Below are 72,089 nucleotides of genomic sequence, written 5' to 3'. Positions count from 1 at the left end.
CCAGCTCTTTGGGAAAAACATCTTTGATGAGATTTATTGTACTTGCATTCGGATTCTAATTTGATTGTCTATCTCAAAGAAAAAAATGTACAGAAATAACAGATAACAGGTAGTGTTTGGCCACTTGACAGCCACAACAAAATGTTTACCACCTGGCTGGGGAGAAACTCAATTACTATAACCTATTGTTGATGTGTGCATGACCTCTGCATTCACTAAAATACGTAATTAACAAGCTTAAATTTTATGAAAAATTGAAGAAGAAGAAGAAGAAGAAGAAGAAGCTTATTACAACAAAATGAACCACTCCGACTATAAAACTAAATTTATAAAAAATCTCATAATACAACATTTCATTATTCCAAATGCAGATTTATACGACGTAACTGCCAAATACATTTGGGTCCTAATTTAGTGGTTTAATATCTTAAAAGTGCTATGGTAGTTTTATCATCTTTGAATTTAGCAAATACAATGAAACAACCCAGAATTACACTTCCATGGCTGCTTTAATCAGCGCACAATATATTCCCGAATCAATGATTTACATCACAACTATATCAACTTGAGCAACAACGGTAGATTAGTGACCATAAGAGTAACGCGTGAATAGACCAAACCTACAACATGAAAACAGGGTTCTCAGTTCAACAAAAGAAACTCATTTTTCCCTCTAAAGTCTAAACAGTATAAATGTATTAAGAGGTACACTATTTGGTGGTTCTGTATCCAACAGGATTTTCCTATCTGGAGAAATGCAACTTAAAGGAGAGTCTGGTACGAAGTTATCATTTCCCACCATTTTGTTCTGAGCATCAGATACTTCACCAAGAAGGACTTCAACTTTTACACCTGTTTCAGCATTAAGGTTCGAGAACTCTTGATCCTCGCCACCACATACAACTAACTTCCAAGTATCAAGGTTATATTATTTCTGCTCAAAAGCTTTGTTACTATCTATAACTAAATTACAGCACAAAAGTCTGTGGTCAATATCATGATCCCCAAATTGGCCATCCTATTAAGCTGTCTGGAACAACACGATTGACATCTTGACTTACGAATTCTGAACCACGAACTGGACCAAAACTCATCACTTGCTCATGGACATTGGCCCTCGATGAGAATTCCAGATGCATTTGTCACCTGAAAACATCACATCAGTCAGTTCAAGGAAGCCTAGTCCTCTTTCAAACTCTATTCCTTACACAAAAATGGTAGTACTCTGGTGAAATTAGAGCTGCTGGTATTAACTCAGAAGGAATAATCCCTTCGGTTATAGAACAAGGTACCTGCACTTTTCACAGCTAAAAACTCCAAAGGTGGATCTTTTATAAAAAGAGAAATTCCAGAACTTTGAGGAGATGGTTGTTTTTTATGTCGTGTCATCTTAAATGGTGGCAGTACTTGTGCAAGAAGTAATGTCATCATTGAGTTAGCTGGCTCCTATCCGACAGAATAATCTTCGCTCTTCTCAGAACTTACTGATGAAAGAGATAGTTCCCATAAAAGTTGATAATGCAATTTGTTCAAATATTATATATTGCTTGCTGAATCTAAGTATCCAAGCTGAAATATGCTCAAAATTTCCGGCCATATTTTCTACCTAGTCCAGACAAGGTTATGGATCTGGTCATAAAGTCAATTAGCAAAAATTACAAGTCATTTGGTAACTAAACCTGAAAAATGCATAATTTTATTATTGAAATTGCTAACTAAACCTGAAATGTTTTATGAATACAAACTGGCAGTATCCTTGAAGGAAAGGAGCAGTTCCCACAAATCAATCATTTACACTTCGACTGAGAAGATCTACACTAGTTGTTCTCATGTCAAAAAGCCAGTGCCATGTACTTCATTCTCATTAGGATGGTTTCCAACATATAACACATGGATACTGCAAATTTTCCGAAGGTCAAACGGCCATCTTATGCCTGTCTGATTCATTTTATAAAGTAAAGTTAAACTTGGAAATAAAAGGAGTTATTGGCGATGCACTAATTTCCGTATGGGATCCAGGTAAAATCATATTATTCATTTTCAAAGAATAAATGAAGCATACATACAACTAACATGCTAAATAGAAGTTGTTCAATCCTCTTATGAAGAGCATGTGATTAGTTAAATCTCCATGCTCTAAAATAGCTAGATTTATCAATGAGTCATAATGATATGCTCCTCATCAAGCATGAACAAGATTAGATGTACCAACAGTCGCGGACATATGTTCAGATTGTGGTGCTCAGACCTATAATCTACATGACACTGTTATACAACAAATTAACAAACCTAGCATTTATAGTTCTAGCACATGATGTTATTCAAGCATGAAGTAAAATCTACAACAAATTATCTGATATGGTACTTTTCTCCGGCTAAAAGGATAAAATGACCAAGAGCATAGTCCTCCAGTCCAATTAACTGCTCAAACTCAAAATAAATAACATTGTAATGGTGTAAAGATATCTGCTGACAGAGACATAGGAGGAGAAATACATACAACATAGAAAGAGGATATGTTGAATTCCTCATCTTTCCTACTCAAGGGGAGGTGTTCAATCGAGATGCCAGATCTTGTGTGTCCTACCACAAAAACAAACAAAATCATTACCTTGTTGTTGGCCTATCAAGATTCTCTCTTTGGGAAACATTACATACACATACACCATTCAGATCGTGCAAGTTTTTCTTCTCTTTCTGCAAATATGAAAAAGGGAGACAATAATTAAGAGTAACTAGTTGAGATCCAACAGAAAACTAACAACCGAAACCCCCTCAAAAACAACTTCATATCCGAAATTACGAGTAATCTTTATAGACACACCTACTTCCGAATTGAATCAAAAAAATAAAAGGAAAATAAAGAGAAACGTTCTTTCAATAAATGTTATTGTGCATCGAAAAACCCAGAAGTACAAGATAAGAAATCTTATACAATTTCATTTATTTTTGAAAGGCAATGAAATCTAATACATAAATGATGATAACAACCCAAATAATACAAAACATAACAAGCTTTAGATTAGCAAGGCGAGTAAATTAGATAATCGAAACCCTAATTCATCAAATCTGCAGAAATACGAAACTGCTGAATAAAATTAAGAAAAATCCCTAAATCGCTATCAACATCAAATAGGAAGATACCTAACATTCAATCATGCGCATCAACTGCATAAGATTGAAAGTGTTCTACAAATCGTTGGTATAGTGCTTTGATTTTGGTTAGCAAAGAGTTGCAAATAAGAAGGAATTTTGAATTTGAGTGGCGCAGTAAAAGATGAAAAATAAGGAAAAGAAACTAGGACCAAGACGATAGGGTTTTTTATGGTTCTTTTAGTAGAGATGATGAAAAAGAGATGCAGAGTTCTTTCATAGGCCGCTTAGTTTATGGATTTTAGAGAGATTTGGATAAATAAGAGAAAAAGGAAAAGGCGGATTTCCTTCCAAAATTGTTTTGGCGGGACAGATTAGGAATGCCGCCCAAAATTACCGCCTACTCTTTTTAGCTCAATTTTTTTTTATATGAGCCAAATGAATTTTTTTTTCTTGAGAGCCATGTGAAAATACAGGTGGTAATCCTCATGATGATTGTACTCCCATTTATGTCCGTTGGATTTAAGATTCTAAATTTTCATTAGTTGGGTTAATACAATACGGATTATACTTAGTTCATCTATGCAACATGCAATGTTTTGATCGACTAAATTTCAATTTGTTAAGCGACCTAAATTTAGAAAATTTTACATATTGATATACAATCACTAGATGGATAATCGTTTTTTGTTATATTAGTGGATTTGGTAACAAATGATCGAATTAAGAATTACAAGACTTAAGTTTATAAATTTTTATGCATTGAGGCACAACGAATAACATCGTATGAGAGAGAACAAAGCCCCCGATAAATTAAGATAATTTTTAAGTATAAATATTTAAGAAAATTATGTGAGATTGGACAAAGTTCGAAGTTAAATAAAGTAATATAAATAGCAAGTTAACATCTAATGAGATTGGGTTAATAAGTAAAATACGCAGAATCATGAATCGGATGATAAATTAGTGAAAAATCTACGCATCAGAAAATAGTGGGTGAAATAAAACGATTTCAAAAGCATATAATCATGAATTGTTACTTGGTTTAAATCCCTAAGCATCAAATGAATTCAGGTGAGACGTACAAAACTAACTCTGAAATTATGAATTAAATAAACATGGGTAAATCTATAGGTCACTATTTATCTAAATTCAATCCAATTTTACTTTATTACACTAATCACACCCAGTATCACTAAATCATATTTAGTATGACTTGTTATCGACCTAATTCCATCTAATTTAGTTTAGTTTTACTTTATACCATCAAATCATACTCATTCTCACTGAATATACTCAGTATGGCCGCTTATAAACTTATCTCCATGATATTCAACCCAATTGTACTCGAATTTCACTCAGCATCACTAAATCGCACTTACTTTGACTAATTATTCACGAACTCATTCCAATTAAATCCAAATTGACTGAATTTCCTCAAAATTACTAAATTATACTCGACGTGACTGATTACTCCATTCCACAAAAGTTGCTAATTCATGATCAATATTATGATATTAGCCTATGATCAATGTTATGATATTAGCCTCGGCATAAAAATAGCTACAAAACCAAGAGAAATAGAAATTTCAGATGTCGGTGTACTGAAGGCTACAAAACCAAGAGAAATAGCTAATGTACAAACTAAGCTATAATATACAAGGATCGAAACTCTTACCTAGAACTAAGATGTATAATATACCTATACTTCTGATTACAAGAACTTAGAACTTCAACACTGTATAAGCCTTGATAATTATAATCAAAACCTCATGACACCACACTGCATGTGTACTCAGCAAGTTTTTAAACAACAAGAAATCACCCATCTCTTGGAAAATTGATTAGGGAAGAAATTTTGCAGAATTTTTTAAACCAAATCATACACACAATCTGAAACTCCAATCCTCAAATCCATATTCAGTCATGAACAAAAAAGAAACATAGCTTTATTGATTTTGAACCGATTCACATGAATCTAATCAAATAATAAATCATAAAATTAACAAAAAACACAGATCTTCGTACCCAAAAAATCAATTATACTCACCATGACTGATTAACCAGGTATTTCCATAGTACTTTAATCAAATTTTCCATAATATTCCCAGAAGATTCCTCGATCATACTTGCTATTGACCGATTATTAACAAATTTAATCCGACTGTGCTCAGTTTTGCATAATTCTAGTGAAACCACTAGTTCATGGTCACTACGAGCGATTATACTCACCATGAATGAATTAATCATGTATTTAAATCTAATTTAATCAAATTGTACACAATATTCCAAGAAGATTCCTCGACCATACTTGTTATTATCGATTATCAATAAATTCAATTCGATTTTGCTTAGTTTTGCATAATTCTAGTGAAATCACTAGTTCATGCTCACTACGAGCGATTATACTCACCATTACTGACTTAACCATGTATTTCCATATAATTCAATCAAATTGTCCAAAATATTCCAAAAAGATTCCTTGACCATACTTGCTATGACCGATTATCAATAAATTCAATCCGACTTCACATCTCGAAGTTTACCAAATCGTGTGTGTTTCGGGTTTATGAGAATATTCCCAAGGAATCTTACCCGGAAACTTCTAAAGATCCATCGTTCTTGCGAAGTTTCAGTCTCATAGTAGTCCTCTCCTTGCCAGGTTTCGATCTCGGAGCCAGTTTCACTTATCGAAGTTTACGAATTCGTGTGTATTTAGGATTTATGAGAATATTCCCATGGAATCTACACGGAAACTGCTAAAGATCCATCGTTCTAGCGAAGTTTCAGACTCATAGTAATTCTCTCCTGGCCAGGTTTCGATCTCAGAGCCAGTTTCATTCTCGAAGTTTACGAATTCATGTGTGTTTAGGGTTTATGAGAATATTCCCATGGAATCTTACCCGGAAACTGCTAAAGATCCATCTTGAGAAGTTCCAGTCTCATAGTAATCCTCTCCCGGGCAGGTTTCGATTTCGGAACCAGTTATTTTTCGAAGTTGATGAATTCGTGTGTTTAGAGTTTATGGGAATACTCCAATATAATAATACCCGGAAAATGCTAAAGATCCTCCGTTCTTGCGAAGTTTTAGTCTCATAGTAGTCCACGCCTGCTAAATTGAAAGTCAAAACCCATTTTAGACGTTTACGATTCATAGTTCGTAGTCAGGTTTGAAGCCGAAGACACTAGAATTTATAGTTTATGCCTATAATGGTTTTATTGTAATTGTTTGTAATCCAACGAGCCAAATTTAAGAAAATCAAATCACAAGTCAATCTAACAGTGGGAAGCCTTATTTGGTTTACTAAATTTTGTGTTTTCTTCTAAATCTGTATGCTTTGTTTAAAACCAATGGGATTATCCAAATTTTAATCTAACCCTATAACAATATCACGCGATTTGTGTGTTTCCCACCCAGACTTGGCCGCCTAATTTGGGAACATCCTTCTAAATTTTGAAAAAAAATTGGTTTCCCACCAAAACACCCCCTAATGAGAAGATTTTTGACCATAGACCAAAAATTTCCTCTCATTTCTCTCATTTTTCACTCTCTCTCTCTCGTCTCGTTTTTTCTCTCTGTCTCTGAGACGATTTTCTCTCCTTTTCTCGCAACTTTACCTCAAACCCTAACTTCATCGAATCCAACTTCACCTCTAACCCTAACTTCATCTCAAACTCCGATCGATATCTCAAGGAACCCAACTTCACCTCAATATCCGATACCAAACCCTAGCTTCAACTACGCCGATTTACATCTTAACTCAAATTCAGGTATAAATCTCACCTGTAAAGATGTATATTTCATCTTCTATTGGTTTTATTTCTGATTTGAATTTGTTTTTCATTATCTTCGTGTTTCCTGATAGGTTTTATTTTCGGAACCGTTAGTTTGGGTTATTATGAAAGATTCATATGATTTATTTGTTTTGTTTGGTTATAGCAAATACCCTTTGTAATAAGTTGTATATCGTCAGTGACAGTTATGATATTTTCCTGAAACCATCTTAAAATTTTGTGACTCGGACGAGTCTAACCGATTCTGCTTGTTCTTCAATCTTGTTTACTGACTGTTTGTGTTTTCTGACCTGATTCTGACATGCAATATGTGAGTTTGATTAAAGTTAATATTCTTAACATGTAGTAGTTTGATTTTTGAATAAATTACCAATTTGTTTTCTTCTTAACCCTTAACATGATGCTTGTTTTGCTACCACCAAGTGAATTGTAATTTTCCGCTGGTTGGAGTACCGAACTCCTAGCTCATTCTCAATGAGAATGCGCAGGCTTCGGTATCCCAACCAGCGGTGCTCAGTTGCTTGTGGTCATTATTTCTATGATGTTAATTGAGTTTATTCTTTCATTTTAAGATGACTTGTTTTTAACATGATAGTTTTAGCACATGTATGCAGAAATTTAGTATCCATGTAAGTAAGTTGATGTAGTTTAAATAATATTACACCAAGTATACTGAGATTAGTTTGTCTTTAGTTTATTGTTTTTGTTCTTGTTTGAACCTTATTTGTTGTCATAATGGTATGTGGATTGACATGTTAGCCATATGTAGCCATGTATGTTAAGCTTTCATAAGGCTATATATGATCATATTTTTCAGTTCTTGTAAGGCATATATGTAGCCATGTCTGTTAAGCTTTCATAACAAGTAATACAGTTTTTCTTGATACATTAGATTTTTGCAATATGATTAGCCATCAAGTGAATCTGTAATTATCGCTGGTGGGAGTACTCCCTCCTCGCTTATCAACTGAGAATTGCGTAGGGCTTCGATATTCCAACCAGCGGCTGGTCAGTTGCTTGGTGGTTATTTTAAGTTGATTTGTAACATGATAGTTGTTTTTTTAAGTTCTCTTCGACTAGAAAGGAACCCTAAGCTTGATTTTTTCTTCAAACCTAATTTGATTGAATTCTATTAACAGGAACTGGATTGTGGTGTTCTTACAGGTATAATTCTCAAACTTCGTTCTAGAATTACAATCTTGTAAGGAATATATTCTCAGTGCTTTATATCTTGGGTAAAATATTTCTAGGTTATGAATGTTTCTTTGATATTGTGGTGTTACTCTCCATGATTTTGTTGGGATGGTTAATTCCCTAACTTTTCGGTTATTGAACATTTTAACATGTTAATTTACCATTTCTTTCTTATATCACTCTGATACAGTTGAAACATAGGCATGTTGAAGCTCACTGGGTATGTTTTTGCTTATAAATTTTAGAACTAGTTGGTCGATCTATACAATAATTTTTCTTAATCCTAATAAAAATTCCTTCATTTTGTAGGACATATAGAGACAGATCTAGCTATTGAACATCATTCTCAGAAAATATGAGAGTTTTCCAAAGGTCATTATCTCTCATCTATTTATTGAAGTCTTATCAAGTTCCGTCGGACTATTGTTACTTTTTTATGTACTACTTACGGTTATTGTGTCGTTTTATTAATCTTGTAAATGTGGACTCAGGGAATTGCATGGTGTTCTGTAAACTGAAGAAGACGAAGACAACTATCCCATCTTGGCCGGGAACTGATATCTACAGATGCTTGTGAAGTCTACAATATCACTCTTAGTCATCATTACTCAAGGCTTTTTTCAATATTGCATCTGGTACTATTAGCCTTCTCATGTTCTCTATTTAGTTTATAATAAATAGTACATTTATTACATTGCGGAATATTAGTAGGTTTTCACTTGCATTACCAATTGATTCATTGCTAATGATAGGACAGATATCCCCCCATGACACTACGTAGTTAGTAGTTCATTCATCCCAATACCTGCCAGTTCCTGGATGCTATTGTTCTATATTATTCAAAGTTCAATTTTAGAATTTTCTGTTTTTTCTAAGTTGGTTCTTAGTGGAAGTCCCAATATGTTAGTTCCACTGATAATGAGTTATTTGTATCTCTCCCTGTAGTCCATCTTTACTTTGCGAGCTTTGAATATGTTAATTTTTGCGCTAGCTGATGATCATACTACTGTACATTTCATGGTAGCAGAAGTAAAGAGTTTACATCTTTTGATGTCTTCCACATCTCCAAGATAATACAACAAACTTGAATCCAAAGTTTCTGACGGCAAACGAGAATTTTTGGATATCTTATTATTCCAAGTACTTTCAGCATTCTATAGAGAAATCTTCATCCATTTCTTGTTCGGCCATTTTAACAGTATGTTGTACGAATTTATCGAATATTGAGGAACTAATAGCTCCCTCCTAAATTGCACTGAAAATTTATGTACTCTGTAACTTGAAACCGGAAAATGTGACTTTGTAGATATGTTGTTCGGTTTGGAATCTATGTTCTATTTATTGTCAGCTACTGCTTTGTCTATTTACGTTTTTGATATATATCAAAGGCTTGACCAGCATGTAAACTGGTCAAGGGGTAAATGTAAAACGAGACCAGTGAGCTAACTTGGACACGGTATCAGCTGTAATCCGTGACCAATGACCAAATTTGGAAACGATTTCATTTAAAATCTCGTGACTAAAGAAATTTCGGTCACGGTGAATTAATGAGACCATATAAACATACTTTTGGTCTCGCAGGCTTTGGTCACAGTTTTCCAAAAATGAAATACCATGACCATTGAGCTTTGGTCACAGTAATATACCGTGGCTAAAGGGCCTTTTCGTACTAGTGATGGTTTGTGGTATCTTCCGTGTCCAAAAGGTGAATAATAGTTACATTGAAAACACTTGATGTGTCTCTAGAAATTTTTTAGCCACGGTGCTACAAATTCTTAGTAGCCATGACTTATTAATTGGCCATGTAAAATGTTTACCATGTGTCCAAAAATATAGATGGCCATGGCACATAGATTAAACGTGACTACAAGTCATGTATTGGCCATGCTAAATTATTTTCCGTGTGTCCAAATGATAGAGATGGCCATGGTTAAGAAAAATTAGTGTGACTGCAACTCATGAATTGGTCATGATAAAATGAATTTTGCGTGTCCAATTGATGAAAAAGGCCACAGCTATAATAAAATTCATGTGACTTTAAGGTAAAGTTTAGCCACATATAATTAAATTGTGTGTCTATAAGGATCCTATGGCCATGGTGATAGTGAAAATGCTTAACTACAAAAAAAATATTGAGTACCATATAGACACGGTTTTAGATCTATGGCCATGGTAAATCATATTTTATAGCCACTCAAAGTTTATGTAGCCATAGGGATACCTTTTTGTCTCGGCACCTGATGCCACATTTTTAGAGTGAAAAAAATCCATGACCAAAAGCCTATGGACACGGTGATTAAGTGTGGCCAATGTGAAGATTTGTACTAGTGATAGATATGATTAATTCCACTAAAAAATAGGCGATGAATGAGAACGATCAACTTGAAAGACTTAGGTCATGTTGATATGATCTTAGGGATGAGTATTAGAAGATAATCTAATAGTCTTAGTCGTTCTCATTATATTGAATACTTGCTTAAGATATGTAATCAGTATGATTGTAAGCCTGTTTGTACTCCGTATGATTCTTCTTGTAGACTCAAGAAAATCAAGGGTAATGGAGTATCTTAACTTGAATACTCAAGAGTTATAGGATTTTTGATGAATTTAATGAACTGTAAGTGTCTAGACATTGCCTATATTTTGAGTAAGTTAAGTAGAAATACTTGTAATCCAGAGAAAGAGCATTGAGATGCACTTAGTAGAGTATTACGGTACCTAAAATACTCTATTACCTTTTGTTTGGTTTATGAAAGATATCTTGTTGTCCTTGATGGATTTTGTGATGCAAACTGGATAGTTGACTCAAAGGAGTTTAAGTCGACGAGTGGATATGCTTTCACTCTAGCAGGAGGGTTTGTTTTGAAATATTTAAAAACAGACATAATATGCTCAATTCATTATGGAATCTGAGAGTTTGCGTTAGATAAAGCACGAGAGGAGGCCGAGTGCCTAAGATACTTTTTAGAAGACATTCCTCTCTGGCATAGGCCTGTGCCAGCTATATCTATACATTTTGTTAGCCGAGCTATATTCTCTAAGGCTGAAAATAATTAATCTCAATCGGCGTTATTTCCATTGATTGGATAAAGTCCAAGGAGAATATCGCGTAACCTTTGACGAAAGGTTTGTCTAAAGATATAGTTAGAATTGCATCGAGGGGGATGGGGCTTAAGCTCATCAATTAAACTTGTCATGAAGGATACTTAACCTTGCTAACTGGAGATCCCAAGATCAAGGTTTCAAATGAGACAACTAATTTGTGGTGGGTAAAGGTAAACACTATCAGAGAATTTCATTCTCTGTCCCTTCCCTATGGTGTAGACGTGATAGTGTGACTGCATGTGGAGGATGACTTTTAAATAAGTCTTAATGAGTTACATAGTTTTAATTTAAGATTGAAGTGGGGTGTAGCAGTAAACACTCTTGGTGGAACTCACATATCTGAATGAGGAAGTGGGTCGCTTCCTATGAGAATATGAGCTAATTCTCTAGAGCATTCTGAGAAACAGGATATGTCCAGGCCAAAACGGACACAACCCACACGAGCTTGGAAGCAGCCTTGGAGATATCATTGTGTGGTTTTTATCGCGAATTACATCAAACGCTAGCAGTTCAGACATAGTTCACTGTCTCTAGAAAGTAATTCCGGTAATATCTCACTAAGCAAAGGTTCAAGACCTCATGGACATCTCTGCCTAAAATGGTATTTCCTGTGTTTTTTATGTGATTTTCGTTTTGATGGTTTTGGTATTACTGGAACTTAGGACCTAAGGGTATCTAAGGGTTCACTAGTTCATGCTTTTCCACTTTTGTGAAAGAAACCTTTAGTCTCTCCTGTGAGAAATTAAAGATGAAACCTCTCTATATTGTTATGATTGTTTGCAATCTATAGTATGACCCTGGGGTCAACGCACTGTTCTGTGAAGGAGAGGACGTTGAAATGGCTAGTATGAATTCAAAAACGCGCGACATGTATGCCTGTTCAGTCAGGTTAGGTCATGGGATTGGGGTGTTGATTTTCCAAGATCTATCTATATATTTTCACGTTTTATTGAGTTTTCATTCATGTGGGGGATTGTTGGAAAAAGATTACTAAAAAATGATTTTAAGGTTTTAATAAAATTATAATTTATTGTTTTCTTTTGTGGATGAAAAACTTATTAGTTCCACATTGTGGAGTTTCCATTTTTTAGTTGTTTTAAGAGACTATATAAGCTTTTAGTCCCACATCGGGGAGTTCCTCTCTTATGAGTTGTATTATTCCATTATATAAACAAGTTTACTACTTTTGTAAAAGGTATGGGAAAGGGGTTTCTCTATATTCTAGAGAGATCCCCAAGGGAAAATATTTTTATATTGTTTTCGTAAGCGTTCGCGATTTTTTTCGGAGTTGCCAAGCTCAAGTTGAGCATCTACTACATATGCTAGTAGTAGGTGTATTAGGGTGTTTTATCCTGGAGTATCCGTCCTGTGAAGGCTATAACATCACTCTTGAGTGTAGCCGGGCGCTAATGTCTTAAGGGCAGCGTGTTGAACACGTGACTCACTTTATTTTTCCAAACTTTTGCCATGTTGTTGTTGTGGAGATATGGGAAGCTCGTTCGTTTCGTCAATAGATCACTTTCATCTTAAAGGAGCTAAGTATCAATAACTTTTGCTTATTTGATTTTTATTTGTTTTTGATTATTGCACCCAACATCATATCCCCAGGTATCTTTTCCCCAGGTTGGGTTACCCAACCGTATATTTCTTTACGACTCGTTTTCTAGGCCGTAAGGTGACTCATCCAAATATAGGGAAAAAGACGACCCAAAAATCCTAGACGTAACTCACTATGCACGTGGCTTCATGTGGAAGATCAACCCCCATCTGTGCAAGTTTTCGAGGAAACAAGTGCTTACTGTGCAAACAACTATGAGTGGAAACATAAGGAAGATGCAAATAAGTGGGCTCGATCACGGGGGCTGAAAAAGACGTGCATCATAGTCCAGAATAAACAAGTTACAGACAACAACTTTCAAATGGTTTGTGGAAAGTATGAGAGCTATTGGAAAAATAGTAGTGAGTGTAAACCAAAAACCACGAGGAAGAGAGGACGTTATAATACGAAGAAGTGTGGATGCCCTTTTAAGCTTAAAGATAAGAAGAAAGTGTGGTATATGGCTAAAGTAGTCTCGGGTTACCATAATCATCCTATTCCGGAGAGTTCGATCAACCATCCTTATTCAGCAAGGCTCAACCCCTTAGAAAAGGAGTTAGTTCGAGTGTTGAGTAAAAGACGAACAAGACCTATTGATATTCTTAGTGGCGTGAAGGCGTTAAACCCCTCAAACTCATCCTCATTGGCAACTATCTATAACGAAATAGAAAAATTTAAAAATGAGTCATGGAAAGAGAGGGTGCTTATGCAACAATTGTTGTTTTTGTTTGAGGAGGCAAAGTACTCTACCGCCTATGACACGAATGAATAAAATGAAGTGGAATATCTTTTCGTCGCCAATCCGTAATGTGTACAATTAACAAGATGCTTTTATCAAATTTTTTATGGGTTGCACATATAAAAAATACAAGTACAACATGTCGGTATTGAACTTTGTTGGGCAAACATCTACCAAGTCGACATTCACCGATGCATTTTGTTTCTTGAAAGACGAGACGAAGGAAAGTTATATGTGGGCATTGCAAAAGGTGAAGTTATTATATCAAGAAGGTTATAATACTAGGGTGTTGATTACTAATAAAGAGCAATCTTTGAATTGGGCCATACCGCGTGTTTTTCCCGACGCGCATCATCATCTTTGCACGTTTCATCTACGGAACAATGTGCAAACTAATTGCAAGAGGGTTATTTGGCCAGCAAGGAAGACCGAAATGAAGAATAGTTATATTCCATGTGGAATGAGATGTAATTGTCCCATCACTGGATGGGAGGAGCCCACCCTAACCCGGTAGGGGTGCACTTCCTTGAAGGGGGCAATCAAGGGGAATATAAGGACGACACCCTCCATTAAGGAGCTGAATTGTGTCAAAGACATTAATATCATAAAACTTTTGCTCATGGGAGTAACCAGACTTATCGTATTAACGCATTAATATATCCTGCAGAGGCAATAATACGAAAGATGATAAGATAGGGTCAATGGGTCATTGCGCGAATATGTAGGGACGTCCTGTGACTCTATCGCACGACCAAAACAACGTCCCGAGGCAAAGATAAGTCATATTAACAGGATAGGCTGATTAAGACCTCTACTTAGGAGTCTCAATAAGACCTCATCATCAAACCCAAAGACTTAGACAAACAAACATATGATTTTATTTTCTGAAAAATCCATATTCGCATACACAATTAAATTATTCAACTAATAATATTCGCATAAACCACACGTGTAAACAGGTACGTTGCGGGAGATATGAACTTTGGACGCGAATAACATCAGAGCGAGGTGCGAGATTCAAAATAAGACAGTTTATTTTCAAAGGTGTGAATAATAAGAGGGAAGTATGGGAATTACAGAAAGAAGGTATTTTGCATACTTAGAAAATAATCTTGCATAGTACAGACTTGTGTTTCTTTAAATAACAGAAAAAGAGGCAAAGTAAGATCCAAACACAACAAAAATAAAAGTAAGGATTGATCTGCGAGCCAAGAACTTCAGTATCAGCCTCGACCCCAGTAGCAGGAGCAGTGTTTGGGGTAGAAGCCTTAGCATGAGGCTCAGCATGTGGAGCGGCTTCAGAGTCCAAAACATCAGGATTCCCAGTACCACCAGACTCACTCTGTTTGGGCGGACCTTCAATAAGAAGGTTTTCTTCATCCTCGCTCTCGAAGTCATAATCACTATCAGGTGCAGGGATAGCCTCGTTGTCAGAAAAATCAAGAGGTGTCACGTCTCTCAGAGGAAGTTGGTTGGCAATACATATGTCATCTGCATAAGCCTTAGCCTTGAGATGAGCTTCCCGCGCAACATCCTTTTGAGCATTACCCACATAAATATTCATCAAATTTTCAAGGTATATGACTCTTGTATCCGCCCTGTTACGCGAAGCAGAAAGTGTAGAGGAGAGAAACCTGAGATTCTTATGGGCCCTTTCCAAGTCAGATTTCAGCTTCTAAATCATAAGTTGATTGGATTTTTCATTGACTGCGAATACAAAGAAGGTTAGATTAATACAAGAGAAATAAAGTCGCGCAAAGCAAGAGAATTATCATGGAAGAAAAGGGTTAACTAAGGCAGTCAGCACAACGTGACTATCTTTCTCTCGAGAAACGAAATATGGAGACAAGGCGAGACAATTATTTTTCATACTCTCCAAAATTTTATCAAAATCATCACCTATCAAGCCTTCGATACGGGAGCGAATTTTCTTTTCATCTTGAGAAAGAGAGAGATTTTCCTTCTTTAATATGTCAAAGGACCCCTTTAGTCGCGTATGCTCTTCACGAAGTTTGTTCATTTCCACAATTACCTTATTTTTGTTCCTGATAATTTTCTTGTTCTCCAAAGATAGTTTTTTGGTATCTCGGTCATACTCGCCCTTTAATGCGCGAAGAGATTCCTCTTAATCATTGCAACTTCGCTTGAGAGATAAATATTTCTGAGTGTGGTTTTCCTTCTCGCTTGAAAGGACCACTTTTTCTTCAGTAAGGGTACGATTTTCATCTGATAAAGTTCAATTCCTTAAGTCAGCACTATGTAATAACCCTGAGAGTTTGGACGTTTGAGAACCAGAAAATCGTTTTGGTGACATAGATGGAAGTTTTCGTTTCTCAAATTATCAATTTGATCAAGTGTGTATGAGTGATGACTAATTAATTGGTCTAACTGCTCTGAAACTTCTCATTTCCACGCGAGCGTCTTCAGCTGAGAATTGATACTCATATATTTCCATGACGCGCTTTTGGTTTAAATTGTAAACGGGTACGAGTAGGGGCAACGAAAGGAAACATGCGTGCGAAGAAATACACGGAAGATATTTCAAAGGGAGAGCGGAAACAAGTAAGACATCAAGGAAATTAAAAGAAAAGAAGACAAACCTCTAAGTTCCTTATTCTTTTTGCTGAGATTCTCAGCCAAGGTCTTTCCGGCATGGACATCAGCTTGCAGCCTAGAAACTTGGCAAGTAAGTTCCGGATGCTGGAACTAGATTCTAAAAAACCTTCAGATTGGATAACACGGCGCCGCGATTCCTGAACAGAGGAAAGGACGCTAGTAAGCGAAGAGTAGAAAATGGGGAAGCTAAGGAAAGAAAAGAGATAAGGCATCCACCAGGCAGTCAAAGGCAGCGCTAAATGTTGGGCCTAGTTGAGCGAAGATCTCGTTCTTATCCGATTTGTCTGGGGGAGAATCACTTAAAAGCTTGATAAGAGATTCGCATAGACGGCGTTGAGATGGATCCGTAGAAGATAAACATGCAAGTTGAACAATACCAAGCAGAGGACTCGCCCCTGAACCATACCCATCAGAAGCATGCACTTCAGGAGTAACGTCATTCTCATGAGAAGAAGTATCTGTACAAAGAGGAGAGGTAGTCACTACAGTGCTAGGAGAAGAGATAGCTGTAGAAACCCCGGAGAGAGAAAAAGTAGGACAATCCGTAGTTGCAGGTATGGATGCGAAGTCAGAAATAGATATATCTTGGAGGGAGGCAATAACTTCCTTTGTAGAAGAAGTGATAGCTTAGGTATTTACCACCAACTCTGTGGAAGAGGAAATCATGACAGAGGAGAGAAGAAGGGGATTCGAAAAAGCTAAAGTGACAACGTCCATACAAGGGTTCTGAGTTAATGAAGAAGTGGAAGATATTGATGGAGCGATAATGTTCGCTTGAGCAGAAGTAATAGGACAAGGGAAGACAGTTGTATTCGCTTGAAGTAAAGGAATATTACCATGAACGGAGGAACTAGTTGTCTCGCTCAAAGGACGGAGCTAGGTTGCATCTTGAAACTAAGAAGAGCCAGTTGAGTTTTACTCACTGGAGGTTGTTTACTTCTTTTGACCTTATTCTCGGCCAAAGTCTCTCTCGCGGAAGCCTGCAAGTAACAATGCTAATAAGAAACATCTTCAACAATATTGTTTACAAGAAAAGGATGTTTCTTACTACCTTGTCACACGAAGCCTTCCTCTTGAGATTTTTGTCATCTTTGGGTTTTGAAGAAGAATTAGGGTTTGGAACGACAATGCGAGATTTGATACAACAAAACCAATATGGGAATTATCATAAATATCAACAGTAATAGAGCATCAATGGTGATACATAGAAAACAACAGCAGAAGAACGGCAGTAGAAAATATAATGAACTAAAGACGAAACATATGCAAAAAAAAAATAAAATAAAAACCCTTGTGGAGAAGCCATGGAACACCAGGACCGGCGGGAGTAAAAGGAAATGGAAGAAGATGAAGATGCAGAGAAAGTTGAGATTTGACGAGGAAGAGAGAGTAAAGAAACGTAAATTCCTCTCCCCAATAGGGATTAAATAAGGAAGAAAATGACCGGCTGAACTAGGTGGAAGAAGAGACCTGTCAGTAAAAAATACAAAAACAAGTACGTGGGAACGGTTGCGTCCAAAATCTGGAAACTTGTCGGTCAAAGAGAATATGAAAATATTGATAGGATGCGGTAAATACTATTCAAGGGTGCGAAGGAATGACTGAGTGAAGTTTCTCTCATCGCTCTTTCTTCAAATCAAGATCGGTAAGAGAAGGGGAAAATATAGGGGAAAAATATCGCACACCTAACTAATCGTGCGAAGTTGTCACTATGTACGGGAACGAAACCTTTCTCACAGAGTATATTCTGGATGACGAAGTATATGACGTCACAAAGTCACGAGTAAAGTATCGGAGTTGAGCGAAGTTAAGGAACACGTGCGATAAAACCTAATGTAAGTGTGTGAAGCCATCGCGCACCAGATCCGAAAAGAGTGGGCTTTATTAGTTGTCCTCCACAATGTAAACTTCTATATAAACGACCAACCACCACTGTGTTGAGAGAGGTCTTTTTTGGGTGAGCTAAGTTAGAACTTTAAGAGAGAGAGTTATTTGTTTTCCAAGTTAGGGTTATGCTCTATCTATTGTATTGATTTCTAAAGCTTAATAAAATTCTTTTAAGTGTTCTTCATGGTTTCATAGTTTATTCTATAGATTATTATTAGGGTGTAAGTGTGGGATTTCCTGCAACTGCAGTTCTCTAGATAGTTCTATCTAGACTCTTCTCCGCACTCTCAACTTGACCGATATTACAAGAAAATTCTAGAGAAAGAATTCTCTAGATAACACGTGATGAAAAGAAGGCCTAGAAGACTCTAGTTTGTACTGAGCTTTACTTAGAGTAGATGATTATTGGGCTTTACTTAGCCCAGGAGACTAGCCGTACACTCATCGAGATTATTCTAGAATAATCACAAATTAAATGTTTTTGTTAGATCAAAATCAAAGACCATTACAAATTAAGAGGAAGGTGTTAGAACATGAAATTTATAATAGTCTGGAACGTTCTAAACAAGTGTAGAAAAATATTAAAAACAAGCACTCTAAAATGTGCTAGAGTTGCCTAGGCTATTAATGTCATCTGATAAAGCCAATTTGAAGAACGTGCTAGTCTTAATGGTACTGGATTATTCTTGAAATGTAAGGCCGGTTAAATAGCTTGGAGAAATGATAGTAGCTAGTCTTCTAGAGATGGTGTGAGACTAGATAGTAAGAGAGACTTCTAGAATTAAGGAAGTCGGTTCTTGTAGCCTATAAATAGGCATCAATTTAGTACTCCCGTCAAAAATTAATTGAGCTATTTGTAGTTTGCACAATTTTTTTTAAGACAAGGAAGAAATGAGAATAGTTTGCATGATTTTTCGTAAATTTTATACCGGAGCTATCAAATTATTTATACCTCAATTATTTGTGAGACGGGGGACCCGGACCAAGAGGTCTCGCGCTAACTCCGGCATGCGCCTTAAAAGTAACATTTTTTATTTGCTATCAAATTATTTATGAGGAATTTCCTGTTTAGTCCATAAAATCCGATCCGGGTTAGTCTGTAGTCCATCCAGAAAAAACAATTAATAGGAGATCCAAAAAAGTTCTGGTCTTTGCAAAAAGACCCGAGTACCCTTTTTATTATACGTGTGAATACTAAATAACCAACCTCTCTCTGCAATTCTTCCATTAAACAACTTTTCTCTGTTACTTCCTCTCATTTTTTTTCTACCTCATCGTATTCAAGTGATCTTCTTAATCGATCATCAACAAACAAAAGAAAAATCAACGACAAAACCCTAGATTTGATGAAATCATTACAAAAATCCGTTGAAACCATCACAAAATCAACTGAAAAAATCAGATCTAAACGAAAAATCGTATAAGATTGACATAGTTGTTCTGATGGAGATTCATTTTGGATCTGATTTTATGATTCCTTTTCCTGTTACTCATAAATTCGTTTTCCTACTGAAATTCTCGAAGTATTGGGATCTGAAATTCTCGAAGTAAATGGTTAAAAAAGATTGAAAGAAACAAGTACTCCTGATTCTCAACCAGGGTCAAAGAATCAGAAGAAGAAATCTACTTGTGAAACCAAATCAAGAAAGAACAACGAATCTGTTAAGAAGGCGAAATCAAAGAAACCTGGTGTTTCTGCTAAAACAAGGTAATGCAATCCAACATGTGTACTGTATGATTTTTGATTTTTAGTAGAACCATTAAATCAAACAGTACATATTAATATCCTTCGACACATATTGATATGAGTTGTGTGTTGTGTACGATTCGATTGTACATATCAATATGTATTGTTGAAAGTACTTACTAGGATATGTACTGATGGTTATATTCAATAGTACATATCGATATTTATTGGCAGTCATACTGATGTTCGTGTTGATATGTAATGTTAGTTATACTGATGTTCAAAATATCATTATGTATCCAATATGTTCTGTTGGATATCTAGTAGGTACATTTTGATATGTTATGTTGGATATCTGGTTCTCCATTTTCGTCTGGAGCCATGGCTGCTGATGGTTTGCCTGATAGAAGTCATTTTGGTGGTGTTGGGGGTTGTGTTAGTGGGGGAGAATCGTATCAGGACCATATGGAGCTGGTGCGTTCAACTAGTGTACATGGATGGTCCTCAGATCTTCTGAACAGGTCATCATTACCTGAATCGCAAGGTATGTAAGTCTCCATTTATATGAATGAGTTTGCTTTCTCAGAGCTTTGAGAAAAAACTCTCTGTTATGTACCTAAAATGAAACCAAATTTTCACATTCTTAGATAAGCCTAAAGGTCATTAATCGGCATAGGATCAATGACCATATCTATATGTACTGGATAAACCCTTGTACCTAGATGCTTATATACCAACAAAAAACATGTTATATGTGTTTATGAAAACGAAAAGGATACTTTTATGAAAATGAAAATGTGAAGATTTACCAACTGTTTTCTAGGTTCAGAAGTTGTGGATTTTATGTCTAGAGGACCAACACATGGAAAGAAATGAGAAACATGGTCAATCTTGAAACGTGGTACGTTTTTTCACTTTAAACTGTAATGCATCCTGTTGTTAAGTTGTGTTGTATTAAATCTTCACTTTGCTATTGATCATAGTTCAATCACAAATACTGAATGCAAGAATGTTTGTGCATCTTCAAGGATTCATGGAAGAAGTTAAAACTATTGCTAGGAGTTCGATTGGTGAGTATTTTTTTTTATAAATATGTACTTAGGGAAAGAGTGATTATTTGATGTAGTACATATAAACTCCTAGCATGGTTCTTCTTGAATATATCCTACAGTACATATCGATATGTACGTAAGGTAAAATTTATTCGTTAGTGATGTACATGTCGATATGTACAGTAGTTTATGCCTGACATGATCCTAGAGTATGTATCAACATGTACTTAGGAAAAAAAGGACTTGTTGATGCAATACATATCAATATGTATTTTATGCTTAAATACAAGTAGTTACCACCAGTAGTACGTATCAACATGTACTGTTGAATACCTGGATTACATTAGTATTAGGTACATATCAACTTATACTACCTTGCAAAAATATGTACTAGAACATATCATTGTATTGAGATACTGGATTACCTTAGTATTAGGTACAGGAACATATCATTATGTACTCGTTGATCCTACACTAGATAATGATATGTAATGGGTGAAAGCAGTAGATACTAGATATTGATATAAACTTATCAATTTGTTGATATGTACTTGTTAATGTGTACTGTTATTACTTTTTGTTTGATACTAAGTTGCTTTGTAATCTATATGTTGATGTTTCTCTTTTTCGCACAGGTCATCAAGTGGTGGAACATGTCGTATCTGGGATGTTGTAGGTACTCATAGTTTATATTCCAAGACCTATTGACCCCGCAGATGATGAGTTTGTTTCTTCATATATTGACTTGTTTATTAGGCGTTGGGAATTTCCAACTTAAGGGAATATGCAAACTCACCGCAGGAAAGAACAATGACCCTTCATCAAGCACTGTTATGCAGAGACATCAAATACTATGGTGTGTGTACAATGCAAACGGAACTGTTTTTGTCATCATAAAAATAAATTTAAATCCAAGACATGAAGACTTTAAAGTATGCCAACATTACTGACAGTGGATATTCATATGTATTGGTATGTACGACGTAATTGGGTTAGGTTTTAGTTGGCAGTACATATTAGTATGGAAATTTGAAATCTTATAATGTAAATGGTGGATTATGTTGCATTGTTTGTATTTTTCTTTTTTTTTTTGGTTTTTTTCTCTTAACTATTATATGTAGAGTTATATTGATGTTCTATATTGTCAGTGTGAAAACTGGAAAAAGAGTAAGAAGCCTTGAATACGGGCAGTACATATTTGCATGTACTGTGAAAGATGATGCACAATAAGAAAATTGGAACTTATACTCTGAATTTTTTTAGGGAACAAGGGCAGTAATACTATAAATTATGTGTTGTTAACAATGATAAGCAGTTTTTCATTAATAAAACAAAAGATAATGCAGACAATTTGCACCATGGAAGCGGAGAAAAAGGCGTAAAATTATCCATGATATGAAAGCCTTAACCAGACCCTGGAAAAAATATAGTTTTAAAACAACTCTTACTCAGAAGTTACGTATATTTTTACACTTATTGGAAAAAAAGAAATAAAACTGATTATCCGACTAACAAAATACATCCTCCCTGGAAACACAACAAGTACAACATGCTCAAGTTTATTCTGTTAAGAAATATATAATGCCACCAATAATAACTAGCATGAAATTCCGCCAGATGAGCCTTCTTATTCTTTTTGAGTGTGATAATCTGGTTTGCGCTATTCAGGAGTTATCTCTGCCAAAGACAAGTGTGGTTGCGCAATTCACTGGCACGTAGAACCTGTTTCTCCAACTGATGACACACGTCAGGTAAGTATTACGCCAGATGAGCCAGCTGACAAGCCTTATGCTCTTCGCAGTACATCAAAATATGTACTAAATTGACAGAACAAAAACAACATAATGAATCCATGAACTGAAAGATTGTAGATCAAAATCATTACAGAATCCAACTCTAAGTCTTTTTTTCTTACAGTAATTAAATTGATATTAATTTATTATCTTCTGGTTGGAAAATGCTTTGTTTTTTCGTGGCTATCAATTATTGTACCCATGCAAATTTCCGAAAATATAATTATATGATTCAATTTAAAGCACTACCAAAAACTTTTATTCAGTCTCCATATAGATGTGATTCTATTCAGTTTCCAATAAGATGCAAGTCTATTCAGTCTCCATATGGATGCAACTCTGTAAACTTTATACATGCACGAATAGTTTTGTTAGAAAAAATTTACCTTTCTCGACCGGTATTTCATTTCGAACTTGGTTGTTAGCTACTGTTTCCGTGGTGCTTATCTCGGAGCCTGAATCGGTTGGAACCAGTAAAACACTTGCCAATCCAACTGATGCTTTATCCTTACTATCTAGCATCTGGTTCTAGATCTACCAAGGACCAATATCAGATAACATAGAGAATTACAGGTGCAGATGTTTTCTGCATTGTCTGAATCATCATGCACAACAATATATATACCAATATAATCTGTAAAGTAGAAAGTTAAAACCAATATTGATATGTACTGAGTGAACCCTTCTAGTACATATTGATATGTACTGAGTGAAACCCTAGTACATATCAAATTTTGCAATTTCCAACTAATACTGATCGCGAATAGAAAACAAAATTGATTAACTTACCTCTATATGTTCACTGGACACAAGGTGCGTCATATTACAAGGGAAATCCTTATACATATTGATGTTTACTAAGTGAAACCTTGGTACATATTGATGTGTACTAAGTGAAACCTTGGTACATATTGATATGTACTGAGTGAAACCTAACGCATCGAGACACTTTTCAAAAACATACATTATATATTACTTACATAATATTGCACCAAGGACTTTGGTCCAAGGAGTAACATCTGGATCTCAGGTGGGACTACTCATATCAACATGTACTGCTTAATCTATTGATATGATATTGCTAAACTCATGCACAATAGATAATGCAAAAGAAAAAAACTAAATGATGTTTTCGTTTTAAGACTCTAGGGTGCGCATACGCATTCCCAATAAAATCTTAATTTGGCTAACGAAACATGACCATATTCCTGTCTCGTAAGTTTCTCTTGGTACCTAAAATGTGGTCTTAGAAATGAAATGAACAAAACTAATGTTGGTACCTAAATAGTTAAAGCCAATACATAATTTCCAAATCCCGTAGACAGTGTTCACTAATGTAATTCCAAGACCTCGTGTCTCTAGAATTCTAACCACAAGTACTTGACCATTTCTCTAGTTTTTTAATTTTAAATTGATGTTCAGGGGATAAAAAAACCCACCTTTCCCTTGTGTTTGGCATCTACTCTAGCATTGTGTTCCTCTCACTATCTTCTTTTCCTAACATTTTATCCTTCGCCACCATTACAACCCCATTTCCGCCGTCTTTACTGTTAACACATAGGACAAGTACCAAATGCAAAATCAGTACATGAACATATGTACCGCGAAAGCACTACACAACAAATATGTACTGCGAAAATCAGTACAGGAAAAACATGAATTCATTCTTTTTATTTAAGCTAATATCTCAAGTGCAATCCCAACAAATCAAAAATGTTTAAGCTAACTCAACAGATCACCATACAAAAAATTCCAAAAACAAAAAAGCTCCAAAAACCAAATCGATCCTATAAATTAATTGATCTTTCAAGAAATTTTTTAAAATTAACCACACCTAAATAAAAATTAAACATGAATAACATACCTAAAATAATCTGAATTAATCAAATCAGGAAAAACAAGTTTCAATCACCTACGAAAGAAGAATATAAAAAAGATCTTTGAAAACCCTAAAAATTATTTTTCCCTTTTGAAATCAAAAGGTGTTTAAAATCAAAATTAGGAAAATTATAAGAAGAGTAGAAGACTTAGCTTTTGAAACAACAATAATGGTCCACTAACGAGTATTATTTTGTGATTCTGTGAAACCTCATCTCCATGAATAGCCAGAGTGTTGATAAGATTACAAAATCTCGATTACATAGGATTTAGTTGAAAATACGGATGGTATCCATATGTACACATCCTATGTACATATCAAATATAAAATGAGAACAACGACGATTCACCATTATCGACTCCTCCGGATTTAGTTTGTAGAGGGACTTGGAATCTTTGGATTTTTTCCATAAATCACCATCGTCATCGCCAGAGCTCTCCAATTTGTGAAGAACGAGCTGATAAAACTGAATTAAATTTGACCAGAAGGGTTGTTTAGGCATTTAGAAAAGTACACATTATAGCTTCCACACGTATTAGGACCATCGATTAAAAAATCTGGTCCAAAAACATATTTTTGGACCAGCGAGTAGAATTATTTTAGTGTTGGACTACACACTAAACGGTTCTTTGTAAACTGGATTAACCAGTAATTCCTAGATTATTTATAGCTCAATTATTTGTGGAGCGGGGGACCCGAACCAAGAGGGCTCACGCTAACTCCGGCATGCGCCTTAAAATGCAAGGCGTACCAAGGGGGCTCGGGCTAACTCCGACACGCCTATTAGTATTGAGTAGTGGCCATGTGGTTCTTATTCTGTCAAGAGTATAAAGAAATTGTACATCTATTGCTTATGTATGTTCCCTCCTTCCCGTCACTTTCTGCAATCACGATTAACATCAACTCCGTTAGTCCATTACTATGACTGTCTATCTATATTGTTCCCGATACTTTAAAATACTCCGTAAAAAAAACAACAGCTACATAGAGAACGGAGGAGCATTAAGAAAAATTTAAAGAAGTGGGAAAATGCTTAAATTACAGATTAGTCAGCACATTGTTAATTACCCATCTCCCCCTTAAATTATAAGGATAATAAAAGAAGTATAATGTCATAGATAAGGAATGGTGATTTCAAACGATAAGATAAAACAGCATAAGATGGCATATATTACCGCATAACACCAGGAAAGAATGAAGAAAGGAGAACTCATTCTCATTGCTTGGGTACCTCTAAGGCTTGTTTCTTTCTTGCTCCGTAGATACCTGGGGTAAATCCAACTTATATATGCGCCAAATAGGAAGGTATGATGCTGACGTGAAGAAGCTCTAGAGTATGCGTAGAAGTAGCAAGAAAGATGACAACCACTGATAGATGTTGAAAAATAAAATCACTAATTAGTTCATTTTTCATGTTGCTGACATTTATCGTATATCAATTTAACGCAAGAAGAGACAATTCCTGATCCGGTAAATTTGTTTAATGCCCAGCAGGAATCCCGCGAGGGCTCATATGAATCAGAAATTGGTGCATAACTGAATCGACAAAGAAAAATCCAACGTGTTAGCTGGAGATAACCAACTGAAACCATCTTGAGTTTATGCTTCACTGAGAAACGATGTTAAGATCGCACATTCTCTTTTCCCCATCCGCATCCCCGAAAATGAGGAAAATTAACACACATTCGATTCGTTATATTGGAAAGAGTTTGTATCAAAATGCAATCCCAGTAGTCGAATTCTGGTACTGGTGGTAAAGGGGAATTTATGGTACCAACTTTCAGATCAGTGTTTCCCCCACCACTCTAAAATCCTATACATATGGTACCAGCGGAGTCCTTGCTGGATGAAATTTCCGCTATAAAGAAAGTTATGGTTACTACAATTTCGTAAAAATACAAAACACATATCTACCATTAAAAATAACCGTTTGAGAACTAAACTTACACAACAGCCAACAGTAGTAATTACAGCGGTCTTAAGTACTTTCATGAGTTTTTTATAATAGCATAGTAGATTGATTAGCAATACCTGCCTTTCACCAACGTAATCGCCTTTGGCTCTTTCATCATCATCAATGGTTACAAGTTATAACAATTTGGGTCTTTTCTGAAGGAAAGGTAGGTCCAGTACTTGTACATATAACTCCTTTTTCGTTTCCGATCCCAAGCAGTAGATACAGCAGCACCAAAGCCAAGTCGATACTAAGCATTTCTGTGATATCTGCAAAAAATGGTACAGAGAAAGTGGGATGCCAAAAAGAAAGTACATGAACCCAATTGTGATTTTGATATTCTCGTACTGTAAAAGATTTTAGAATGACAAAGCATCTTGCAAATACAGACTAAAAATAACCTGCCTACAACAAGAAAAAAAATAAAAGAAATTAATAATCGACTTGAAAACAAAAAACAAATCTAGGTTTTGATAGTGCAAACAAAAAGAGGATAGAGAATACCGGAGTTGTTGCCGACAGAGAGAGGCCGCGTTCAGTCGTGTGCACTTCTTGTGATGATCTGCAAACACAAACAAATAGAAACACGGTTCGGATTCAAGGGTATGTAGTGTAAGAAAATGATAATTTCCTTTTAACCGAAATTATCTTTTGACCGAAATAACAAACCAAGATTGCTAGTTCAGTATGCATGTGCGATGTATGACTAAGAAAGTGCAGATATGAGTCAAAATTGTTACCATGAAAAGTGATAAATATTAAAATCCAAAAACTGTAGACCTGTAAACGAATCTCGGAGATGAGAGCGGACATAAAAAATAATGGTCTCCTACATTCACAGCAAGGAAGTTCTGCAGAAGGATATTATCAGCCTATTAGTTGAGATATTTTAGATGCATTGTGGACGAAAATATGAAGCACGAAAAGAAAAGGCATTAAATACTTATATACAGTTGAGATATTTTAGATGCATTATGGACGAAAATATGAAGCACGAAAAGAAAAGGCATTAAATACTTATATACAATAGTATTTGTAGAATCCGGCTAAATATTGGGGAAAGACCAGACGTGAATCGAACACGTAACCTTCTGACGAAGAGCCAGACGCACTACCATTGCGCCACAGATTTGTGGTTGTGGTTTAAGAGATCTGTCTTAGAATGTGACAGAAGCATCGTGCCTCAAGGCAGGCTGGTAACTCTAACCAGTCGACATTGACACCAGACCGAAACAAACAGCAAGAATGCCAGTTAAAAAAATTGTACATAATACGCTAAGGCACAAAATTGACACATCATTTTTCCCAATTCATAACTGATAGTAGTTATTACCCACCTAAGATTGAGATTTAGCAAGAGAAAAAATCACCTTTGAGAATACTGAAGCTTAAGATAACAGTAATGCTCAACCCCAACCTGCAAACAATCAAGTAACTCCTCAGTTCATTGAGTATGCCTTGAAAAATTAAGTGGACAAATCCCAAAAAAATAATCTCAAGATAGCTTGAAACTCTATAGATACTTATAAGGTGCACTTGGATATTACCATACTTAATGCAAATGTATATCCGCACTCTGATAATCTGATCGAAGGTAGTCTAAAAGTGATCACATAGCTACTCCGAAACCTCAAACTTCTATTTGATGTCTTTATAACAGTTAACTTCCTAGGAACATTTAGCTAAGAACACTATTTAGCTGCCTCATTTTTCAAGAGACTTCAGAGCCGAATTGCATTGTGAACCAACCCTTATATCCGAACATTTCAAGAGACTTCAGAACAGTCGAAAATAGTCATACCTTCTCCTAGCAAAGGACCTTACTGAATGTGCAATCCATAAAAGACCTTACTGAATGTGCAATCCATAAAAGATAAATACCTGCCTTTCTTAAGGAACACACTGGTTCAGTCTTCTTGTCATCAACGGACGGTCCCTTTGAGAGAATTAGCAAGTGCATCACTGCCTGCCAATAAGCAGTTGCACATTTTTGATAATATAAGATATGTCTTACAAAATGAGCATTGAAATTTAAAATTTCCCAGCGACACAACAACTCAACAGAGATGTTCTAAGTAACCAAATTTGTGAAAAGAGAAAAGGAGCAAATCCCAACCTCGGTCCGATCCAGCAACACACCAAACCCACCCAAAGTTCCATGATCCAATCTGGCAAAGATACCCAAGGTATTCAAATGGTTATAAGCAATGATTATATCGCATCACCTGGATAGCATAGCAAGATATGGTGTTCTAATAGCAAAAGCACAACAGCTATATTATTAATATCAAAGAAACAAAAATATTATTAATGGCTGGTGTTCATACCTATGATTTGAAAAACCCATGATTGTTATAGTATCACACATTAGTAAGCCAAAATAGATTTTACGTGCACATGCCCCTTATCAAGGTCAAAATATATACCGTGGTTCTATGTCTGACAGAACCCTTAGGTTTACACTGCAAGCTAGAAAAGACAATTAATTAATGTTTCGCAAGCTGGGCAAAAAACCGGCATAATGGAAGCATTTTTCGTTAATGTTTTCATGTGGGACAATGAATTATGGCCAGAAAAATCCAGTGAGATGAGATACGCAGGGTATTAGCAGCGTTAGAAAGTGGTGGTATCTTTATCTTTCGATCTCTACTCATAGGGTAGTAGTAAATAGGGCACCAATAACATTTATACATCGAGTTAATAAGATATACTAACAAATATTAATGGCGGTCTTAAATTGAAAAAAAAAACATTAAAAAGGACATCAACTGATGTCCTAAAATCGAAAAGAAAACTACGGAAAAATACCTAATCAGTGTATACAAAATCAATTGGCGACAATTCAATTGGCAATCAATTGGCAATCCTAAGAAGTCTTATAAACCCTAAAAACGATGGTCAATCATTAAAAATAAAATAACAACGTAAACAAAAAGCGCCACCAACCTTGTTCTTGAATCTTCGTTGTTCACCAATTCTAAGATGATTGCCTGATATCAACAACCTAACTGTATGGATCGTGCAAATCCTTAAGAACTGCGTAGTTTATATATACCCTTTAACTTAGGGTTTGTTTGGGAGCTCGGAAATGGGATACCATATCCTAGATTAGGTTATCTTAATTTAATTTATGATAACCCGGAGACTGATTAGTTTTAGTAGAAATTGACGTTTAGTCCCAAAGTTACTGGGCTTGGGACGCTTTAGTCCTCTCATCTCAGGCCTAGTACTCTCTAGTCCAAAAAAGCCCCGTCTCAAACAATTTAACTCAAATATGGACGAGTTAGTCCAAAATTGTGACCGATCCCGATTTTCCTATATTTCCAATATCCCGTAACTACCCTTGAGACCATTCCATACATAAAACGAGGATTTGAAATCAAAAAATTTCAGATCTCAAACATGAGTTCAAAACAGGGAGCCGGACAGAGAAGAAATTCGTAGGCCATTTAACAGTTTCAGAGAGAAATTTGGTTGCGATTCAACTTCAGATTACTGGTAAAGTGTAGTTGCGAGATTATTTTTGGACTAGAGATTTGAATTCACGTCATATTTCAGAGATAAATCGATCCAGAATTCAACTTTACAAGTAACAGCGATTTAACAGTTTCATAGAGGTTATGTTGGATTTCACGAATTTTTGATATTTAACGGAATTCAAATTCAGGTTAGTTCTGTTTTGCTTCATCGTTGAATCTCTTTTCTGATATTTAGTTTTTTTTTTTGATTTTATCAGTTGATGATATGAATTCAATCTGTTACATCTTATTGTTTGTATGTTATTGATTTGATTTTTGGTGTATTTTAGCTTTTGATTTTCGGGGAATGATTTTGATTACTGTTTTTTGGTGTTTGGTGTTATGATGCATGATATGAAATCGAACTGATATCAGATCATATGCTTTTGGTTTATTCAATTATTGTTCTAGTAAGATTCTGAAGCTTTTGTTATATCTTCGATTAATCGATGGAGTAGTTTTGATTTGAAGTTTACTGTTATTTGATTTTTGCCTTCGATTAAATGTGTACTTTCCTGTACACTCTTCAAGTTTTAGGTTATGCGAATCTGAAACTATTATTATATCTTTTGTTATATGTAGGTGTATCAAATATGTCTGAGAAGTTTGTTCATGCGGTTTTGAATCATGGTGAACATTCTTCTTCGTTTCGTGTTAATACTTTAATCACCGTTGATGAATTGAAGCATTTTGCCAGTAAGCAGTGGAGGTCTTTGTCCCTTTTGAGTATACGTTTTTCCTATATGGATACTAATCAAGTAGTTTTTATACAAGGTGATATACAACTTCAAGGTTTAGTTGCTCTTGTTATTCAGATGAACAATGAAGATTTCTATTTGAATGTTGATGTGATTCCGAAGCATACTGGTTGTAGCACTAGTTCAAGGTCTTTGTCTCGTTCTAATTCTGGTTGTAGCAGTAGTTCTGGTGCTAGTACTTCAAACTCTTGTGTAAGTGAAAGTCCTAAGCTTGTAAGGGTGGTCGATCATGATGCGGACAAGGCCAGGCCTCTCATTATCGATGAATGGCGTTATGTTTTTGACAATATTGGTAGAGAATTTGTGGGTGGTGTTAAAGCTGTAAGGATTGTTGTTGATCAATAAAAGATGTGTACTGGTTAAAGATTCTTATTCTTAAAAACGACAAGACTCAGTTTTACTGCGAAGTGCGAAGAAGATGGTTGTGGTTGGAGGATTCACTTTGGGCCTGTGAATGGTGACATTTCTCGGTTTGTGCTGAAAGATTCTAACGTTATTAACAGGTTAGTGGTGTTCACTTGTTTTTTTGATCCATGTTATTGATTTTTAGGTTTTAATATGTAAACTTGTTTTAGGTGTACATTGTGGTGCACATTACTTATTGTAGGCTTTTTGGGTGGCACTTGTGGTGTAAATTTTATATTCTTGCTTGGTCTGTGCTTTCTTTTTGCATGTGTGTTGTTGTTTTTGAGATTTTATTAAGTTTACAATGTGGTGCACATTACTTATTCCAGATTTTTTTTTGTAGCTGTGGTGTTGGTTTGAGGTTGAAGAGTCCTGTGGTGACAACCAAGTTAGTTAAGCATTTGATCGCTGATAGTATACAGGGTGATCCCACTTTAAAACCCAAACAGATCATGTCACTCTTTAAGAAGACTTATGGGTCCAATATTAAGTATCACCATGCCCGTAGAGGAAAAGAAGCTGTATTTGAAGATCAATATGGTGACGACGAGAAGTCTTATAGTGATTTAAATTGGTATGTGAAAGCCATTGAGCAAACTAATCCTGATAGCTTTGTGAAAATTGAAGTTGATGAAGAAACTGGAAGATTTAAGCGGATTTTCATCTGTTTCGGTGCTTGCAAGCATAGCTATAGGTATCTCAGGCCCATGATTTACTTGGACGCTACTTTCCTCATTGGTAGATTCAGGGGTACTTTGATGGCTGCAACATGTGTCAATGGAAATGATGGTTTTTACCCATATGCCTTTGCTATTGTTTTATCTAAAAACAAAGACAATTGGTTTTGGTTTCTGGATAATCTTCAACAAGTGGTCGATGATCGTCCGATTGTTTTCCTTAGTGATCGTCACGAAGGACTTCTGCAGGGCATTCCAAGAGCATTTCCTGGTTCATATCAAGCTATTGCTTTTACCACATCAAGTGCAATCTCCCTATTGTAAAAGGTGATGTGAATTACAATGTCGTTATTGATTTGTTTTACAAAGCTGCTTACTCTTACACAGCAGCGAACTTTGAAGAAGCTTTGCGGGGCATGCATGCAATTGGTTGTGGACATGTTGCTAATTATCTCAGGACCATTCCAAAGGAGAAACGGGAAAATGCATTTTTCCCTGTATGCAGATATGCTGCTCACTCTTCATCTATTGCAGAGTCATTCAATAACTGGATTCTTGAGTTCAAAAAGCTGCATGCTTTTTCTCTTCTCGATGCGATACAGTGAGTTTTATGTTTAGTGTTTCATTCACTTATTTTTTACTGTCGCACACATGGATTTGCTTGATGTGTACATACTTGTACACATGTTATATCTGTGATTCTGCAACTGTGTGTACATTGTTATACACATGTTTTATTTGTATTTATTCTATATCATGTTTTGATTTTATGTTTTGTGTTTTTATTATCTTAGTTTGAAGGTTATGCAGATGAATTCTAAGAGAAGGGTAGAAGGTCTTGAAAATTTTAACACTAGGCTCACTCCCGTATACGAGGATTTACTAAACGAGAACATCAACATTGGTCGTACTTGGACTGTTGTTGAGTCTATGGAAAGATTGTATGAAGTCAGGTCTCCCCGCACTCATTCTGTAGATCTGTTGGAGAGAACTTGTACGTGTCACAAGTGGCAAGTAAATGGTTTTCCCTGCGCACATGCTTATGCTGACATTCAATCTACAAGGGAGGACATCTATTCATTTGTTGAGCCATACTTCAGCACTGAATGGTACAACAGGACATACCAAGAGATCATCTTGCCAATCCCCAATTATGACAAGCCGCAGTCTTATGATCCTAGTGATAGGATTATTGTTCCTATTCCTGTGCCTCCACCCGGTAGACGAAGAGAACAACGTTTCAAGAAGGCTTGGGAGAAGCAAAAGAGGCCTATGATGTGCACAAAGTGCTTCACTCTTGGTCACCACAACACGAGCTACCTGCCCCATGCCTTGATGCTTTTTATTATGTTTGATTTGTTTGAAAGATTCTATGTTTTTTGGTTTTTACTTTTGGTAATGTCTTTTCATTTTTATTCATGGATAATTAGTGTCAGGATCTGTGTACCATTATGTACACCTTCCTGTGCACTTCACTTTTCTTACCTGTCTTTTTACATGTGTAGCATTATGTACACCTTGTTGTACAATGGATGCTACTAGTTTATTTTGTTTAGTAATATTCATTTTTTTTAGTTCTAATGCAGTAATTAGTTTTTATTTTTGTTTTAATGATTGATACTAGGTTATTACTTTTCTATTTTATTTTGTTAGTACATGTGTACCATTATGTACACCTTCTTGTACCATTGCCTGTCAGATTTTCTACTCTGTCAGAAACTGTGCACAATCATGTACACCTTAATATTTCCTAACCTGTAATACATACTTTAGTACTGACACAAGTCTATTTTCAAAACATCAATATTGAAACTAATAAAAACATTAATTCAAGGTCTTTATAATAGTGACAAGTCTTAAACAGAAAGTTGAAAACTTAAATTTGTCTGAAGATTAAAAATGTTTAGAAGAAATTCAGAAAGTGATCTTGAATGAAGATTAAAAACTCTTCTTCCTCTTCAATGGTTGCTTTCCTGTAGTCTTGCGCCACTGATTATGCTCCTCGTCCTTCGCTATATAATCCCACACCTTTTCATACCATCCGACTTTTGTCAACATCTTGGCCACCAATTTTGATCTCATTTGCTGACAAATGTCTTCGGCCCTCTGCTGACCTTTTTCCATACCTTTTTTGTTGTCTTCATACTTCGTTTCATAATAACAAGTATATATTAGACAGTCCGGGTTGATTCCTTGTGAAGGGCATGTCATGATGTTTAATTCGTGCTCTTCTATAGGTGGGTGACCCTTCAATGCTCTCTTCTTATTGAGTTCCACTTGTACCACATCTGCTAGTTTCTTTGCATCGTCTTTATATGACTGCTCATTTTCTGAGTGTAACGAGTTATACCATTTCCATTCCTTAGCTTCGAAATCAAAATTCAAAAGCGACCAGTGCAATCCCATCCTCGTTTGATCTGTAGAGTGATTGATAGGGATTACAAGAACTTCCAGATTCTCAGGCATGTCTCGTATGAAATCAACCACAAGCTTTTGCACCTCGCTGGTGACATTATACTTGACATAGTACTGCAATTAATAATTTGTTAGAAAACAAAATTAATTAGGCTCACCTTAATCAGAAACTAACAAGCAGTACACTACTACACAAAACTAACAAATCAAACATTGTAGGCCTGAAAACAGACCGTATATCCATGTATGATATACAGGTGTACACCTATGTACACACCTATATAAATCTAACAATCAAGAATTAGCAGACCATGTGTCAATCATAGATGCATATTGGTGTACATCTATGTACATAGCTAAATAAATCTAACAATCAACACTTAACAGACCTTGTGTCAATCATATATTCATATTGGTGTATATCAATGTACACAACTAAAGAAATCTAAAAACACATAGAACACGCCATGTCAATTAGGTGTACAACTATGTACACAATATTAAAGTAACTATATATGACATTTCTTATTTGTTTTGAGAAACTTACACATGCAGTAGGACTCATAATTTCACAGCTCAGGTACTTTTTGTCATCTGGATGACGAATGTATCTCTGACAAGTGCTCTTCTACGTCGATGGATGTAGAACTGGAGTACCTCTTGGTCCAGATATTTGTTGAACATCAGTTCACGAAGTACTCTTCCAACAATCAAAATATCTTCCTTGACTGTTGGATTATCCAGTCTTGTTAGTTGCCAAGCTACATAGCTGCGGAAACATAAAGGAAATGTTAACATGGTGTATAAAGTTGTGCACATAATTTTTTTTATAATATTCAATCATGGTGTTTTGTGAACTTACTCCATGCTTGCATAGTCGAAGAATTTTTTGTACCCTTTTTTTGTCATGTCCTGGTTGCATAGCATGGTACAGTGGTGATAGACGAACATCTGGCAATGGATTGTGAGGACGATATACATCTCCCTTTCTCTTTATTGGGGCAGGATAGCCTGGTTCTTGTCCCACTTTGATCCTCTTGCCTTTTGGATCTGCTTTTATCACAACTCGTTTGGTTTTACCTCGGCAGTGAATTCAGTATCTAGTTTTATTCTTGCATTTCTCTTTTGTGGTGTCTTGGACAACTTTCCAGCGGCTTGTGTCTTCAACATCTCTGCTTCCTTCATCCTCCCTGCTCTTGTCCTCACTGGAGTGGTCTTCTCTTCTTCTACCTCTTGGCTGCTAAAAAATTCACTAGGATTTTGTTTAATGAACTGCACTGCTTCTTCAATGATCCTTTCTCGTACATCTTCATTGGATAATGATTTTTGCGGCGACTCTTCTTTTGGATCTTCTTGGATCAATAATGCAAAGCTTGGACAATCGTGGCGGATCAAGGTTGCCATCTTTTCCTTAACTTCAGATGGTGCCATTCTGTAACAACCTTTTTCAAGCTTTACAAATACAGTTTCAGACAAGTTATTTAGAAGGTCCTCAATTGATGTATAAGTCTCATTCTGTGATTCTTCTCCTTGTGTGAGTAAAAGGACTTATTTAGGATCCAACTGACATATGGCTTCAGCTGCAATTATAGTAGCTTCATCAATTTCAGCTGTTCGAGTGCCATCCATCACATTCTGGTCATCAAGGTTCACTTGGTATTGTTTATCTTCATTGATTACACTTGTCTTTGGCATAAAGTACTAAAAAATGAAATTTTTATGAGAATTTTCAATGGTGTACAGAGTTTTACACCAATGTACAGGTATGTACACAAATTCAGAAGAAGTCATAAAGGTGTACATCCTTGTACACACATACTGAAAACAAAATAAAATAAAATATATAAGCTGAGATCATTTTGTTTATACCTTTGCTTGTTAGCAGCTTCACACCCAGCTACTTTGTCAATTTCATCAGTTTGAGCAGTATCCTGGTCATTAAGGTTCATATGCTCTTCTTGACCTTCAGGGATTTCAACTTCTTTTGGCAGAAGAGTGCTGAAAAAAATGCAATTTTTTTAGAAAATGACAAATCATTAAGGTGTACATATTGGTACACATATATAGAAAATGAGAAGAAATGCGAGCTACACATATACCTCGGCTTGTTACCAGTTTCAGACTCAACTCCTTGGCTTGTTCCATCCTTGCCATCCTCTTCTTCATTTGCCTCATTGGTCTTTGGTGAAGGAGTACTAAAAAGATTCAAGTTTTAAGAAAAGGTATTAGCTTTCACACACTGGTGTACGACTATGTACACACATAAAAAAAGAAATAACTTGCAAATTTAAAAAAGTGATGTTGTACCTTTGCTTTTCAAGAGTTTCAGACGGAACTTCATTCCTTTCAGATTCAGTTCCATGCTCGTCATCACCACCTTTGCTACCCTCTTTGTCATTGTCATGATCATGGATATCACCACCCTTACTACCTGATCGGTTATCAATCGACAAATATAATTTCACTTCCTTACTCAACTACAATAATGTAGAAAGTGGTAGGAAAGATTTCGTATCCACAGGGAGGACTTTATTGTTATGTAATTTTCGGTTTCTAAGATAATCAAGGGGTTTTTTGTTTTAACAAATCAAATAAAATAAAGTAAAGCAAAGTAAATAGTTGGAATAATCAATAAGGAGAAGATATTGGTCATGGGATAGTATCATTCACACGCATGTATTTTTCATCATTGAATAGAATTGATAATTTAATCTCTTATTTATTAAAAGTCCTAGAATACCTTGATCGCAAGAGTATCCCGCTAATTCCCTATTTTCATCACAACCACATTAAAAGATGCATATGTGAATTCTTCCTAGAAAGCAACCCAAAGTGTAAAAGCACAATTAAGTTTAACTCCCTAAAAGCTTTAAGATTTATGGAATAAGACTAATCAAAGCAAACAAACGTGTAAGAGCACTAATTTGTTTTAACCAAGGTTATGATTCATATGTGACTGGTAGGATCTATCACTACAAGCACTAACCACAATTATGCTACTTAAAATCAGGGACAAACAACTTTTACGTATTGAAAACCCTAATATAGCTCTAGAGATGAAAGCAAATCGGATTGATTCCGGACTCAACCAATCAAACAATCAAATCCTAAAACACTATAAACCATGAATCATAAACAATAAAGTTGAGACAAAACTAATCCATAAAATCAAATAACATGCATTGAGAAATCAACTTTTATCCCATAACCAACAAGTGTATTTAGTTACTCATAATAATGGAGTTCATCATCATCATGATCAATAAAATAATAAAGAAGATGAAAGCAAAGCAAACCCTAGAAGTAGTTTTCTCCAAAGCTTCAAAAAGAATAATAAAACTAATAATCCCAAAAGTTGTAGAAATCTTCCTTTTATATCCCTTTGCTTCCCAAAATTAGGTCAAAATTTTAAACCCATTAGATGAAAATCCGCGTGGCCCAAAAGTCATAAAAACCCGTGTAGAAACTCTGCCGAAAAGTCGCCGAAAGTTAGCCGGAGAGTCGCCGGAAAAGTGCTCAGGTGACCGGCAAAGTCCGCACGATCACCGGTCAACGGCCTGAATTGGTCGTGTCAACGAGTCGACTCGGGAAGTCAAACCGAATCAGAGACTCAACTCAGTGATGTCAGATGCTGAGCCTAGTCAGACCTGAGTAAGAAGCTAACTCAACTGACTTGGTTCAGGCTACAATTGCATGCCACTTTGCACATGCCAGAGCTGTGCTGTATAATGATTGTGCATCACTGCTTCACTTCCAGCTTCATCTGCAACCCACTGTTGATTCTTCTTGGCTCTTCACAACATCACTTCTTCCCTGTAATTTTAATTCATTCACAGAACTAACCAATCTCTCAATCCATATCATTCACTGACATCTTCTCTACAGTTCAACTGCAATCATCTCATGCACATCCACTCCATAATACCGCACTCTTATCACAGCTGCAACAACATGTCTTTCTTGATCTCAGCTCAGTTCCAAGTTCCACCAGACAATCACCACCACAGCTGTGTCAGCTCACATTGCTGCTCCATCTCACCAGTTTCATCTCCTTATGCAGCACTGCACACTTCAGAAATGCAATACCAGCTGCAACTCAGCCACCGCTTGCACTGTCCTCATGCTGGCACCAACTGTAGCTTCATTACCAGCTCATAGTTCAATCAACCACTGGATACATCCTTGACCCATACCATTTCATCTCATTATCCACAACAGTTTCCTACTGACTTCCATTCTTGGTCCTATTTCATCCCGGCTTGACTGCAATCAACTCATCTCCTTATTCTTCTTGTCATCTCAGTTGCAACCACCAACTCAGCCTTTCCTCCTTGAACTGCACTGTTGCAGCCACCACATTCTCCTTTCTTGCTGGTTAATAACCATTCCAGCCAACAACTACTTGCTTGCAGTCCCAATCTTTCACAACCATACAAACCACTGTTTCACCCTTGAAAACACACTCACACAGTACCCATTGCAGACCAATCCCCATTTACTCACCATCATTATAGCTTCACCATCTGAGACAACAGCAGCATCTCCTCCTGTAATTACTAACCACTGCCAATTCCATCTCCCAACTGGAATTGCACTTGCACCTGCAACTCATCTTCCTTGTATCACCATCTTCTCTCAGTTTCATTATCTCAGTCCATGACCAACTGCAGCACCAGTTCCATCTGAGCTGCAACAACATCCTCAACTGCGACGCAGCATTCTCTACCTGCAATATCTCAGCTAACCACAGAGTCACCAACATTCCTTCAATGCGCCACCATTACTCAACCTGCAGTTCCATTCTATTGACTCTTCTCTACCATCACAATTCATGACAACCCTACTTCATAATCACTACAAAATTGCAGATGCGACATGCCTGCAAAGCCATCTCCTCACCTCAGCTGTACCTGCTATATCCTGGCAACAATTCACTCCATTTCTTCAACCACGCATTCACTGACAGTATCACCTTGTAGCAGCTCAACAAACCATGATAACTCATTATAGTGGAAACACTTTTCACATATCATAACCTGTAAAAGCCTAGGCATACATCTAGGCGAATCCAAGTCTTCCCTGTACTGCATTTCAGCTTACCACCAATTTTATTCTCCGTTTCCAACATCACCTGCACCTAGTACATCTCTCAACTTCAGTATCAACTTCTTGTTCACCACCAGATTCTACTTCATTGTAGCCTTGTTCTTCATCTCTTTCTTCCCCTGACCTAACTCACCATCAGGACCAAAAATATCAACCATCTGAATCATTTCAAACCCTAATTCGTAAATCAACAGAAAACCCCTCTTTGAGATCTTAAATTTCACACCTAGACATTCACAAATTCGAGATCTGTTTCAAAGTTTCAAACCCATCTTTCTTCTAGTGATTAAACCCTAACTCTGTGTTTCTCCATGTTCTTCTCTTCCGACGAAATCACTTAGCAGAAAACCACCACGATAGCTCTCAATCGATCATATCTTCGATCTGATTCTCTCAGCAGTAACAGCTTCTTCTCAATCTCCCTGAGTTTCTTATCACCACCAACAACAGCATATCTCTCGGTTTCAGACTGAATAATGAGAAGAATTACAACTTCTATGAATTCCAAATTTGTGTAGGAGGTGGAATTGATATTGACACCCGGTACATTAGGATAAGGGACACCCATTTCATCTATGGCCTGTCAGTTTCGCAGAACTGACTGTCTACACTCTTCCTTGCTCAGTTGTCAGTTTCGGGGAACTGACCATTCGTTCTTCGCCTACTTTGCGCAACCTTAATCCGCTCCAAGTATAACTCGCCAGTGAATTGACTTTGTTTCCTTTACGCTCCAAATGGACGTTTTCTCCTTCTTTTGCTCCAAACGACTCCAAAATACCTAATAACTCAAATTCAAAATAAGATACATAATTTACAAGAAAAATAGCAAAGAAAGCATAAATACTAGATATAAAATTAGGTGTTTTAGACACCTATCAAATTCCCCCACACTTAGACTTTGCTAGTCCTCGAGCAAATCAAACAAAACTAATTCTAAAATACATACAACTCCGTGTCGTCGAGGCTACGGTCACTTTTAGCATAAATAACAAGCCTTTAAACCCCTAGGTGTCCCTAGTGGACGAGTTATAGTCTCGTGAAGGTTTACAAGAGGTATGCCTACAAAACCTACTTTTCCAACTTACTAGTTCTCCGAAAAGATAGTATCCAACGCGCTAAGAAGACATAGAAATTCTGCACACTAGCAATAAGAAGTTAGACACATAAATGAACACAATCTCATCCTTAAAAGTTGAGAGAGAAATAACCATCCCTTCTCGAAAGAAAATCGGGTTCGGAGTGATCAAAAGTCTCGACTCTGCCTCACAAGAAAGGGTTTTATGATATTGCTCTCAATAATAAATAGCTCTTTATGGGTCACACATGTGTCCAGGTAGGAATGAAGAGAAAATCCTGCGACACCTTGAATGGTAGGAAGGTAAAAACCCTCCGAAGTATTTTGAAAACCCACATCTTTTATCATTTTGAAAACCATTTTTTCTGACGATCTCTTAGAAAGGAAATCAACCACTTAACGAAGGTGGGAATATGCTTACTTACCTTGTTATCCGTTCGGCGTGCAGTTAGCACCACTCTCACAGCATCCATAGAAACGTCTTCGGTCTTCAATACTTTTCTTCATCTTCGTCTTCGGTCTTCAACACTTGATGATAACTCTTAAACTTCGTTGAATCTTGACAATGTGATTCTTTCCTCTAATTCCTTGTTGCTTGAAACTTCATTATGGATATTTCTTCTTCCATTGGCTTTATTGAATGAATACAAAACCAAAAATGAACTAAACAAACCAAAATATAATACAATGGATTTTTTTTTTTTTGAGAAAATAAAATACAAACTAACAAATGAAAATGCAAAGGCCATGGTATGAGTAATTTACCACTCAATTCTTCACAACTTGTATGTCTTGATATCATAAACTTCTTGAATTCTCATCTTGATAATCTTCACTCTTGTACAATAGTCTTCGACTTGTAAAAATTTTGCTCCTTGTCTTGTTGCTTTACTTGAATCTGAAATCTGCTCATTTCTGTACCGTTGCTCATAAACCTTGAACGTCTTCAACTTTCCTTCGAATTTGTGATGCTCTTCGTTGATGATGATGGTGTTTCTATGGACCCGTTGGTGTAGAGAGAGATAAAGTGGAAGGTGCTAACTGCGAACAAGATTACAAGTGGTATGTAAGTTAGCAATTCGATGTCACCATTCATGATTGATAAAAATAGCACTCAAGAGATCAAAATAGTGCTTCTATGGTGGGAGGTTGGGTAGCTCACCATTCTACCCGGAGTTTACGTACGGTGACACGCATTCTAAAAGCACATATTTAGACAGGTACAAAGAATTGAAGGTCGGTTCCTCTCATAATGTAATATGGGTAGTCTCCACTATAGGGGATCATAAATCTAATACCGAATTCAATCTGCACCTCATTTGCCACTGGGATGGTTAAATCCAACTTTAACTCTCATACAAGTAAGAAACCCGATCACGTTCTCTGTCATCTCTAAGTTCAGTCACTCTTATGAGATTCTCGATGTAATCTTAGCGACATGTATACTATGTGACTCTAAACTAACTACAAGTTGGAGTTTCTTATTCACTAATTTACAAAAAAGTTGAAAAAAAAATAATGCATGAAAAAGGTACAAAGCAAAAGCTTAACCACTCCCCCACACTTAAACTTTACATTGTCCTCAATGTAAATTGAATCATCCAAAGTAAGTCAAGGTGAGAAATTCAAGACAATAAAAAAAAAAAATAAAACAAGACAAGAATACTGAAAAAAAATAAAGGTAAAGATACAAAACCGGTGGGTTTCCTCCCACTTAGCGCTTGGTTTAAAGTCGTCATCCCGACTCTCTCCTTTCTTTCTATGACTCCTCTAGAGGGAGTGCATCTACAAAATTAACTCCTTGCACCACTTCAGAAGAGAAGTTCTCATAGTATGGTTTCAACCGGTGCCCATTAACTTTATACTCCTTGCCTGTAGCAATACTACGAATTTCGACTGCACCATGAGAAAACACATTAGTAACAATAAAAGGTCCAATCCATCGTGACCTTAATTTACCCGGAAATAATTGCAAGCGAGAATTAAACAAAAGCACTTTCTGCCCAACACAAATTTTTTTTCTAGAAATCATATTATCATGAAATGCCTTAGTTTTCTCCTTGTAAATGCGTGAGCTTTCAAATGCATCATTGCGAAGCTCCTCTAGCTCTTGGAGTTGTAACTTCCTTTGCTTTCCAGCCCCATCCATCTCCATATTGCATTGCTTGATAGCCCAAAACGCTTTATGCTCAATCTCCACGGGTAAGTGACAAGGTTTACCATACACAAGCCTAAAAGGAGACATCCCAATAGGTGTCTTGTATGCGGTTCTATAAGCCCACAAAGCATCATTAAGTCGCATGCTCCAATCCTTCCTTGTTGGATTCACCGTCTTTTCAAGTATGGACTTCACCTCTCGGTTGGAAACTTCGGCTTGTCCATTCGTTTGTGGATGATAAGGTGTTGCAATCTTATGCGACACATTGTACTTCCTTAACAAGCTTTGCAAGAACCTGTTTTTGAAGTGAGAACCTCCATCGCTAATTACGGCCCTTGGAATTCCAAACCTTGCAAAAATATTTGCTTGCACAAAATCTGAAACCACTTTAGAATCATTAGTTGGGGTGGCCTTAGCTTCCACCCATTTCGACACATAATCAACAACAAGTAAGATGTAAAAATTCCCATGAGAGTTGACAAAAGGACCCATAAAATCAATACCCCATACATCAAAAACTTCAATAAATTGAATAAAAGTTTGTGGCATTTGATTTCGAGCACCTAGATTGCCTGTTCTTTGGCACCTATCACAAGTTGTGCAAAATTTATGTGCATCCTTAAACAAGGTTGGCCAATAGAAACCGCTTTCAAGCACCTTGTGAGCGGTTTTCTTACTCCCAAAATGTCCTCCGCAAGCATAAGAGTGACAAAAAGACAATATAGAGTTAAATTCATATTCGGGAATGCACCTACGTAATACTTGGTCACTACCTTGTTTCCACAAATAAGGGTCATCCCATATGTATTGGTTACCTAACCTTTTAAGTTTGTCCCTCTCAGCACGAGACAAGTCCTTTGGGATTTGTTTAGAAACTAAGTAATTAACAATATCCGCATACCATGGTTCTCCAAGGGCAATTGAGAATAGTTGCTCATCCGGGAAGCTTTCACGCAATGGGATAACTTCCTTGTCCACAGCAAGTCGGCTCAAATGATCCGCAACGGTGTTCTCAATTCCTTTCTTGTCTTTGATTTCAAGATCAAACTCTTGCAAGAGCAAAATCCATCGTATGAGCCTCGGTTTCGCCTCTTTCTTTGTAAGCAAGTATCTAAGTGCTGCATGATCAGAAAAGACAACAACTTTTGTACCAATTAGATAAGAGCGAAACTTTTCTAAAGCAAAAACAATGGCTAATAACTCTTTTTCAGTGGTTGTGTAGTTTTGTTGGGCCTCATTTAACGTTCTAGAAGCATATAAATGGCATGAGGAAACTTCCCCACACGCTGCCCAAGCACCGCACCAACCGCATAGTCACTTGCATCACACATGAGCTCAAAAGGCTTGCTCCAATCCGGTGGTTTAATGATAGGGGCTGAAATCAAAAGCTCTTTCAAGCGATTGAATGCCTCCATACACTTTTCATCAAAGTTAAAAACCACATCCTTTTGCAATAAGTTACAAAGTGGTGATGCTATCTTGGAAAAGTCCTTGATGAACCTACGATAAAAACCTGCGTGTCCAAGAAAAGAACGTATCTCCCTCACCGTAGTGGGAGGGGTTAGAGCACGAATAAGGTCAATCTTAGATTTATCAACTTCCAAGCCTTTAGAAGATATTACATGGCCTAAAACTATGCCATGAGTTACCATAAAATGGCACTTCTCCCAATTTAGCACAAGGTTTGTTTCAACACATCGTTCAAGGATTAAAGACAAGTTGTCCAAGCAAAGGTCAAATGAATCACCAAAGACACTAAAATCGTCCATGAACACTTCGATTATGTTTTCAACATATTCTGAAAAGATACTCACCATACACCTTTGGAAAGTAGCTGGAGCATTGCACAAGCCAAAAGGCATCCTTCTATAAGCAAAAGTACCGAAAGGACAAGTGAAAGTGGTTTTCTCTTGGTCCTCCGGTGCTATCACAATCTGATTATAACCTGAATAGCCATCAAGGAAGCAATAGTAAGAGTGTCCAGCTAAACGTTCAAGCATTTGATCAATAAAAGGTAAAGGAAAGTGATCTTTTCTAGTAGTGGCATTCAATTTCCTATAATCAATACAAACCCTCCAACCGGTTTGCACACGAGTTGGGACAAGTTCATTCTTATCATTCTCCACTACCGTCACACCTGATTTCTTTGGTACTACTTGTACCGGGCTTACCCACTTGCTGTCGGATATGGGGTATATAACACCCACTTCCAAAAGCTTGAGTATCTCCTTTTTCACAACTTCCATCATGGGAGGGTTCAAACGACGTTGCGCTTCCCTTGTAGGCTTTGCATCATCCTCCAAACGAATCTTATGCATACAAACGGCAGGGCTTATACCCTTGATATCAGCGATTGTCCATCCAATGGCCGTCTTGTACTTCCTTAGCACCCTTAGAAGTTGTTGCTCCTGTAATTCACTAAGCTCGTTAGAAACAATCACAGGTAACTCTTCCTTGTCACCCAAGTACAAGTACTTTAAGTGACTTGGAAGAGGTTTCAATTCTAATTTTGGAGATTTAACAATAGATGGTAAAAGTTTTTCATCACTGCATGGTAAAGAAATAAAAGAGATATTATGAGTTTCCGGGCATCCTTGTAGTGAACTAAGATCACCAAGGGCTTCCTTGACTTCATTACCACACTCTACACCATTATCCATGGATGTAGTTAAAACGGTTTCCAAAGCATCGCCACCATTCAATTCAAACACTTGTTGTGCTAATGTATCCATAACATCAATAGAGAAACAAGAGTGGACGTCACTAGGATATCTCATCGTCTCAAAAATGTTGAAACGTATTATTTCTCCATCAAACTCCATAGTTAGCGTTCCCTTATCCACATCAATAATGGTTTTCGCCGTTTTCATGAAGGGACGCCCAAGTAGCAATGGAAGAGATGAGTCCGGTGAACCTTCATTCATCTCTAACACACAAAAGTCAGCTGGAAATACAAGTTGATTAACCTGCACAAGAACATCCTCAACAATACCCATTGGGTAAACATTAGAGCGATCGGCTAATTGCAAAACAATTCCAGACTTTTTAAGAGGACCAAGATCAAGTGAATTATATATGGACGCAGGCATAACATTAACGGATGCACCTAAATCTAACATTGCTTTGTTAAATGTAGTGTTACCAATAGTGACGGGAATGTCAAAGCTACCCGGATCCTTGCATTTCAGTGGGAGTTTATGTTGTAAGATTGCCGAAGCATTCTCTCCCACACTTAGCACTTCATTACCTTGGAGCTTTTTCTTATTGGTACACAAGTCCTTTAACACCTTTGCATACTTTGGCATTTGCTTTATAGCATCTATGAGGGGTATGTTCACATGAATCTTCCTTAACACGTCCAAAATCTCCTTTTCTAGTTCCTCCATTTTGGACTTTGCAAATCTGCGAGGGAAAGGTAAAGGAGTAACATAAGTAGGAATAGGAGTTTTAGAGTTAGGAATCGGTACCTCGGTTGTTTGGGGAATTTCATCCCTCTTTTCCTCCAACACCGGCTCCTTGGGTGTTTCCACCTGCCCGAATCAGTAACTTCGGGTTGCACAAGTTGTGTACCGCTTCTCAACGTAATTGCATTGACACCCTCTGTTGGGTTAATAGGTTGAGAAGGGAGTTTCCCACTCTTTTGTTCTTTCAATTTGTTTATCTCAATCGCCATGGATCCTATTTGTGTCTGCAACTCCTTAATAGCGTTCTTAGTCTCTTGTTGGCTCTCTTGAAACATGGTACCAATGCCTTGCATCATCTTTTGAAGTTTTGCATCAATATCCGAACCTTGACCTTGCACTGATTGTTGTGGTTGCTTAAATTGTTGTTGTTGTGGTTGAAATCCACTTGGACGGTTGAAAGTAGGTTGTTGAACCGCTCCTTGCTTGTTGGCATAGCTAAAATTGGGGTGGTCTCTCCATCCCGGATTGTAAGTGTTGGAGTAGGGATCATACCGTCTTTGCTGATTTGGGAAGATCACATTAGCTTGTTCATTGGAGTCTTCATACCCTTGAGAAGAACTTGGTATCACCGCGGCTGCAACTTGTTGCAACATTGCTGTCACGTTACCCATTTGTTGACGAAGTTCCTCTACCTCGCTCACTTCATTTACTCTCTTTAAGAGCACGTCCGAACCAAGACTCAATAATTGTTGGGAGTTTGCTGCCATGTTCTCAATCAACTCTCTAGATTGTGCCACCGTTTTGTTCACTAGTCCACCACCACCCGCAGCGTCAAGAAGATTCCTATCACTTGAATTAAGTCCTTCATAGAAGTATTGGATGATCGTTGCATAGCTGAATTGATGGTGAGAACAGCTTGCCACCAATCTCTTGAATCGTTCCCAACATTCATATAAGGATTCTCCCACATTTTGCTTCATCCAGCAAATCTCTTTGTGAATTTGAGTAGCCTTGGATGCTGGAAAATACCTCTCTAGAAAAATTTTCTTCAACCTATTCCATGTTGTGATACTTCCGGGAGGTAAATAACACAACCAATCCTTAGCATTATCCATCAAAGAGAATCGAAAAACTTTCAACGTTGCACCATCCGCTTCAACATCCGCTGGAAGCATGGCCGTGACAATGGTGTGGAAGTCCATAAGATGCTTGTTTGGGTCTTCATTCACCATGCCATGGAACTTTGGTAATTCTCTAAGCAACCCCGGCTTGATCTCAAAAGTAGAATTTGATTGAATACACCCTTGTTGTGTATCCAACTTGTGAGAAGCCAAGTCCTTGAGTGTACGATTTGCATCGCCCATTACTTCTTCTTCTTCTTCTTCAAAAGGTGGTTCTTGTTCAACCGGTAACTCTTGTTGTAACTCTTCTTCCACTGCTAGCTATTGTTCTTACGTTGTACCTTGACTTGGTTGGAGTATTGTGCCTCTTCGAGTGGCTATTCCGCACCTTGGATATTTCCAATCTTTAGAAGCCAGGGATTAGGTACCTGAAAACAATTCTCACAAACAAGTAAGAAACAAGACAAGAAACAAAAAGCAAATATGGAAGCAAAAATACTGAAAATAAACTAAAAACTTAATAACAAGTCGATGCCTCCCCGGCAGCGGCGCCAAAATTTGATCGGTTATCAATCGACAAATATAATTTCACTTCCTTACTCAACTACAATAATGTATAAAGTGGTAGGAAAGAGTTCGTATCCACATGGAGGCCTTTGTTGTTATGCAATTTTCGGTTTCTAAGATAACCAAGGGGGGTTTTTGTTTTAGCAAATCAAATAAAATAAAGTAAAGCAAAGTAAATAGTTGGAATAATCAATAAGGAGAAGATATTGGTCATGGGATAGTATCATTCACACGCATGTATTTTTCATCATTGAATAGAATTGATAATTTAATCTCTTATTTATTAAAAGTCCTAGAATACCTTGATCGCAAGAGTATCCCGCTAATTCCTTATTTTCGTCACAACCACATTAAAAGATGCATATGTGAATTCTTCCTAGAAAGCAACCCAAAGTGTAAAAGCACAATTAAATTTAACTCCCTAAAAGCTTTAAGATTTATGGAATAAGACTAATCAAAGTAAACAAACGTGTAAGAGCACTAATTTGTTTTACCCAAGGTTATGATTCATATGTGACTGGTAGGATCTATCACTACAAGCACTAACCACAATTATGCTACTTAAAATCAGGGACAAACAACTTTTACGTATTGAAAACCCTAATATATCTCTAGAGATGAAAGCAAATCGGATTGATTCCGGACTCAACCAATCAAATCCTAAAACACTATAAACCATGAATCATAAATAATAAAGTTGAGACAAAACTAATCCATAGAATCAAATAACATGCATTGAGAAATCAACTTTTATCCCATAACCAACAAGTGTATTTAGTTACTCATAATAATGGAGTTCATCATCATCATGATCAATAAAATAATAAAGAAGATGAAAGCAAAGCAAACCCTAGAAGTAGTTTTCTCCAAAGATTCAAAAAGAATAATAAAACTAATAAACCCAAAAGTTGTAGAAATCTTCCTTTTATATCCCTTTGCTTCCCAAAATTAGGTCAAAATTTCAAAGCCCATTAGATGAAAATCCGCGTGGCCCAAAATTCATAAAAACCCGTGTAGAAACTCTGGCGAAAGTTAGCCGGAGAGTCGCCGGAAAAGTGCTCAGGTGACCGGCAAAGTCCGCACAGTTGCAACCACCAGCTCAGCCTATTGACTTCCATTCTTGGTCCTATTTTACCCGGCTTGACTGCAATCAAATCATCTCCTTATTCTTCTTGCCATCTCAATTGCAACCACCAGCTTAGCCTTTCCTCCTTGAACTGCACTGTTGCAGCCAGCACATTCTCCTTTCTTGTTGGTTAACAACCATTCCAGCCAACAACTACTTGCTTGCAGTCCCAATCTTTCACAGCCATACAAACCACTGTTTCACCCTTGAAAACACACTCACACAGTACCCATTGCAGACCAATCCCCATTTACTCACCATCATTATAGCTTCACCATCTGAGACAACAACAGCATCTCCTCCTGTAATTACTAACCACTGCCAATTCCATCTCCCAACTGGAATTACACTTGCACCTGCAACTCATCTTCCTTGCATCACCATCTTCTCTCAGTTTCATTATCTCAGTCCATGACCAACTGCAGCACCAGTTCCATCTGAGCTGCAACAGCATCCTCAACTGCGACGCAACATTCTCTACCTGCAATATCTCAACTAACCACAGAGTCACCAACATTCCTTCAATGCGCCACCATTACTCAACCTGCAGTTCCATTCTATTGACTCTTCTCTACCAGCACAATTCATGACAACCCTGCCTCATAATCACTACAAAATTGCAGCTGCGACATGCCTGCAAAGCCATCTCCTCACCTCAGCTGTACCTGCTATATCCTGGCAACAATTCACTCCATTTCTGCAACCACGCAACAGTATCACCTTGTAGAATCTCAACAAACCATGATAAATCATTATAGTGGAAACACTTTGCACATATCATAACCTGTAAAAGCCTAGGCATACATCTAGGCGAATCCAAGTCTTCCCTGTACTGCATTTCAGCTTACCACCAATTTTATTCTCCGTCTCCAACATCACCTGCACCTGGTACATCTCTCAACTTCAGTATCAACTTCTTGTTCACCACCAGATTCTACTTCATTGTAGCCTTGTTCTTCATCTCTTTATTCCCCTGACCTAACTCACCATCAGGACCAAAAATATCAACCATCTGAATCATTTCAAACCCTAATTCGTAAATCAACAGAAAACCCCTCTCTGAGATCTTAAATTTCACACCTAGACATTCACAAATTCGAGATTTGTTTCAAAGTTTCAAACCCATCTTTCTTCTAGTGATTAAACCCTAACTCTGTGTTTCTCCATGTTCTTCTCTTCCGAGGAAATCACTTAGCAGAAAACCACCACGATAGCTCTCAATCGATCATATCTTCGATCTGATTCTCTCAGCAGTAACAGCTTCTTCTCAATCTCCCTGAGTTTATTATCACCACCAAAAACAACATATCTCTCGGTTTCAGACTGAATAATGAGAAGAATTACAACTTCTCTGAATTCTAAATTTGTGTAGGAGGTGGAATTGATATTGACACCCGGTACATTAGGATAAGGGACACACAGTTCATCTATGGCATGTCAGTTTCGCAGAACTGACTGTCTACACTCTTCCTTGCTCAGTTGTCAGTTGCGGGGAACTGACCGTTCGTTCTTCGCCTACTTTGCGCAACCTTAGTCCGCTCCAAGTATAACTCGCCAGTGAATTGACTTTGTTTCCTTTACGCTCCAAATGGACATTTTCTCCTTCTTTTGCTCCAAACGACTCCAAAATACCTAATAACTCAAATTCAAAATAAAATACATAATTTACAAGAAAAATAACAAAGAAAGCATCAATACTAGATATAAAATTAGGTGGTTTAGACACCTATCACTACCCTCCTTGTCATTGTCATCACCATCACCATCATCATTATGATCATGCATATCACCATCTTCATTGTGCTCCTCCTTGTCATTGTCATCACCATCATCATCATCTTCCTTGTGCTCCTCTTCAACCTTGTCATCCTCCTCCTCCTCATCCCCATCCTCCTCAATCTCATCATCTTCCTTGTGATCCTCCCTATCATCCTCATCCTCCTCCTCCTCCTCCTCATCCTCCTCAGTTTCAAGCCGTATTTCCTTTGCACATTTAAAGATTTCATGCAAAGTGTAATTACGGAAATCATTAGCTTCTCTTTCTGTCAAGCTCATTAGACCAACTTCATTAACTTTTAGTCTTTTCTCTTTAATGAAACTAAGAATCCTTTCTTGCCTATCCATAACTTCAGTAAGCTCCTCATCCAACTCCTTTCTTCGCATATCTGAAATGCGCAGCTTTTCTTTCACAACATCTATGTTATTTTCTTGTTTCTGCCTCCGGTGCTCATCCAAAAGTAATCGCTCTTCATCAGTATAAGACTTCACCCATCTTGGTTGCATCTGAAAACATGCCAAAGTATCAACATTGATCACAGGTGTACAATTTTTTACACATGCTGTAAGAGTGTACATTGTTGTACATAAGACAAATTTCTTAAAATCTATCAACAATGTACAATCCTATACACCTTATTAAAGGTGTATATCAATGTACATATACTATTCTAAGAAATTTTTTTGAGATACCTTTTTCATGGCATCATTCAGGTCTTTCTCGATTGTATTACTGACGTCGCTGATGATCCACCTATGAAGCCTTGGCACACCTTCCTCATTGCTTGGCTTCATGATTTTGTTGTGTTCAGCAAACCAATGTTGCATTAACAAATAGGTGAATAGTTGGAAATGTAAGAGAAAGGAACAAACACAATGAACAGAATTATTTAAAATGGTGAATGGATATATCAGGTGTACAACTGTGAACTCACCAACAGATAAAGCACACAACCATTAACTTTAAGTAGTGAATCCTGATGTTTCTTAATGCTCGCCATGAGATACTCATGTATATGAACTGGCCAGCAAGTTCTCTTCATCCTATCCAAAGACTCAAAAAAATGTGCAAACTGGTTCTTGCTAATCATACTTCTGTTTCCATGGGTAAAAAAGACCGTGATACACAAGTACATAGTAAACAACACCACTAAGTCTTCAGCATTTCTTTCAATCTCATTTTCGAATTTGGTTTTAGCTTCATGATACGTACGATTTCCTCCTCGACATCTTTTTTTCCCAGCTCAGTTCGTTTCTTAAGAGTCAATCTGTTTATCAGCGGACCGTATTTATTTTCAGCTGCAGTTTTTACATCTTCCCCTTTTTCAACTTCCATTGGCACTATCTTAATCCCATAAAATAGAAACAAATCCTCAGGTTCACTCTTTACTGCCACTTGCTTGTTCTTCTTGGTAGTATCAAACATGAAATAATGTCCCCCTGAGTCACAAATTTCATGGCGGTACTGTCTCACAATTTTCAGAATTGAGTTTGGGTTCTTAGTCCATATATCATCTCTCTTTTTACTTGTATGTTTCTCATCTTTACGGTCTGCTTTTTTGTGGACAAGGATATCTACAACAGGCCAGAATGGCCCTTGTTTTTGCTTCTCTAGTTGATAATTGGTGAACCATACTTTTTCTCCTCTTTTTGTTTCATCTTCCTCAAGGTTTCTATTCACAAAGTCACTGAAAGCATGGAAACTTGACCTATATGGTTTGTTGGTATCTACGAAAATGAACCAAGAAGAATAATACATTCATTATACTCATACAAGTACAAATCATATCACTGTACACATAAATAGGACCATATCATACAGGTGTATAGCTGTGTACACTCCTACAGAAAACTAACTAAAGCAACATTTGTTCCCACACAACATGCCATAAATCAATGTGCGTGTACAAATCTTTACACTCATACAGAAATATATCAAAAACAGCTTTAAAACACACACAACAGGAAAAATAAAGGTGAAATACCATGCTGGTGCAAAGATGTGTACACCAGCACCAAAAATGATGGGATAATATGTTGAGAACATACACATTAGTCCATATGAAGATGAAATAACATGTTGGTGCAAAGATATGTACACCAGTAAACACAAGTGACGGCACAACAGGTTGACAACACACACAACATGCCATATAAAGGTGAAATAGCATGCTGGTGCAAAGGTGTGTACACCGGTAAACACAAGTGACGACACAACACACACATTAGGCCATATGAATTTGAAATAGCATGATGGTGTACAAACCAGTTCACTGCTACAGAAACATCTTTAAAACAGACAAAACATGACATGAATCACTGCAACAACATTCTGGTGTACTAGTATGTACACACCAACAACAATTCCAATAAAAATTGCTAAAAAAACAGATAGAACTGGAAATGAATCACTGCAACAACATGGCAGTGTACAGGTCTATACACACCAACAACAATTCCCATAAAAATTGCTCAAAAACAAGATAGAACTAGACATGAATCACTGTAACAACATGGCGGTGTACAGATCTATACACATGTACAAGAAATTGAATAAAAATTGCTCAAAAATAGATAGAACTAGACTTGAATTGTTACCTTTTTTTGAGATAACAGATGTTGAAGGCTTTGGAGGATTTGAAGGCTTTGATTTCTTCTTAGCTGGTGATGTTTTTGAAGTTTCTGGTACTGAAATTGATGTTGAATCTTCTAATGATCTCTTCAATCTCGTTTTTGGTCTTGTTGATTTCCGAATCTCTTCTGCAGCAACTGATGGAGTTGGGAATAAAATTGGTGTTGAATCTTTTAATGCTGACTTTGATCTCGTTCTTGGTGATGTTGATTTTTGAATTTCTTCTACCGCAACTGATGGAATTTCTTCTTCAGTTGATGTTGAATCTTCCACTGTTGGTGGTGCGTTTTTCTTTGAAACTACTTTTTTCCTTTCAACATGATGTTGCTGATTGTTCAACCATCTAGTTGTTTTGATTAGTAAGATGTTAGAGTTTTTGATTGAAAGTTTCTGTGAATTGAAAATTTTCTAGGGTTCAAAATGTTGAGGTATGAGTAGTTTTGATTTTTTTTCTTCTGCTATTCAGTCTTCAAAAGAAAAAGAAGGAATAAATGATTTGTCCGTTACGCCGTTTAATTCAGTTTTTAATTCAGTTTTTTTTCCAAGCTACGTGTCACAACTACGTTTATGGTGTCAGTTACAAAACTGTATCCATTCGCTGCATGTGTGCTTTATTAAAAGCGTGCGAAGGATAGCAGTGTCTTTATACATTTTTTGGACTAATCTGTTCCTAGTTGGATCAGAGTGGACTAATCTATTATTTTTTGTGCGGTTTTGGACTGAACCGTTTTTTCCGCTCAAAAGAATGGGGTGAAGTTGATGCTGATATTCTAGCAAGGAAACAAGCTAGAAAAGTAGCCAAGCAAGATGCAAAAATCATGGCTACGAATTCCTTGCAATCTGATGCTAAGGAATCCAAATCCAATGAGGAAACTCCAAGCCATGACGCTGATCATAACAAGGAAACACAACTAGGGCTGGAGGATTCTGTTTTTGATAAGAATAATATTTTGTCTAAGGAGGAACTATAGGAGGCAAACACAATTCAGAATGATGAAGTGCGTGCTAACTTCATTAAAAATGCATCCTTTAGACGAGACTATTTCAAGGAAAAAAAGGAGCTAATAGGTAGAATGTAAACTAAGCTCAATCTCCTAATAAGTTTTTAGTAACACAGGAAATCCTTATGTCTACATTGCAACGATTTGAATCAAATTGATTGATAAAATAAAGATAACAAGATACAGACACATGACATGAGTTCATATACTCTCTTGACTCTATTCTCTCTTTCACTCACATGTGTTGTACACACTCAAAGCCTACACCACACACAGTCACTCGCACACTTACATACATGTTATTACCCTCCCTCAAGCTCATGGGGGCTTGAAGAGGCGACTTGAGCTTGCACACATAGTCACTCACACACTTCTCGAAACAAATCATGCTGGCCAATATTGTTGTTACAGTAGGTAAAATATAGTTGATATAGCAGTGCAGGACTAGTTGGTGCAGAGGAAGTCAGAAGTGGCAGTTTGAACCATAAGCGAACACGCATTTCTGAAAGTACCAGGCGTGTTGAAAGTAGTTGGCCAAGTTTTATGAGAGAAAATGTAAGCCGTGACTAAGATGAAACAAGTGACCTCCATAGAAATTATTGAACTGGACAACAACATCAGCAGATACCGTAAAATATGAACCAAATAGAACTGTGGAACAAGAGAGAATATATGAGGCAGTTGGGGAAGATCATAATAGCCTGTAAGGTATAATAGTGAAGATACAAACAACCAGAAGCACAAAATTACACCATATCCATACTCATTAGCTCCATTGGACCTTACATATGGAGAAAACTTGTCGCAAATATAAACAAATACACTGACAAGAATGTACTTACAAATTTGCACCATGCTGAAGATATGACCAAGCAGAAAATTTTGTTGGTTTCTTAACTGCCATCACACTGTCATTTTTCCCATGGTGGTGACCAATTTACTTAACAACCATCTGAAAACTAATGAAAACTATGCTCGAAACCAACAAAAACACCAATAAGCAATTAAACGCAATATCTATTTCAATTCACTAGCATATGGTAGACATAGGGAGCAACTGCTGACACTTGTTGAGTCTGACAAGATCTTAACCACAATAAGAGAAATCACAATCACTGAGATTAGCACTAGTTTGGCATCAGCAACATAGACCCAATCGTGTGTCACACAAGAGTTGTACTTTCAGTGTATGGCAAATTGCAACAACTAAGTGCAAAGAGGATCCACCAATAAAAATAAGCTGCAAGATATAATGTGAACTGAAACATGCCATCAATTGATATTGGGTAGTAGTCGGAACATGTAAGTGAATAATGGTCCCATGGGAGAAGTAGTTATGGATGCAGTTGGTGAAGTATGCGACAAAAAAGTTGTAGTGGAGCAGAAGTTTGTTGTAGGCTGATAGGAGTAATAGTTGCACTGTTTCAGTAGGTGTGGTAGGAAAAAAATAAGTATGCATGCACATTATCAGCTGAGTCTTGCATCACATTATATAATAGCTCACACCCTGCAATTAAAACTTAGTATCTCTGTACTTATGGGCATTTAAATATCCATCAGTACACACTGTTGTCAAAGAATTAGTCACACCACCATATTAGTTCAGTTTGGATCCATTACTATACCAGAACTTGTATCCTTCATAGACCCTGAATGAGACACAGCGGCAACACAAGCAATCTTCCCACTAGCTGGACCTTATCTCATTCAACGTACACAATAGTTAAAGCAACTTATTTAACAATCTAGGTTGTACTCCAACATGAATACCTTTGATTATTCTCCATAAACCCATAATACTTTAGATTATTCACTCACATAAGAAACAGAAAGAAAAAGCACCATTGAAGATGAACTTCAACTGTTTTATTCAAAGAGCATGAAAAGTAGAAGAACTACAGGTTGCACATTGAACACATATGCAAGCTGAAAACCAGGTTGCATACTATATGTTCGTAAACTCAACAAAGAGAACTTCAATCTGTACTTAATGTAACTCACCCACTCCAACTCGAAGTCCAATCGCAGAAACATCATTAAAAACGCAAGATACTTCAACACATATGTGAGGACTTCATTGAAGTAAGATATGAGACCAACAACTTCTCAACCTTTTATTGAATCCAATCAGTGGAATGACTTTAAGTTTTCGCCCTAACTAGACCTTGGTTTAGCGGACTAGAACACGTTCATACTCTCATGGCATCAGGGAACAAGAACAACAGATTTTGATGAAGAAATTAGATGCAAAACACATGTTAATTATGACGTATAAGGCAGTTGAAGATGAAACTGGATGTAGTTGAGCCAGTGATGTAAAAATTGAACGTATGAGTTTAAATTTGAAGTAATCTAGACATATAATGGGAGATTACCAGCAGAGACTTGAATTAAATTAGTCGAGGTAAATGAATCCAGCTCCTAACTAAAAACGGTAACCAAAAGCATCAAGAGCTCAAGTAATTCAACCAAATTTCAAATCTAAAAATCATACTTAATCATGTTTGCCGACGTAGCAGGGGTATCAAACCAAATCAAAACCCTAATTCCTACCAGAAAACACCATTAATGGAGGTATATGAAGAAAATTACCTACTGATGTTGTTGATGTATATAGAAACACATAGATCCGTCAAATTAGTCGCAAATCTGAGATGCTTCCATCAAATCAGCCTTCGAATTTCGATTTGCAGTAGCAGCAATAGAAGATGATGGATTAATGGTGGTGATGATTGTTAAAAATGGAAGTAATGGTGGTTTTGATGAAGAAACGGGCTAGGATCGGTACCCTCAGAAATTGATTTCTGAGTCTGATACCATAGTAACACATGAAATCCTGATGTCTACATTGCAACGATTTGAATCAAACTGATTGATAAAAGAAAGATAACAAAATATCGGGACATGAGTTCATATACTATCTCGACTTTATTCTCTCTTTCACTCACATGTGTTGCACACACTCAAAGCCTACACCACACACAGTCACTCGCACACTTACATACATGTTATTAGTTTTCTCCTATTAATTCTCCTATTAAGCTTGTGCCTGGTAATTATTCTTATTAAGGAAGAAGAGGTTTGTCTGTAAACTGAATATTCATGAATTGAAGTTGGAGAGCAGGTGTTCATGGTGAATGAATTATATAGTCAATGTAGTAATGCTGAGATAATGAACTAGTAAGCAGGATATAAAAGATGAAGTTGATGTTACTGAAGATGAGATGGGGAATTATAGAGTAAAATTCAAGGTTTTTGATAGGTTGAGATGTTGATGCTTGTTGTTGTTGTGGATGTAATTGGTGACTAAAATGAAGTTAAGGTGCGGGTTATGAAATGTTGTGTATATTAGAATCGCAAGAGATGGTGCTTGTTGTAAGGGGATATGTAAGCTAAGTGGTTATTGTGTATTGTTGAAGCCATGGAGATGAGAATGTATTGGAACTAATTGCTGAGAAGAGATGAAAGAGTTATAGAGTTTATAGAAACTTTGATGGTTGTAGTTGCAGTTGAGATGGAAGTTGTGGAATGGGTTTGAGATAATGGTGCTGCAGTATGTGAATATTGCAGGGAGGAGAATGCTACAATTGTAGCTAGTTGATTTTGCAGAGCTGAACTGAAGACATGAAGTATACTGGTAGATAGTACAACTGAAGATTCCGGTGCTGTTTTGGTGATGCTAGAAATTGGGAATGGAGATTGGTAGTGTTTTGCTGCTATGGGTTTTGCTGAGAGGTTGAATTTGATATGGTTGTTTGCTGTGTAACTCGAGTTGTTGTGGTTTATTGAAGTGGAGAGAAGGCTTGTGAACGTTTTGTTGTGATGTTTAGAGTTGCAAGTGAATGGCCTTGACAGTATGGTGTAGCTGAAGTCTTTTGATCTGAAATTTGACTTTATATGCATACTTAGCAATGGTTTGAAGAAGGTTAAAATCGTTAGATTGATGTGCATCTAAAAAGTTACGGATTGCAGTGATGCAGTTGTTGAGTTAGAGTTATGGCAAGAGATAATGATTGCAACAGCTGAGAGGTGATACTGCAATGGTTGTGCTACTGGTGGTATGGTGACAGAAATGAAGATTTTGTTTAGTAGATGGAGTTGATTGACTTTGGTTGCAGTTGTTGCAGTTGAAAGTGAGCAAGAGAAGGAATAAAGTGCCATCATGGCGCAACATTGAGTACAACATGTGCAAGATGGCTTACGCTCGACCAAATCAGCCCACTCAGCCGTGTCAGAGCAGTTGACTCGGTCTTGACTCATACCTGGCCTAATACTTTGACCTTGACCCCATTGACTGTTAAACTTAACGCTCCATTGTTAATGATTGTTAGTTTGATAGGTGACCGACGATAATTTTTCAGACACCTGAACTATTTTTGGCCAACTTCCGGCCACTTTTCTGGACTTCCAACGATACTTTTTGGGCATAGTTTTTACATGAGTTTTATACATATAGGCTTGGTGGACTACTTTGATATGGACTTTTGAAGACTTGACCTCGTTCTGGAAACAAGAAGAGCTAATAAAAGGGAAAGTATGCTACTTCTTTTGATAACTTCGACAACTACTAGTTGGAGCTTTTGGAGAGAGCGGTATACGCTTTTAGGGTTTGCTTTGGTTATTTTTCATTTTTTTCATTTCAATTATCAGTATGATAAATTCCATAGGTATGAGTAGCTAAATATTTATTATTGGTTAAGGAATAAGTTGGAATTCTAAACATGATTTTTGTGCACTGAATTAGTTTTGTCTTTATACTTTGTCATTTATGATTCACTATTTATATTGTTATATGATCTGAATGCTTGTTTGGTTGAGTCTGGGATCGATAGAGTTGGTTTTAATCTCTATTTCTAGATTAGGATTTTCAATACGCAAACGTTGAATAATTCGGATTATAAATAACATAATTGTGAATAGTTAGCATAATTGTGAATAGTGCTTGTAGTGGTATATCATACTAGTCCCAAGTGGATCATAATCTTTGTTAAATAGGATTAGTGCTTTTACACGTTCAATTACTTTGATTAGCCTGATTTCATAGAACCTAATGCATCCAAGGAATTAAATTTGACTGGTGGGATTTCCACGTTAGGTTGTTTTCTAAGTAGAATTCATGATTGCATCGTTTATGTAAGTGCGTAGAAATCAGGAAATTAGTGGGACATTCTTACGACCAAGGTATCCTAGGGATTTTGACAAAGTCAGGATTAAAATATCAATTCTAAATTATTGTTACAATACTAATTTGTCAATGAAAACGAATCCTTGACCAATATCTTCCTCTTATTGATTATCTTCTACTCTTTAGTTTGCTTTTGATTTATTTATTACTTGCATAAAATAAAAAATCCCCCATTTTGTTACTTAAGAAATTGAAATATAATAACAAAAACAGCCTCCCGGGGAGCGAATCTTTCTTGTTTTTCCATAAATGATAGATATATCTGTCTGATTTGATCTCAAATCTCTATTTGGTTAGTACTTATTTCGTACATATTATGGTGTTTTATGTGTATATGTGTCTTGGGAAATAAACATTTTTGGGAAAATTGGCTTGAAAGATCATTAAAGGCACCGGAAAATTACTAAAGACACACATGTACAAGTGCTAAAGGCACCCCCTACCTGGATAAGGGCACTCCAGTTTCTTCCCAGTATTTGGAAGGGAAATATTGTTTGAAATTTTGGTTAACTGCTTATATTTTTGTTTCAGAATTGAAAGATTTTTGAGGAGATTTAATCGCTCAAATGAATTGATACCACCATGTTACGATTAAACAGGAACGATAAATCTTTTAGATTCGGGAAATCAGGATGATTACACGGTTTTTCTACACGACAAAACACAATAATATCTTCTTCTTCTTTTTATTCTTTCCCGAGTTTTCGGTGTATAACTGGAGGTTGGCATGAGGTGACGATTTTTTTACTCAATACGTGACATGAAACAGCATGTTGGAGTGTGTTAGTTGTGCATAATAATACGTGTAGTGAAATAAAAACGAAATTATTCCCGAAGCTTGGAGAGAAGATTTTGGGGATTTATTATCAAATATTTGTGATGATATGGTGTATATAAGGGATGTTAGGAAATTTGGGAGATGATATAGACAGATTGGAGAGAAAACTATGTGAAGAATAGAGAGCTACATAATTTTTGATGCTGCAGTGAAAGGAAGAACACGAAGAACATACACTGCACGGAGCAGTCGTTTATTTTCTAGTGTTTTTTATTTTAAAAACGGCGTAACACTACAATTTCAATGTATATCTTCATTTTGCAATAACATTGTAACTGTGGTTTCTGGAACGCCTATACATTGTTGCGAATTTTCTTTATTAGTATTTTTCACCTTCTGTAAATACTTTTGAGCGATGAATACATATTTGAGTGTTTTTTAAACATTAGGAGCTAAATGATAGGTGCGTTATTTGCACTAGTTTGAGACATTAATTCGTTGTTTTGTTGTTAGTTTTCATTTTATTTATGCTTTGGTTTTGTTTATTTTTGAGTTTCTTAGGTGTTTGGGTTATCATAACCTAAAGGAAGTGGAACTCGTTCAATTCCGAGATTTATTAGAATCATCTTGAAAAGAACGAAATTACGAAGCCAACGGCGAAATAATGGAGTGATTCCGACGTCGCATGAGAAAGTTACGAGCACTTGAAGCGAGTTAAAGTTGGTAAAAAGTGAGAAAATACATAATTGTTAAAGACATGCATATTCTCTACTCAAGGAAGCCGCGGAACAGGAAATGAACTATCAGTCTCAGTAGACTAACAGTGAAATAGTTTTGCTAAAGGCATCAGGCCTATTATCTCGAGGCACCATTGTCATCATCTTCTTCACGCGAGCAGCAGGGAGGAAATGGCGTTGTTGCCATTAGTGGACGGAGGTGATGGTACTTGATGGAGATAATGTTGGTCGCTGATGTAGAAGGTTTAGCTCGATAAATTCTTGGTGATGGAGGAGCTGGCTGCAATTGAAAGAAGAATATGGTGATAGTTCGAGATTAGTTTAGGGAGTTGGGTTTTGCGATTGTAATGATGAGAACTCAAGTCTTTAGTCATACAAAAAAACATGGAGTTGGCTATACTATATTGTTGATTTTGGTGATGGCTTGCTGATGGTTACTCGCTGTCGTTGATTATGATGGCGATGCCGCAGTCTGCAGTCGAGGTTTGACTGGTGATTTCGATATTCAATTATGGCTAGGTGATGCTATGGAGATGATGGAGTTGAGTTGAGGTTTGAATACACGGTAGAGTTGAGTTTAGAGAAACGAGAAAATCATGGAACGAGTTTGGGAAATCCAGGGAAATATATTTTTCACGGATAACCTGGTACATGTGAGTTACTGCCTTTTTTTGATAAAAGAAATAATAGATTGTTGATGAATATTGTTTTGATATTTAGCTAGAAGATCACAAAACTCAGCTGAGAAGTTATCTAGACAATTGAGTGTGGATGCTGATATTCTAACAAACTTAGACACATCATCTGCCACTTGATTGTTATCCCTACTGGTGAAAGAAAACTTGCAATAACAAAAACTTAAACTTAAATGTTTGATTTATTTGAGAATATTTCTGTTTTCCCATTGCATTAATAGGGAGTTCTCATTTATTGATTGAACGACCAATATTGCATCTGCTTCAATGTGAATTCTGCTAAGCTTTAATTCCTTTGTCCAGAGAAGTGCTTCTCGTATTGCTAGACATTCTCCTGCCTCAGGACTTAGAATTTCATATGCGCATTGTCCTCTGATCCCTTGGCAGACACCTGCACAATTACGTAGAACCAAACCAGTACCAAGTTGGTTAGTATCACTGTCAAAATAAGCATCTATATTAAGTTTAAAAGTATCTCGCTCAGGAGGTTTCCAACGGTAAATATAAAGAGAGTTATTACTAATGAAATGCAAGCCATGAGAATGTTGATGAGAGTTTAAATTGAAATTGGCTCTATGCAGTGTGTTTAGAAGGTTCAGAGTAACTCCATGGAAGACAGCATCACATCTGTCTTTCCATAAAATCCAAGAAGTAATCATGAGAGTGAAAAGTTTCTTTTCATTAGAGACTTCATATTGATTAGAGAACCTACTTTCTGACCAATCTGAAACACTCAGGAAGTTGTTTCTTTCTGCATCTATGTCGATCTCAAGATTTCTCCAGACTGCTCTAGAATGCAGACACTCAAAAGTTAAGTGTTCAATTATTTTGATATGATTGCCACAGATTCCACGAGAGTATCAATTTCAGGGTTGTGCAGAGCAATTCTAGATCTGGTAGCATGAATACCATGAATACTTTTCCAGATAAAAACCTTGATTCTGTGCATGATGTTGCAGGACCGTAGTTTTTTCCATGTAGAGGATTGGATTAACCCTCCATTGACTTGTGTATTGTTTTCAGTTTCCGTGAGCATCTTGCAGGCACTTTTGACAGAGAAATTTCTATCTCTTGCTGGCATCCAAATCATGATATCCTCCTTGGTGGTATCCATGAAGATGGTTTGTATTTTTTGAAGAAGTATCAACATCAAATAATTTGTTTATAAGCTCCACATTCCAAGTATTTGAGTTAGGTAAAAGACGTTCTTCCACCTCTTGATAAAATCTGTCTAGTTCATTAACTGGAATAGGTGGATGCGATAAGCCAGGAATCCATCTGTCAATCCAAATTTTCATTTTTTTACCATTATCAACTTCCATGAAGTAGTTCTGTTGAACATGGATGAGACCTTTAGCTATACCATTCCAAGTATATAAATAATTTTTTGCTTCTATTTTTTGATGAAGAATATTTCCATCCCTGAAGTATTTGCTCTCCATATTTTGAGTCCACAAAGAATCCTTTTCAGTTAGTAATCTCCAAGCAACTTTGATAAGTAATGCTAAGTTAAGCATTTCTAAATCCCTGAAAGCCATCCCTCCCATGTCTTTAGGTTTACATACTTTATTCCACCCTATAAGATTGAAACCCCTATTTGACTTGTACCCCCAGAAAAACTTTCTTTGGATGGTAGTAAGTTTGTTGATGAGTACAAAAGGTAAATTGAAAGTGCCCATCTGATATATGGGAATGGAATTAAGAACATGTTTAACCATGATACCCCTCCCAACTTGAGTTAAAGAAGTAGAAGACCAAGAAGTAAATCTTTTCTGGAAATTCTCTTCAATATTTTTGAATGCCTCTTGCTTAGAGTAACCAAGAATAAGTGGTGAACCCAAATATCTTTCTTTAGAGGACATAGTTTTAACTCCAAGAATTCCAGTTAAATTAGTAGCAACTTCAGGTGGAGTGTTTTTGCTGAAATAAACTGAAAACTTCTCAAAATTAATGAGTTGTCAAGATAAAGAACTGAAATCTTTCAACAGCTCAATAAGATTATTAACTGAAGAAAGATTGGCTTGAGTAAATATCAAGCAATCATCTGCAAAGAGCAAATGATTAATGGTTGGAGATTTTGCAGCCAGTTTAATACCTTTAATGGTGTTGTTCTGTTGTGCTTCGTTGAACTGTCTACTGAGAAATTTCATTTCTAAGATGAAGAGATAAGGTGACAAGGGATCACCTTGCCTTATTCCTCTTGTGGGATGAAATTCTTCACATGGAGAGCCATTGAGCATAACAGATAAAGAAGTAATGCTAATGCACTGATAAACCAGATCACAAAAGTCTTCACAAAAACCAAAATATCTCATCACCTTCATTAGAAAACTCCACTCAAGCCTATCAAAGGCTTTAGACATGTCTAGTTTCAAAGCAAACCATCCTGTTTGACATTTTTTCCTCTTCATGGAATGAATTATTTCTTGTGCTATCACTGTGTTGTCACTGATGAGTCTGCCAGAGACGTATGCAGCTTGGAATGGTGAGATGATCATCTCCATTAATGGTTTCATTCTATTAACCAATATTTTGGAAATAATCTTGTATGAAGTGTTACATAGACCTATTGGTCTACAATCAGCAGCACATATTGTTTTTTTCTTCTTAAGAATCAAAGAGATGTAAGTTTTGTTTATCTCTTTTAGAATAATTTTTGTTTCAAAGAATTTGATGACCATACTGCACATATATGCACCCACAATAGACCATTGACTCTCGTAGAAACCTGCTTGAAAACCCTCAGGTTCTGGAGCACTCCAATTCTCCATTGTTTTGAGAGTGTTGAAGATATCTCGAGTTGAAGGAATTCTTGTGAGTAAGGTATTATCAGCTTCACAAATTAAAGAGGGAATGATAAGAAAAGAGCCTTCATCAAGAGTAGGATGAATGGAAGTACTTATAGACTTGAAATGATCAGTAAGATGTGAAGCAATCTCATCTCTAGTATGCAACCAGTTACTGCTATGATCTTGAATAGAATCAATGTTTTTTCTAGACTTTTTTCTATTTGTCTTGATATGGCAGTACTTGTTGTTGTTGTCCATGTCTTTTATGAAGTGGTATATTGACTTCGGTTGGTAAAATTCACTTTTCATTTTATGACATTTATCTAACTCCTTGTTGATATAGAAAATCTTGTTGTGTAACTTCTGATTGATGTTGCATTTGGAGTTGATCCAGTTGTAGCTGAATTTGGTCAACTTTTTGATTGATATCCCCAAAATGATTTCTGTTCCACTTAGATAACTCTTTTCTAGTGACTTGCAGTTTATTAACAAATTGGAAACCAGGAGAGACAGAGAAATCAGTGTGCCAAGCATGATGTATAACAGTAGAACAAGTCTTATCATTTAACCAGGTATAGAAGAATTTAAAAGGTTTCCAACACTTTGGAGTGGAAGAATCAGTGACAAGCATTATAGGACTATGATCACTGCCTACTTGAGCTAAATGCACGAGCTTAGAATTAGGAAAGTGTATATTCCAATCTCCATTACCTAAAGCTAGGTCTATTCTAGATCTTTTAGAACCAGTCCCAAGATTATTATTGGTCCAAGTGTAATCTTTGCCAACAAACCATATATCTTCAAGACCACAATTCGTAACTATGTTATTAACCATGCCATCAGAGGAGGATGAAGTATCATTGGCATTCTCAATAATATGTAAATTAAGATCTCCTAGAATGATCCAAGGTGAACAAACTCTTTTACTGATTTCATGAACATATTCCCATTGTTGTTTCTTTTTGGAGTAATTAGAATATCCATACCTACAGGTAAGCAAGTATTCTGGCTTACTATTATCAGCTTGGATGATAAGATTAAACATGTTATTGCTAGAATCAACAAGATCACAAATGAAACCATTTTTCTAGAGAATGACCAAACCACCAGAAAGCCCAACAGGATCAATGAATGCATGATTAGGGTATTGATGTTGACCAAGAAGAGGTTTACTTTTAAGTTGTGAAAGTTTAGTTTCACTCAAAAAAAATGATATGAGGCTTTTAAGATCTAACTAAATCACTTAGATGATTCCTAGTTGTAGAGGATTTGAATCCTCGAACGTTCCAAGAAAGGATTTTCATGGTATTATATTCAAAGGGGAGCAGTAAAGTAATGGTAGAGAAAGAAAGAAGGCCTAAGATTGTGATGATATGCTTATTACGATAGCCGTAAATGCAGAAAAATAAATAAATGAGTGCAAACACTATCAAAACTTCTAGAGGAAGACAAGAATAAATGAAAGTACTAACTGATAATAAAGAACAAGGAAAACTAAATGAAAAATACAGTGATGATAAGAAGGTAGAAAGTTTTTAAGACTAGAAATTACCTGACTCCCTTTAGATGCAGCACCAACTTGTGTTTCTTGTGTTGGGCACCTTTGAGATGTTTGGATTTCCGCAATGTTCCCAGTAGAGGCAGTGGATGAGGATGATACAATCTCAGCAGCTAAGGTGGTATTATCATTAGAAGTTCTAATTCTTTTGCCTAGCCTACTAGCTTCATCATTATCTTCTTCAGCAGATTTCAGAAGAAAATCCATGTTGATAGGAATACCATCTTTGGATGGACAAAAACAGTATATTTAGTGAATTTCTTTTGAGTATTTCTAGCCACAGGAGTGATTGAAGCAGATTTTGTTGAGATAGTTTTTCTGACATTGCTAGCTTTGCCAAAGAAGTGAGGTTTCTCGTGAGCTTTAGCGAGAAAATCTGCTGCATCCTTGCACGCAACTCTGCACTGTTTGATGACATAACAATCAGTGCAGATACCACTAAGTTGACGCTCATAATAAACACGAATCCATTTAGACATTCCTGCATTAGTTATGGCCTTGACACCTCTTCTCAAAGGATCAGTGAGGTCAATATTAACACAAACTTTCACTGACACACTTCCAACTGGGATGGAATCTTTTGGCTCAATAGCTATCACTTCTCTCATGATCTCACCGATTTTAGTAACAGCAGCAACATTCATATGTTCAGGCAGTAGAAACTTGAGCTGAATCCAGAAAAGTTGAAACCCCCAATATTTTTCAGTGTAAACTAGCTCTGGGATATAGTCATGAACAACCAAAAGATTTTTGTTTAAATTCCATGGCCTTTGTTCAATCACCTTGTTGAGAAGATCCCAGTTATTGAACTTGAAAATAAACAGATTTGGTTCAATCTCCACAATTTTCAGATCTTCTTCAGTCATGAAAGGCCAGGTGAACACAATGTATTTCTGAACAAGATCAAAGTTCATCCGTCCTTCGATAATAACTTTACCAATAGCAGCCGCCTCCCAAGAAGATTCTCCTTCCTCCTGTTCACTGATGTTTTTACCATTTGGAACAACAACTACACTCGAAATATCTCCGAGATCAATGGTGGCTTGTTTGAACTTATTAACTAGAGCACCAACTTGATTATCATCTTCGTTTATCATTGCAAACCAATAAGGGATACTAGGGTTATTGGTAAAGGAGTGAGTGTAATGGAAGATGTAGAAGATAATTTGGTCTTTAAGGAATTCTTTGGGGTAAATACAAGTATTGTTACCTTTTTGAAGGGGATACACCTTAATATTGGGATATATGGTAACAAACTGAAAAGGAAAATCGCAACCGGCTAACAAGATATTGTAAATGACGGCTAAACTGGAGTTACCGGTGGCTGAGTAATTATGACATTTGAAATTTTTTGAATTTGAATTTGAACCAAAGCGGGATAGTTTCCTAAACTTTATGACTGAGTTGACTCGGTATTGTATCATCTCCATCCAAAGTGAACTGGAACCATCATAGATCTTCCTTACTGTCAAACGATCAAGATTAACATACTCGGCAAACGCCATGAACACAAGAATACTAGAGGCAAACGCCATTAAACAAAACACAAGCTGGATGAACATCATAAGAGAAACAAATAAAAATGTTAGTTAAACATGATTAAACTCAAACAAAAAGATATAAGAAACACCTTCAGATTTAAATAAAACAAGAACTCAAAAGGTAAATTAATGGAGAGTAGGGAGAAGACAAGACATAGAAATTAAAAGGATTGGGCGAAACCAAGTGATAGGGAACAACGATTAAGCTAGAGAGGATACCGAGTTAACCATGAGAGGAAACCGATTCGCAGAGAGCGAGTTGGAGCTATTAGGAGCGATGAGACTGGAACGACATGTGAGTTACTGCCGAAAATTAAAAAATTCAGAAGAAAAGAATTCCTACGGAGGGGTTTCCGTCCGTGAGTTATTGAAGACGAGAATATGAAATTCAGGGAAAATTTATCTCCAAGGAGCTGTTTGTATCCGTGGAAACATGATGTACAACGGAATAAAGTTGAAGTTATACTATCACTCTATCAGTTCCACGGAAGGGACAGTTGATGGACATGCTAAGAAGTTATTGGGTTGGGCCTTTTTACAACTTGCGTGAGGCCACTAGTAGTTGTGTTAGCTTTTATTTGGAACTCTCATTTGGGGCATACATAGAAATTTTGGGGCATACAGACTTATTATGCCATCCAATGCAAGATGATAAAGTATATTTTGGCGGTGCTTAAGTTACTATAGTACCCTTATATAGTTCTAATTACTTTAGTATCCTTCTAAAATAAATTCTAAATTAAAACCCCTTCACTAATTAACCAATCCACTAATTAATTACTCCTCCCATTAATTAACCGTTACCCCTTAATTACTCCACTAGTTAACAACCATCCACTAATTAACCGTTACTTAAAAAAGAAAAATTTAAACTAAAACTTAACTCCCCTTCTTCTCTCTTCTCTCTTCTTCTTCTTCTTCTTCAAAACAGAAACCAAACCGAGCTCTTCCCTCGGTTATTCTCAAAATATTATTTTTTCCATTAAGTTCTTGATTAAATCCATATATGGCACCTCGTTCAAGCGATGTCCTAGAAATACGGTGCCAAATCCAGGTGTTGCTTCTGTAGCATCTCAATATAGAGTTTTTGGAAAAGATGGAGATGAAGAGGATAATGGATTGATTGGTGTTTGAGAGCAAGAAATAGACCCTAATTCCATAAAATTGCACATAGAAAGGTATTTCCCACAAACCCATTGCTTGTTTTTTCGTATTTCATTGATTTCATGACATGTAATCGATGATTCCTCGAGCTTTTGGTAGTCACAGAGTAGTGTTCGGCTGACATTTATTAGCCGAACTTTTTTTTTTTCTACAAACGAAGAACATTTCGGCTGAAAACATGTTGTGTTTTGAATATAAAATAAGCCAAACCTGCATGTTCGGCTTATAATTATTTTTTATCATAATCAGACGAACTTGAATACGATTAATTAATAATCCATCTTACACTGTTCGGCACATTGTTCGGCACATTGTTCGGCTCATTTTGATAAATATCGAATGTGCCGAACTTTACTCTATGTATGGCTAATAGCTTCCTATAAACTTGTCCATTCATAGGTCACTTTATCACATTGTTTAGCATAATCATATTTATTTATTTTGGAAAATTAATTAAGATTTATCATTTGTTTTAGCACTCATCCGAGAAAATTCAAAGAAAAGCTTAAAAGGAGAACAATGGAAGTGACTCCTTCTAATTCAAAAACTCCCAAACCTCAAGGTGGTGGCACCAAGAACTTTCGTGCAGGGAAAAGGGGAACTGACACTACTTGGTCTTTGCCTGTACATCAAGAGGATAACAATGATGAGGATAAGTATGATGATGAAAAAGAGGAAGAACCACAATAAGAAACACAACAAAAACAAGAGAAATGGAAGAAGAAAGTTGTTACATCAAGGGAGACAAGTAAGCATATTCCTAGTGATGATAATGTTATACGTGCTCGCGAGAATGGTTTGCCACATGGTCTTCCGGAAGATGGTGGAAGAGTGTTGATGGGCTACAAGAAGTCGTGGGCGAAGAGAATTTATGAGACTTCGGATCATGGGGATGCATTCCGCGTACTTAGACACCAGAGTGCCGCATATTTGGATATTTTCAAAGAGGCTCCGGATGTGGTGGCTTTAGTACAAGGCTCTGGTTTATGGTCTGCTATTTTCTATGCACAAGAGGAATTTGATGCAGTTACAAACTCAGCCTTTTGTGAGATATTTTGTCCGGAGACTTACACATTTCATCTCCCCTTTGGCGAGATGTCAATTGCTCCTGATGATGCACAGAAGATTAGTGGTCTTAGAATGAAGAGGGGAAATGTGAAATCTGAGGTTTATGAAATGACTTGGGATGAGTTGTATGTACTGGCTGAGGAAACTCTAGGTTGGCCAAAAGACAAGACATAATTGGAGTTTGCATGCGCTGCTAAAGAGGTGAAGTTTGTGGATTCTAGCACAAAGAAGTTGAAGAAAATCAAGTTCAGCGCTTTGAAAAAGTATTTTGGAGACACAAATGAGAAAATTTCAAAGGGAGAGTTGGTTATGGACGAGGTCACAGCTAGGCGCACTACTACTGTGTATTTTTTGTATACTTTAGGAAGTGTTATATTTCCCGATAACAGTGGGAACAAGGTTAATGCTCAATACCTTCAACCGGCAGTGACCTATTTTGGGATTCTTGGCAAGTTTTGGCAGCTAATTCAACCGGTATTTGAACACGGGTACTTTTATAATTTGAAGGCCTATAAAAGAAACACTTATACTTCTAATTGGATGTATCTTTTGTCACACTTTTGAAGAGAAGAATAAGATCTAGGGATTGGAGTTACGATTGATAATCAAGATTATAGGGTTTGCTTTACTTATTCTCTTTTATATTTTCCATGGATTTTGAAAAATCCGTGCGTAGATAAAACCTTTCATATTGGTTAAGGATGTAGTCGGATATCAAAAACATGTTATTTCACTATTATATTAGTTTTGTTATCTTAATTAAATCATTATTGCCTTGTTCTACCACTTATTATCGTCGCATATGGTTACATGCTTGTTTGTTAGGAGCACTACTAAATGATCATGAATGCATTTTTATAGCTAGACTAGGGTTTTCAGATGCGTAATAGCTGACAAGCCTTGTCATAAGTAGCATATTGTGATTACCATCATTTTGAGATGTGTAATAGCTTGACCTATGTTAAATAGTTTACTCATCGTAATTCTATTGCATGGATTAGTTTAATTCATAAAACTGAAAGCTCTTGATCGATTAAACTTTATAGCACGTTGCATTAGGTTTTTTCTGAGTAGTATTCACATATTCATCGTTATGGTATGTGATGACATAAAGAATTTATCGGAGTATGCTCTCAATAGGGTATTCTAGCTCATACCATTTCTCAGACCCAAACTCTTTAATTTCAGACAACATCTTCATAGCAGCGACATGAATTGAGAAAGAAAGAGATGAACCGATTTCTTCTCGACCCAATTCCAGGTCAGAATACATGGGATGGTTATTGGCACCCCGTGGGTTAGGATAAGGACTAGATCCATTCAACAATCAGTCCTGAAAACTGACAGTATAGTTTCCTCATTTTTTTCGTCGTTGGCTTCGTCTTTTCTTTCTCTACAAGATGATGAGAAGAAAGCCTGGATTTTAACGAGTTTCACTTCCTTTTGTTCCAATGACTCCAAAGCACCTATAAAACTCAAAATCAAACATAATAATACATAGTTCACAAGAAAACAAAACAAAGAAAGCATAAAATATATATATATATAATTAAGGTGTTTCGACATCTATCAATGCTCTCGATGGGGTATTCTAGGACTCTTGATAATGAATGATTAAGCGACAACTCTAGTTAATAGTCAAAATGCATGTCTTATGATTCATGATGAACCTTAACTAGTATTATCAACCTATTGATTTTTTTATTCATTATTTGCTATTATAAAGTTTAATTACTTAAGACTTTAATCAAAAATCCGTCAGTTTACTTAAGTTTTCAATTACGAATAACAATCCATATCTTTCCGTGGATCGAATCTTTACTTATAACTATACTATTATTTATATTTGTGTAGTGAAAGAACTTGAAATAATTTTGTTTGGCAGGTAACCGACCATTAAACCCCATTGCCAAGGTTTCGGAGGAAGCCATTTTTCCAATATATACGTGGTATTTTCTATTTAATTAAATTCTATAATTTTTTTATGTATTATTTATATTGAATTAAAATTCATTAAGTGATTTTTATCAATTAGTTGTGTTTTCTCTTCATGGAGCATGCTTAGTTTAGGGATTTTGATGTTCCATGCTTTCGATTAACATCTATTGTTTTAAAAATCTACTACAAGCAATATTTTAGAATCGTTTATAACGAAAGAATTGCATGCATATTGTTACTAACTGAATCACATAAAAATTGGTCAATGGTGGAATTCTTTGTCTCGGCTCTTTCAAATAATCCTGAATCATTTTTGTCAAATTTTCTTTATTTTAGTATTAGAAATTAAAACTGAAATCAAATCTTCACAAGTCTTGAACGAATCTCTTATTTACCATTTTACAAACATATCAGTTTTTGGTGCACTAATGCAGATTTTTTTATAGATTTAGAGTCTTAGATTTTTATTATCTTTTTTTTATTTTATAGTTTTGGGTATTTATCTT

At 36.5% G+C, this 72,089-nt stretch overlaps 4 protein-coding genes and 2 long non-coding RNA genes across 25 annotated transcripts; 2 read left to right on the top strand and 4 right to left on the bottom strand.

The window, feature by feature from the left end:
• Nucleotides 1–24,624: 24,624 nt before the first annotated feature.
• Nucleotides 24,625–29,476, bottom strand: LOC113276109. Of its 20 annotated transcripts, none has more exons than XR_003323987.1 (10): nucleotides 29,338–29,476; nucleotides 28,719–28,860; nucleotides 28,508–28,559; nucleotides 28,273–28,357; nucleotides 27,762–27,808; nucleotides 27,132–27,242; nucleotides 26,896–26,953; nucleotides 26,469–26,796; nucleotides 25,613–25,805; nucleotides 24,625–25,318 (listed from the first exon to the last, which is right to left on the bottom strand). XR_003323987.1 is itself a non-coding variant. In XM_026525690.1 (7 exons), exons 2-7 carry the CDS (start codon nucleotides 28,757–28,759, stop codon nucleotides 26,512–26,514), a joined length of 432 nt encoding a protein of 143 aa, XP_026381475.1. In that variant the 5' UTR covers nucleotides 28,760–28,860; nucleotides 29,338–29,476; the 3' UTR covers nucleotides 25,810–26,511. The 20 variants fall into 20 exon arrangements, 3 of the variants coding, with proteins under 3 accessions (XP_026381475.1, XP_026381477.1, XP_026381476.1); XR_003323993.1 differs by having other exon boundaries at nucleotides 26,469–26,660; XR_003323990.1 differs by having other exon boundaries at nucleotides 26,469–26,660; nucleotides 27,172–27,242.
• Nucleotides 29,477–31,524: 2,048 nt separating this feature from the next.
• Nucleotides 31,525–33,510, top strand: LOC113272796. Its single transcript, XM_026522594.1, has 4 exons — nucleotides 31,525–32,069; nucleotides 32,207–32,350; nucleotides 32,544–32,743; nucleotides 33,449–33,510. The coding sequence occupies exons 1-4, from the start codon at nucleotides 31,525–31,527 to the stop codon at nucleotides 33,508–33,510; spliced, it is 951 nt and encodes a 316-aa protein (XP_026378379.1).
• A 10,474-nt stretch (nucleotides 33,511–43,984) lies between these two features.
• On the bottom strand, nucleotides 43,985–51,292 carry LOC113272795 (the record flags this gene model as incomplete). The annotated part of the gene is made up of 6 exons (XM_026522593.1): nucleotides 51,191–51,292; nucleotides 50,548–51,004; nucleotides 49,709–49,801; nucleotides 49,150–49,202; nucleotides 48,980–49,039; nucleotides 43,985–44,734 (listed from the first exon to the last, which is right to left on the bottom strand). Coding segments are annotated over exons 1-6 (1,515 nt in total), but the record flags the coding sequence as incomplete, so codon positions are not given.
• Nucleotides 51,293–54,260: 2,968 nt separating this feature from the next.
• Nucleotides 54,261–57,049, bottom strand: LOC113276108. The gene is made up of 2 exons (XR_003323977.1): nucleotides 56,723–57,049; nucleotides 54,261–55,549 (listed from the first exon to the last, which is right to left on the bottom strand). It is a non-coding gene; the product is annotated as an uncharacterized LOC113276108 (long non-coding RNA).
• Nucleotides 57,050–62,589: 5,540 nt separating this feature from the next.
• Nucleotides 62,590–63,387, bottom strand: LOC113272794 (uncharacterized mitochondrial protein AtMg00310-like). The gene has a single exon (XM_026522592.1). The coding sequence runs from the start codon at nucleotides 63,385–63,387 to the stop codon at nucleotides 62,590–62,592; it is 798 nt and encodes a 265-aa protein (XP_026378377.1).
• Nucleotides 63,388–68,343: 4,956 nt separating this feature from the next.
• Nucleotides 68,344–70,431, top strand: LOC113274080. The gene is made up of 2 exons (XR_003322772.1): nucleotides 68,344–68,591; nucleotides 69,054–70,431. It is a non-coding gene; the product is annotated as an uncharacterized LOC113274080 (long non-coding RNA).
• Nucleotides 70,432–72,089: the final 1,658 nt, after the last annotated feature.

Source organism: Papaver somniferum, chromosome 4 (genome assembly GCF_003573695.1).
Source record: "Papaver somniferum cultivar HN1 chromosome 4, ASM357369v1, whole genome shotgun sequence".
Classification (NCBI taxonomy): domain Eukaryota; kingdom Viridiplantae; phylum Streptophyta; class Magnoliopsida; order Ranunculales; family Papaveraceae; genus Papaver; species Papaver somniferum.
Note: the sequence above shows the minus strand (reverse complement) of the source record. Positions and strands in the feature narration are given on the sequence as shown.

What these genes read in the sequence shown, in the direction of transcription:
- LOC113276109 (XM_026525690.1), bottom strand. Translation starts at nt 28,759, where the DNA reads ATGTGTGATACTATAACAATCATGGGTTTTTCAAATCATAG. An exon ending in CAGTGTGTTCCTTAAGAAAG is followed by an intron (nt 27,809 to 28,276) that starts GCAGGTATTTAT and finishes GATTGTTTGCAG; the next exon opens with GTTGGGGTTGAGCATTACTG. An exon ending in AAGCTTCAGTATTCTCAAAG is followed by an intron (nt 26,954 to 27,761) that starts GTGATTTTTTCT and finishes TTGTGTTTGCAG; the next exon opens with ATCATCACAAGAAGTGCACA.
- LOC113272794 (XM_026522592.1), bottom strand. Translation starts at nt 63,387, where the DNA reads ATGTCCTCTAAAGAAAGATATTTGGGTTCACCACTTATTCTTGGTTAC.
- LOC113272796 (XM_026522594.1), top strand. Translation starts at nt 31,525, where the DNA reads ATGTCACTCTTTAAGAAGACTTATGGGTCCAATATTAAGTATCACCAT. An exon ending in TCAAGTGCAATCTCCCTATT is followed by an intron (nt 32,070 to 32,206) that starts GTAAAAGGTGAT and finishes TAATTATCTCAG; the next exon opens with GACCATTCCAAAGGAGAAAC. An exon ending in TCTCTTCTCGATGCGATACA is followed by an intron (nt 32,351 to 32,543) that starts GTGAGTTTTATG and finishes TTATTATCTTAG; the next exon opens with TTTGAAGGTTATGCAGATGA.